General features: G+C 46.0%; 1 protein-coding gene and 2 non-coding genes across 9 annotated transcripts; 2 read left to right on the forward strand and 1 right to left on the reverse strand.

The window, feature by feature from the left end:
* Positions 1-1,102: 1,102 nt before the first annotated feature.
* PARP16 (poly(ADP-ribose) polymerase family member 16) lies at positions 1,103-28,702 on the reverse strand. Of its 7 annotated transcripts, none has more exons than XM_081513767.1 (8): positions 28,453-28,494; positions 27,656-27,887; positions 13,460-13,597; positions 10,691-10,897; positions 7,433-7,604; positions 5,898-6,039; positions 4,441-4,519; positions 3,107-4,112 (listed from the first exon to the last, which is right to left on the reverse strand). In XM_081513767.1, exons 2-8 carry the CDS (start codon positions 27,827-27,829, stop codon positions 4,083-4,085), a joined length of 942 nt encoding a protein of 313 aa, XP_081369893.1. In that variant the 5' UTR covers positions 27,830-27,887; positions 28,453-28,494; the 3' UTR covers positions 3,107-4,082. The 7 variants fall into 7 exon arrangements, with proteins under 7 accessions (XP_081369890.1, XP_081369889.1, XP_081369893.1 ...); XM_081513765.1 differs by having other exon boundaries at positions 27,656-27,942; positions 28,156-28,494; XM_081513764.1 differs by lacking the exons at positions 3,107-4,112; positions 4,441-4,519 and adding an exon at positions 1,103-2,150.
* Positions 28,703-36,516: 7,814 nt separating this feature from the next.
* Positions 36,517-36,633, forward strand: LOC145516034 (U5 spliceosomal RNA). Its single transcript, XR_014061209.1, has one exon. It is a non-coding gene; the product is annotated as a U5 spliceosomal RNA (small nuclear RNA).
* Positions 36,634-42,218: 5,585 nt separating this feature from the next.
* LOC145516033 (U5 spliceosomal RNA) lies at positions 42,219-42,334 on the forward strand. Its single transcript, XR_014061208.1, has one exon. It is a non-coding gene; the product is annotated as a U5 spliceosomal RNA (small nuclear RNA).
* The last annotated feature ends 23,241 nt before the right edge of the window (positions 42,335-65,575 follow it).

Here is a 65,575-nt window from a genome sequence, read left to right on the forward strand (position 1 = left end):
TTGGTCCTGGTTTTTTCTAGGGAGCTGAATCTAGCCCCACCCCACCCCCTACCAAGAATCACCATGGCAATGAGGAGGGTGAGTCTGGCTGATTCCAAGTCAGGACAAACTTCCCTGGCTTAGCAGCAGAAATGGGCTCAGATGGATAAGTTGTAAAGAAAAAGATTTGAATTGGGCTTTTAAAATCACAACCTCCCACCCACTACTGGTTTTGCAGGCAATCAGTGTTTGACAAAATATAAACAAGAATGGGCCACATCCCTCCTCCACATCTCTCTCACATACACATGTACACTTATCCAAAAGCCCAGAGTAAAATCCTTCCTTTTGTGGTGGAAAGTGACAGCTCAAGGGATCCTTGGCACTTCTCAGAAGCAGGGACCTGGCCTGTGAAAAGTCCACTTGCCACCTCCCATAACTGTCCCCTTACCCAGCCCTGGGCAGTGGCATTAGTGACAGAAGGCTGATGAGGTTGCTTTGACAAGACCAAGGCAGCTGGGCCTGTGATAAGAGGCAGCTCCAAATGAACCACCATCTGGTCTCGTCTGCCATCAGCTGCCCAGTGGAGCTCTTGGCCCTTAAGGGGCTTTGTTGGCAAGGAGACTGGTGCTTCCTCCTCTATGAAAGTGTCTGCAGCATGAGCCGTCTGAACTCTCAACTCCCAGAAGCCAATTTTGCCCTTTCCTGAGCTTGTTGGCCTACAGGGTCTGCCTTAGATGTGGAGTTGGTGCTAAACAGAATTGAGACCAGGGTTTGTTTCCTTCCTGCCTGTCTATCCCCAGGTACCCAGGGATCTCATATTATCCCCCAGGACCCCACACTATCCCGTGACCCTCGTTCCGGAGTTGGCTCATCCACTAGGCATAGTAGGCACAAGGCCTAGAGTCCACATCACAAAAAGGATTTAATTCCCTTTAAAAGTAGAAGAGGGACTTCCTTGATAGTCCAGTGGCTAAGACTCTACATTCCCAATGCAGGGGTCCTGGGTTCAATCCCTGGTCAGGAAACTAGATCCCACATGCAGCAACTAAGATCCCAGGTGCCACAACTAAGACCCAGCACAGCCAAATTAAAGTAGTAGTAGAAAGGGAAAGAAACGAGCTTTTAAATGGAAGAAAACATTTTAGTACATAATAGTAATACATTCATCTTTATACCAACACAGTCCTAAAGTATAATTTTAGATTGTTTTTTAGATAAAGGGGCCCATGAAGGCAAAAGTGCCCAGGGCTCATGAAAGTCATAAAGTGGCCCTGTCCTGTCCTAGTCTTCCCTCATGTCCATTCCAACCCTCCAGGCTCCAGCGATTTCCTTCCCTCATATAGAAATGTATCTGTCCATGGAGCCCATTGGCTTGGAAGCTCCTGGAGGTCAGGACCATTCTTCAACCATCCTCATGTCCCCATCATAAGCCCAGTGCCTGTCCCACAGTCACATCAGGTATTGTACAACCCCTTTTTTTTTGGAAGGTGGGAAAGAACAGAAACCTCAGAAAAATGGGGGTTAGTTTTTAAATAAATATTGTGGTGTTGGAGAAGACTCTTGAGAGTCCCTTGGCCTGCAAGGAGATCCAACCAGTCCATCCTAAAGATCAGTCCTGGGTGTTCATTGGAAGGACTGATGTTGAAGCTGAAACTCCAATACTTTGGTCACCTGATGCGAAGAGCTGACTCATTGGAAAAGACCCTGATGCTGGGAAGGATTGAGGGCAGGAGGAGAAGGGGACGACAGAGGATGAGATGGCTGGATGGCATCACCGACTCAACGGACATGGGTTTGGGTAAACTCCAGGAGTTGGTGATGGACAGGGAGGCCTGGCGTGCTGCAGTTCATGGGGTCGCAAAGAGTCGGACACGACTGAGCGACTGAACTGTCTGACAACCCCTGGAAACTGTGCTCATGTCAGGTCTGTATAGTTGGACTTTGTTCACATCCCCTGTGCTGCACTCTACTGAAATTGCGGCCAAGTTCACCAATGATGTCCAACTCAGTAAATCCAATCAATACTTCTCAGGTATAATCTCGTTTGGCAGCATTTGACACTGCTCACCAAGACTTCCTTTTCACTTCTGTGACACTTCACTGTTCCAGTGTCCCTGGACATTAGTGCTTTACTTTGCATGCTCCTCATAATCTCCTCTGCTGGGCCACTGAAAACAAAACAATAATAACAGCAGCTGAAACATATCAGCTACTTACTCTACTGTAACTGTTAAGTTCTTTTAATCCTCCAAATAATCCTAAATCCACTTTCCAACTACCAGCTAAAGTAATTTTTCTGCAAACCAAATCTGATCACATCATTTCCTTGCTTAAAATCTAATGGCTTTCCCCCACCCACAGCTTTTAAGGTCTTTCATGATCTGGCCCCTGCCTCCCTCCAGCCCCACTTCTCACCATAGCCTCTTCCTTTATGACCCTCTCCTGCTTTTAGCTTCTCCAGCAAAAACTCCCATGTCTCTGCATGTGCTATTCACACTGCCTGAAACACTTCTCCTCCACCTCTTAGCCTAACACTGATGGCTGTTTCAGGATCCAGTGAACATCCCCCTCTCCTGGGAGCCTGGGGAGGGCTGTATAGCATGGTGCTTATGAGACTGACACTGAAGCCAGGTTCAGCCCTCAGCTCTGCCACTTCCTAGCCATGTAACTTTGGGCAAGCTATTCAACATTCTGGGACTTCATTTTCTCATCTGTTGTGAGGATTAAAGAAGTAAGTACATGAAAGGTGACAAGGCTCAGGGTGACCCACACCATGTTAAGATACCTTGCCAACTGTTTTCCAAAACTCCTTTATAATATCCTATAATGCCAACTTCACTCCTGAGAATGTCTGTTGGTCTGCCTACCTTGCTAGATTGTCAGTTCCATGAGGGCAGGGGCAGTTGGACCTGATGATGCTCCTATTTCTAGTGCCTGGTACATAGTAGGCGCTCACATTTGCTAAATCAATGACTATAAATGTAATGCCTACAGATATCCTAGAGAGATATACTCTCCAGAAGACGGCCACCTTGAACATGGAAGGAAAAAGAGGATGAAATTTTTCACAACGATGAATACACAGCAGCCTCGCATTGAGGCCAAAAGCAGTCACAAAGGCAACTTGAAAATTAGGAAAATATCTTTATTATTTCTGAAATGTTCCAATATTCAATGTAGAAACCATGACAGTGGGCTTTTTCACAACTTCACAAATTATAGAAAAACAGCTTTCCATCTTCTTTACAGAAATCTCCCCTCAAAATCAGGGCTCTGTGATGGCTGACACTGGGCAGGAAGGAGGGGCAGAGAATACAGCAGGTAGAACCAGTGCTCTCAGAGCAGCCTGAGGCTTTTCCTGCACATTTAAAGCTCAGGCTGAGTCCCAGAGACCTGCAGGCCCTGGGAGGGAGGCGTGGCCCATGCACGCCTGTGGCCCACTGAGGCCGGCCTCTGCTTCAAAGGACGGCCACCTCCAGAAGGCCTGCAGTGTGGCACTTGCGGCTGACCGGCCATGATCAAGGCAGCTTTGTGAGAACGAGAGCAGGAGGCAAGCCTGCAGCTCAAGTGCTTTTTCTCTAAAGCACGGCCAGGAAAGAGGCTGTGGTCACCGGCCAAATGGTGCTCTAGGTTTAGAAATTTCCCCTTTTAGCTCACAAAAACAAATTGTCAAATAATTATTAAAAAAAAAAATCAGAAAACATTTGGTTCCATTTAGGCTGAAATCAGCAATTAGTAATTTTTAGAAAAAGACGACTTGAGTTGCTCATCGTTTTTATCAGGTCTCAGACTCCTTCCTTTCTCATCCGCGGTTGGGTGGAGGGGTTACAGTTGTAGCAGAGGACTGTTTGTTGATGTGAGAAAACTGTGAAAAGTGTTTTGCACTCGCATACAAAGGCTGATGGAATTCAAAATGATCCCACCGAGTTTTATGAGAAACAGGACTGTTCCTCTTGGGTGTCTCAAGTCAAAACAAGGCAACTGCCTAGTGATTTATAGTCCCCACTACACATATTCTGCCTTCCAGAGGCATTAGAGAAGGGCCGATGTCCACCAGAAGCAATTGTAAACACCCCACAGACAGCCTGGACACTTTGTTTTCAAATGCAGCAGGACTTTCTCCTTTGGCCCTGGGAAAAAAGCCAACTCCCTAAGACTGTTTAGGAAGGAACAGACAGAAAATCTCCCCCAAAAGCTAAGAGGGGCCAATGCCCTTCCGTTGACGAGAGGGGCGGAGAGCATCGTCAAAGGCAACTGATACATTTATGGCATATGAAAATTGTCCTGTGGTCCCCAAGTGGCCCCCAGGCTTGACCTGACTGGATGGCGGGCACAGGAGGTACAGAACGAGTCATCATAAGGCACGTGATTGAGGTGGCCCCCACACCAGGCCCAGAAAGATTATCTCTTCGCACGATTCCAAAAGTGTTGGAAAGCTGAGGAGTTGATGACACTCACTGTGAGCAGCAGCAGCAGATACAGGGTGATCATGACCGTAAACCAATGGCTGGAGACCCAGGAGAGCTGGCTGGAAGCCCTGCTTCAGCGGGGGTGCGGGGGGAGTGATGTTGGAACAAAGAGAAAAATATTTTTTTAAAGGGTATGCAACAACTTCTGGCTCAGAGAAGATGAAATGATGAATTTCGTCCTCTGAGTGAGCCATGAAATGAAGCTTCATGCGTGCTCCTTTGCTCAAAAAATCTGGAGCTGTTTGCCCTGGCGCAGACATGCCTTTCACCAGAACATTTTCTAAATGTACAAAGACAGCTATGCAATGAGCTCATCCTGATCTTTTATAGCTCCTCTTGTACCTTTTATAACCAGTCTTTTTTTAAGCAAGACTATGGTATCTAGACAGATGACCTCGCTAAGGCAGATGACCAGATGGCGGCAGGTGGCAGGGTATTTAGCACAAGGCTTTTCACTTTCAGACATGCAAAGATCTCACTCTGAGCAGGGGAAATCCTCTCTGACCCACTGGGAGATGATCTAAGCCATCCAAATGTGCACTACAGAGACACTGCAGGAAGGAGTGGGAAAGGAATGGAATTTTCAAGTAGAAAAAGCCAGATGATTTTAAACCACAGGATACTGTCCCCCAAACTTAGGAACCCTGTACATAGTTCCCAGATTTAAGGGGAGACAATTTTACTAGTTTATTGAATCCTGAAGCATAGAAGCCACTGATATAGACAAGCAGGAGTTGGGAGTATTAACAATAACCCTTTCCTGTCTCTAACCTGCTCACCTGTTGCTCATCCCCATGAGAAACTCTACCATGGTAGAGTCTAAACCCCCAACAATGCAACAAAATCTCAAAGTGACCCCCAACCCCAGAGAGCCCTGCCAAACCCCCAAATACACACTGCTGGAACAGCATGAGGAATCCACCACTCCCAGATTCTTACAGGCTAGAATGGCCTCATCTGCTATTGGATTCAACACTATAATTTTAGAGATAAAGATGAAGCATCTCAGGTCCAGCAAGGAGCAGGTGGTGGTTTGAGAGTCACTGTGAAAAGTGACTGAGCCAGACGGCACAGAATCAGAATCCCAGCCCAACCGTGGCCCCACCCTCTCACTCAGCTCAGCCCAATCAGTGGATTTCAGCCTGTGATCAGGAGCCTAGGTGGCTAAGGGGCTTCACGGTTTGGCTTCATTCAGTCCCTCAAGTTATTTGTGTTCACAAAGCTATTCCTCACTAGAAAATACAGTCCCCTAGGGCCAGGACCACATTTTATTCAACCTGTATTCCTCACTCCTTACCCCTTACATGAAGCAGAGTGCTTTATATATTTTAAACATAGCTGCGGTTTAGGCTGAGGGAGAGGGGCCGCTGACAACCAGGAACCCACTACTGTGAACACAGCCCTTGGTTGTCCTCCTGGACTTCGTGCAGCAACCGTCCTTCTCACCTGTTGGGCTGCTTCTGCGAGTACACCAACAGGTACTTCACTCGCAAGAGCTGGTTATTGGTGACCACAAAGTACTTTGGAGGGACATCGCCCCCTTCACTGTGCTTGATTCTTGCTCTCCTGCGATCTATCTCCTTGGAATCTGAATAAGGAGAAAAAGCACAACTTTACAGGGGGAAATACAATAACAAAAGCAAACAATGAATAGAAACGAGGCAAGCCTCCTGGTCCTGAGGGTGGAGAGGCCCCCGGCAAGCAGAGGAATGGCCTGTGTATGTACAGGAAGCAGGACTAAAAACAGGCGAGTCCAACAGGCAGACCACCAGGAAGAGGGAAAAGGAAACAGGAAAGTGAAAAAAGATACAAGAGGATAAAAAAGAAAAAGACTGAGTGGGGAAAGCAGAGGGAAGCAGCGGATTGTTGGCCACAACAAAACAATCATCTGGGACAACAGGACTTGATCTGAAACCAGTCTTTTAACAGGCACTTTAAATTAACCATTCTGGATTCCAGCTTCCTAGAACACTCACCTTCCACCCTTCGTAACATGACTTGTTTAAAAAAAAACAAAAAACCTTTCCTTATAGTAACATGAAAAAGAACCAAAAAAACAACAACCAAAAAAACCCACAACAGGCCGCAGCTTCGTGACAGCAGACATTACAAGGTCTTGTCCTGATGTTTAATGTCACAGTGTGCAGACTTCCTAAGAATTATACAAGCGAATATTCATGCTGTCTGGTGTGGGAGAGTGGCGTCAGACCTGGGCCCGTTCCTCAGGATTCCAGTTGTTTTACATTAGGGGCCAGGAACAGACAGTGTTCTCAATTCTCTCGGTGGAACCAACAGGCCAGCTCTGGAGTCTAGAATGACAGTTCTGTGACTTCTCTGCCTTTCAGGACAAAACAGCAGGGGGCAGAGCTTTAAGGGACAGATCCAGAGAGCAGACTGGGGGCCCCACTGGTCATCTGCTCACTGGAGAGCCCAGGATTTACCCCCACAGCCTCAGCTGCCCCTCACATCCTCCTGGGGCCCCAGCACACACCAGAGCGGCCTGGAGGAACAGGGTGAGATGCATCGTTCGCTTCAGTTTAGCAAATGTTTATTGAATGTCAAGTACGTATCAGGCTCCCTGCTGACACTAGGTGCCGAAGAGTGAACGAGACCTGGTTTCTGCCTTCAAGGAGCCAGTGCTCTGGCCTCACGTGTTCATTTTCATCTTCTCTACCCCAAAGCTTTCCCTGAACACCAGGACCCACCGTGACCGCCCCCTCCTCTGAGCTATCCCATGGACCTTATCAGCACCTTTAGCTGGCACTCCTGACCTACTGCCTTGCAGTAGGTGATAGCCTTTCCACTTGTGTTCAGTCCCTAAGGAGACAGCTCACTCCCTGAAGGCAGGCTCTATCCTACACTGCTCTGCACCCAGCCCATCCCTTGCTGTGCAATGGGTATTCCACCCAACAGCTGGGCCAAAGGCAAGAGCCTGACACCCAGAGGCCTGCAGCCCAGGTCAGGGCCAAGTGCTTACTCACCCTTCTTCTTCGTTTGGCACTTGACGTCTGGATGGTCAATGACCTCGCACACGGCCACGCAGCTAAGGATGGGGCCGAGGAGACTGTGCTGCCACCCGTGGCCATGGGGGCTATAAATGAGGGCCAGGCTCAGGTCACTGGTGAGGTAGGTCCCTTCCCCAAACAAGGATGTCTAGAACGGCGGAGATCAACAGAAAACAAACAGGGCTGGGTGAGTGCCGAGTAGGTGCAGCAAAACAACACACGTCTTTCTACAGTAGAGTTGTTAACACAAAGTCTTCCAGCCTCTTCTTCCCCCAGCAAAAGACATAAGATCAAACAATCCCATGACATCGTCACAGGCTTATTACAAAACACATTCCTATCTGACCACCGTTTAACTGACTGTGCATGTGGCTGACTAACCTGGCAAACTAGTAGTTCTAGTGCTTAAGGTTGAGTAAGAAAAACACAGGTGTTAAGAGCCCAAACGGACCCACGTTTGAACCCTGCCTACTCCTCTAACAAGATAGCAAGTAATATAAATTCTCTGGGCCTCAGTTTCTACACCTACAAAGTGGTGATAATAATCTCTTCTTCACAAGGTCATAGGCAAGGATTCAATGAGACGATGCACATAAAGCACCACGCAGAACAGCTGGCACAAGAGAGGGGTGGGTATTCCATCACAGGCTCCTGTGTCTTAGGGTATCAGTAATTCCTGCTCCATGACTGGATTAAGCATGGTGATGCTGACAGGCTTGCAGAAGCAAAGTCATGCCCCTATGTGCAGGGAGAGGGGGGTCACACCTAAGTGACTAGGGGAAGTAATCTGAGTGATTACTTGGGAAAGAAATGAATCTCTCAGACCAGACACTGTAACCAAATAAGGCAGGACTGTATGAGAAGCAGGGTTAAGTTTTGTGTTGGTGCAGACCAAGAAAAGGTCCAAAATTCTAAGAGGCAGGTCCCTGGTGGCAGGTGCTAACTTGCTGTCCTCCACAAGGAAGCAGGCTACGTAAAAGAGAAGGATCTCAGGTGAAACACCTGCAAGCTGAACCTATAGCAGGCATAGCAAACACATCCTTTGCCCATGGTAGACATCAATAACCACTCGCGATGCCAACTTAAAAATATCAATCATGGCACTCATTCATACTGATTCAGACTCCTTCTCAACACAACAGTCCAAGTAACTGCTACCAGTGGATGGAATTTGACATAAGTTGTAATTCAAATTCTATCTCTGGGCCTCAGTGTCAGTATCTTAAGATGACTGAACGGCCTTACACAGCTCACTGAACATCCTCTACTTGAGAACCGAGAAACATCCTGGTTTCCACAATCCTCAACCAATTAAGTGAAACTGAGGGGAAGCAAAACAAGCCTCTGCTTGGCCATTTTACAACGTCCCCATTATCTCAAAAGCTAGAACAGACCCTCTCCAAGGAGGCAATGTCTCTGATCTGACCCCACACCCATTTCTGCTTATGCCTGCCATGTATACACAATTCCCTAGACTCAAGACCCATGCGCAGGAGAGCACAACAGCAGGCAACTTGGGAGTATCTCTACCAAGGAAACACTCTTAGAGCTTCAGCTGGCAGGCAGGCTCCCTCAAGCAAGCCCCTCACTGAAAACCCAGACAGAGGAGGCCAGAAGAACCTCCACTTCACCAAAGGGCTCTGATGAGATGCTTCTAAGCAGCAAACCCCTCAACCAAGCAAAGGCTTGGTTACAAGACTGGACTCGGCTGGCAACTTCTTCAGACGCGCTCTAGTGTGAAGTGTAGGGCCCCTGGATTCCAGTAGCCTGGCCATAAATAAGCTGAGAGCCAGAGTAAACACGCCCGTCCTCCTCAACAAAACCCAACTGCGATAATCAGCTGCAGCAGTGCTGGAAAAGTCTTTCTGAGTCAGCTACAAATGAGCCCACGGCTCACGGAGCCAGCCCCCAGACAAGGCCGATGCTGGCACAACTAACGGAGAAGCTGCACCCCTCCAACCACCTCCACTCCACAGTCCCTCTCCTTCAGCCTCTAAAAGAAGCCACTGCTTCCTTAGTGCTTCAGTACAGGAAGAGCCCTTTGCGTATGTGAAGCGTTTCAGTCCTGTCAGGACACCAGAAGGTGGGGAATGGCATCCTATTTTACAGATAAGGACCCCGAGGCTCTGAGAGGTTAAGTAAATTTGCCCATTTAAAAAGAGGGAGGAAAGGGACTTCCCTCATGGTACAGTGGTTAAGAGTCTGCCTGCCCATGAAGGGGACACGTTTGATCCCTGGGCTGGGAAGACTCCACATGGCGTGGGGCAATTAAGCCCGTGCGCCACAACTACTGAAGCCTGCACACCCCAATGAAGAGTGGCCCCGCCTGCCCCAGCTAGAGAAAGCCCATGTGCAGCAATGATGACCCAGCACAGCCCCCCCCCCAAAAAAAAGGTGCAGGGGAGCTCAAGGAGGGAGCTCCTCTTAATTTCCTCAATGACTAACTCTCTTGGAGGGTCCCCAAGGCAAGTACTTCTCAAACTTCAACATGCATATGAATCACTTGGGAGTCTACTAAATTGTGATTTCTCATATGATGGGGTCTGGGTGGGCCTGAGATTCCACGTGTTCAACAAGCTCTCAGTGATATGGTCCAGGGATCAGGGATCATGCTGGGAAGACCGGGCTGGCCACACAGTACCATCACCTGGGGAGCTCTGGAAGCATACTGGTGCCTGGGCCCTACTCCCAGAGTCTTTTTTTTTTAAATATAAATTTATTTATTTTAATTGGAGGCTAATTACTTTACAATATTGTATTGGTTTTGCCAATACAAAAATGAATCGTGGCATGAATCTGCCACGGGTATACATGTGTTCCCCATTCTGAACCCCCCTCCCACCTCCCTCCCCATCCCATCCCTCTGGGTCATCCCAGTGCACCAGCCCCGAGGACCCTGTCTCATGCATCCTGACTTAATTGGCTGGGTAGGTAGCCAGGCATCCGGACTCTTAATAGCTCCCCCAAGTGATTCTAAATGTGCAGCCAAGGCTGGGAACCATCTTTAAAGTGACGCTTCTCAAACTTTCATCAGTAGAGGAATCCCCTGGAGACCTGGTTAAAATCCAGGTTCTGACTCAGGTCGGGTGGGCCAAGGATTCTGCATTTCACAGGCTCCTAGGTGATGCTGATCACACTTTGAGCGGCAAGACCTCAGTGAACCCACCTACCCCCACCCTCACCGGCTCTGACCACCCCCCTCACTGCCCCCGATGTCAGCAGACTGGGGCCCACCTTGTTCAGGTGGCAGTGCAGGCCATTGTGGATGATGGAATGGAAGTTTTCTAGGCGGCTCCCGTGGAAGGCGTAGATGAGGTCCCGTTCTCCTTTGGTCTCATAAAATTTGGTGTTGGCTGGGTCGGAGTACTCAATTTCAAACAGGAAGTCCGGCACGGGGACAGGCGTGTGAGGGGTACCAGTCAGCTTTTGGATCTTTTCAAACTTGAAAACATGCAGGAAGTCGCAGTTTTATTTGGGAAGCTGATAAAGAGTGCTGCCAAAATGGCCTCCTAAAGCCTTGGGCTTAGCTCCTATGGGCTCTGCTCATGAGAACAACTGGTTTCACAGGAATAAAAACATCAGTTTATAAACAAGTTCAGAGCCTACAGCTCGAGACTGCTTTCCTCTAATGGTGTTTTCCCCTACAGTCGGTTAACTAAGAAGCATGAGTTGTACCTTCTAACTAAAGATCACATCTAATTTTCATTACACTTTCACATTTATTTCCTGCATTCCATCTTTACAATACTAACAGGAGCTAGAAAGGTGTGATAAATCACAAAGCTGGCCACAAATTTTTCCTCCCATCCCTGTCCACTCACCTTTCTGTAATGTGACTTTGCAGGTGGAATTCCACCAAGATTTCATTGGAAGATGGGATCAATTTCTCCACCCCTTAAATCGTCACTTCTCTTGGCTAATGGGACCTTGGTAAGCATATGGCAAACAGAGACTTGAAAAGAGCTTCCCTCTCCCTTGTCTGTTGCTGGGAACCCTTCACAAGCCCTGCAAACCTTCTACAGGATGACAGCCTTGCAGAAGCAGGCACCAGCCACAGCAGCCTTCAGCTGGGATAGCTGAAGCCCCATATGCTTAAGTGAGGTTACCCTAGAACAGCCCCACGTGAGCCAGCCCTGCTCAGGAGAACCACCCGACCAACCCAGAGAATCATGAGAAGCAGTCCGTGTTGTTTCAAGCCAGTAGATTTTGGGGATGGTTTGTGATGCAGCAGAAGTCAACTGATATGCAAGGATGAACTCCTTTCTGCTGCTACTGCTGCTGCTGCTGCTAAGTCACTTCAGTCGTGTCCGACTCTGTGCGACCCCACAGATGGAAGCCCATCAGGCTCCCTCGTCCCTGGGATTCTCCAGGCCAGAATACTGGAGTGGGTTGCCATTTCCTTCTCCAATGTATGAAAGTGAAAAGTGAAAGTGAAGTCACTCAGTCGTGTCCGACTCTTAGCGACCCCATGGACTGCAGCCTACCAGGCTCCTCTGTCCATGGGATTTTCCAGGCAAGAGTACTGGAGTGGGGTGCCATTGCCTTCTCCGGAACTCCTTCCTAAGGGGTAATAATGCTCTTCAGGGCAGAGACCGCATCATTTCTGTAATTTTCAAACAGTATATCCCAGACCAAAGTCAGTCTGTGGTAAAGTTTTCCCTGGGTTATGATTAAAGGACAAAAATAAGGGCAATTTCACAGATATATTTACACTGATATAAGGCTGTCATGAGCCCTTCTTTAAAAGAACTATCCTTTAGCCGGAGGTCAGGGCCATCCTCCCTTTTTCATATTAAAATATCCTTTTGTAAAATGATATGCTATAGACTAATGTCCTTACTTGGGCACAATAAATAAAAAGTTGATAATCCTGGATCCCAACACTTCATATTTTAATGGAATTTAACTGCTCTATAATCAAACATCAAGAAGCAATTGCTGTATCTACTTGGCCTATAACACCCAACAGCCAGTAAACGCCTGATGAGGAAGGAGTAAATCTAAATTTAACAGATGACAAAAGTGAAACCCAAAGATCATCTAGGAGTTAGCAGCCCAGCCTGGACCTGAATACAGATATCCTGACTCCTACTCCAGGGATGCTGATGTTTTCTTATCACCCAACATGGATGCAGGATTTCCCTAGACACCAAAAACTGAGATACAAAATTCTATGCCATGTAAGGAGGATTTTTGTCTTTAGCAGGAACTTGTAAAATCAAATGCTCTTAAATTAAAAATGATTAAGTGAAGAATGGTACAGACAAACCCCTGTTACCACTTAGAGGTAAGACACCAGATCAGTGATCTGTCAGTCTACACTTTGACCCTTGTCATCCCAGCCTGTCCCTGCAAGATCCCAGCCAGGCAAGGGAAGCCAAATTACGGAGTGTCTGCCCTGTGCCAGAAACTATACTGGGGGTGACACACGTTCTGTCATAGCTCCCTTCTGAGCTGTTAATATTCTCAATTTACAAACAGGGCGAAGAAGACTAATAGACGGGATTTGAACCCAGAGCCTGAGAATATCCACCACTTTGGTCTGCCTCGTTGCTTCCTGAGAGCTGGAATGTTTTAAGCTGTGGTCAAGGATCCCCGCCTTGTTAGAAATATCTGGGGTGCTTGTGATAGCCAACATTTTCTGAGCCCTTAGCATGTGTCCTTAGGCATTATTCTAAGTGATAATATTAATTTAATTCTCAGAGCCAGTTCACTGATGGAAGTATACTATTATTATTCCCATTTTACAGAGTGAAAACTCAGGTACTGAAATGTGCCCAGTAACCTGCTCAGTGTCACACAGCTAGTAAGGAGGGAGAACACAGCTTTGCCCCGCCAATATGCAAACTCCTGGGCCCCACTCTAGACATAGAATCAGAATCTCTGGGGACAGGGTCCAGGAATCTACATTTCCAACAAGCTGCCCAGGTCATGCTGGTGCACAAAGAGGTCCCACAGCTCTCCAGGCCCAGAAATCTGTGATCCTATACACCAAAGTCTCACCTCTGACTTCCCTGCACTGTGGATTGTCAGGACCTTTGAGGATAAAATCCAGCTCATCAGGTCCCAGGCCCATGGGTCTTTTTCTCCTGAAGACTGGAGAAGTTCTTTCAGGTTAGGTAACTTGCTGGCATCTGCAAGCTGAAGTGAGGAAAACTGTTAGCAAGGATCCTGGGGGAAAATGATAGTAACCAGGTGCCCTCTAGTGGTAAGGCAGGCAACTTGCACTTCCTTCATGTTCCAAGGAATTTCTTGCTGCTGCTGCTGCTAAGTCGCTTCAGTCGTGTCCGACTCTGTGCGATCCCATGGACGGCAGCCCACCAGGCTCCCCTGTCCCTGGGATTCTCCAGGCAAGAATACTGGAGTGGGTTGCCATTTCCTTCTCCAGTGCATGAAAGGGAAAAGTGAAAGGGGAGGGCAAAATGCCTAAGTCTGTGATCCCTTTCCAAATACTGCCCAACTCCTAACGCTCTGAACACTGGAAGGTTATATGTAACTCAACAGGTACAAAATCTAACCTGAAGTGCTTCCCTAGTGGCTCAGTGGTAAAGAATTCACCTGCCAATGCAGGAGATATGGGTTCGATCCTTGGTCTGGGAAGATACCACAATGCCACTGAGCAACTAAGCCACAACCACCAAGCCTGTGCTCTAGAGCTGGGGAACTGCAACTACTGACTCACACATCCTAGGACCCGTGCTCCACAACAAGAAAGTCACAGCAACAAGAAGCTCGAGCACTGCAACTAGAGAAAAGCCCATGCAGCACAGCCAAGAATAAATAAATAATTTTTTAAAAACTTAACCTGAGCGATGTGAAGTTCATTTCATCAAATTATCTCACTTTGTGTTACTATTAATGCAATGTCTTTTTCTGCAGGACTTTTAATACCTGATTATGCGATGCACCCTGCTGGAGATATTACCAAATACACAGTATATACTGTGGGTACAGGGTTAACAAAGCCTATTCCCTTCAGCATGAATTAATTTCCTATCCACTGTTCTCCTGGAGACCAGATAAAAGAAATATAGCAATGACATACATAACCAAGCAACACTGCTTATGGTAACTACAACCCAAAATGGTAACTGCAGCTGGATTGGAAGAAACTGTGAGTGAGGAATCCATGGTTTGGGGTTTCCCTGAGTGTGGTGACTTTTTGTGAGGACTCTGGTAGCTATGTTTATGATATTGTTACTAGAGGGACCAGCCTCCATGGAGCACGGGGCTTCATTAGACCAGAGCAGTTCCTGTAGCCGCTCAACGTGAATCTCATCTCCTTAACACCTGAGCTGTCACACTTGAGGGCAAAGACTAGCTCCTGGACCTCTTTGTGGACTACAACAAGGACTTCTGCAGAAATGGAATGCCTGTTGTGAGTTGTAATCCATCCCAGAGCCTTCTGATTTAGGCTAGTACCTGGTATGTGAGGTGGACAATATTGCCTCTGTAATATCAGGCAGAATCTGAATTCCACAACAGATATGGTGCCAGGATTTCTGATTAGCGATTGGGGACCTGGACTAGCAGAGAGCTACAAGGTATCTGTAGCTTTTGCTCAGAAATTAGACTGACTAGAAGCCAAATCTCTCCAGAATGGGATTTAAAACACCACTGCAGACTGGTGCCACCTGTGAACATACTTCCTCCAAGCTTTGCTCATACAGTCCCCTGGAATGCCCCTTCCCCCAACTCTACCAACCCAGGCAACCCCTCTCCTCCAAACCCTTAAACCACTCAGCCCCAATGCTGTCTCTCCAAATTGGCCAGGATTCCCCAAGACCAAGGACTGTCTTGTGTTTTCCAAGTTCTGTTTCCCTGAACATAGAGGAAAGAGCAGATGGATCTCAGGTTGAATCCCCACTCCTTAGGCAAAACACTAGACTTGGCTGAGCCTTGATCTCCTCTCTAACTCGAGAACCCCACTATCTCCATGTGGGTTGTCAGGAAGATCAAAGAAGGTAACAGAATCTCAGGGCCTGGTTTATACAATGTATGTCCATTTCTTTTCTTCTAATTTGTATTTCTCCCTGGACAACACATACCTTTCCCAGGGATGTAGCTGGTACTTCATGAATACCAGCATTTCTTTCCTGTCTCTAGCTAGTTCACAGTTGCAAACCTTGGGGGGTTTAATCCCTAACCCTGTAACATTTCAGAGTTGTTTTATTCCTGTCTCTGTTTCTAAAGATGCAATCAATAGACTCAGGTTTCTGATAAAACTAAATCTGCATGCTTTGTGGGCCATCAGTGGGGATCCAATTTAAAAACAGGGATGTGTAGATGCTCCCCAAGAATTGATGCTACACAGTAGGGAAGCAGAAAGATAAATAATCATGACTTAAAACTATTCAGTGTCATAACAAAGATGGGTACAAACTACAAAGGGGACCAGAAGAAACTCCTGTTGGGTAGGTGCTGGGAGAAAAGGGAGTGGTCAGGAAAGGCTTTGAAGGGGAGGTGCTGTGTGATAGAGTTGGACAGGCAAAGGCACAAGAAGCATGGAAGTGCAGCCTGTAGTCGGGGGCGTGGATGGCAACGAGGGAAGTTAACTGCAAGCTCTTTTCCTGGGTGGCTCAGGCTCTAATCTGGGCTCACCCCTTACTAGTTGTATGACCTGGGTGAGCTAACTTTCTGTGTTTCAGTTTCCTCAAACACATAATTGGAATGAAATTAGCCACTTCTCAGGATCCTGCTGAAGGTTAACCAAGTTAAACTAGTACTGTGCTTAGAGCAATAAGAAGGCATTAAGTTAGTGGGGCTGCCAAGGCTGTTGTCATCATTAACTGCAACTGGTTCAGTGTGGCTACAACTTAAGAGTGGGGGGGAGGCGTCACCAGGAGGAACAGGAGTGAGAAGATGGCTTGAGATGAGCCTGTGAAGGACCCTGTACCCTCCTTTTGGACTCTGACTTTTTTGCTCTGTAGGCAACATGGAGCCACTGAGAGTACCTGAAGATGCATTCCAAATGATATACCCTCAGGTACACCGTGGTCTCCACCGGCACTCTCTCCTACTCCTGGTCCACACCTGTTATGCCAGAGTCTTATCTCCCATTGGAATGACCATACCCATCGCTGCTCTCAGATCCCACCTGTGAGCCACAGCCTTCGCCAACAGTCCAGATGGAGTCATGGAGGCCTCACAAGAGACTGTCAGTTAAGCAAGGCCCCTTTCAGGGTTCAGTCTATGGAAGGGGGAGAGACCCCTCTCAACTCTGAGCTAGGCCCAGGCCTCTTCCCACAGCTCCCTGCCCACACAGGGAGGCACTGCTGTTGCATTATTCCCATTTGCAACAACACAGATGGACTTGGAGGGCATTGTGCTAAGTGAAATAAGTCTGACAGAGAAAAACAAATGCTGTATGATATCACCTATACGTGGAATCAAAAAATAAAACTAGTGAATATAACAAAACAAACACAGATATAGAGAACTAGTGGTTATCAGTGGGAGGAGGAAAGGGAGGAGGGGGAAGAAAGGGACAAGGGGTTTACGAAGCACAAACTACTATGTACAAAATAGACAAGCTACAAGGACATACTGTGCAGTGAAGGGAATGTAGTTAATATTTTATATTAACTATAAAGGGAGTATAACCTTTAAAAATTGTGAATCACCGTGTTATATACCTGAAACTTAATACTGTAAATCAAGAATACTTCAATAAAAGAAATTTTTTAATTTTAAAAGATATATATGTACATGTATACAGACATACATAAAAGTGAGGAAACTGAGGCTTGGACAGTTCAAATACCTTGCCTAGGGTCACAGAGCTATTCAGTGGCAAGGCAGCGACATGAAGCCAGGTGGCCTGATGCAAGTCCATTCTTCATGATGCTTTCCTACCAAATCAGTGGAGAAATTTAGCAGTGGACTATTTTAGCCCAAAAGAGCAATTCCAGGAGAACTTTAAGAGGCTGCTTGGGAAGCTCTAGGTATGTTTCCTGAATAACACAGCCAAAACAGCTAGCTACTGTCTATGCCTAAGCCCTGTCAAAGGGCTTAAGAAGAAAGATGTATGTCATGTGTGGTATAGGGGGTGGTGAGGGGGTGAAGAAGACAAACTCTCCATCTAGACAAGAGTAAGGAACCACAGTTGGTGACAGGAAAAGGCATTTATCAACAACTGGATTGAGGGGAAAGTGTTCAGGAGGAGGGCAGGCATTTATAGGGGCTGAGGAGAAGGCAGACGGAAGGATTTTCAAAGCAAGTAGGATGGGAGTGGAACCTTGAAGGAGGGGGTAGAATTTTGAGAGGAAGAGAATTCCCAGGGAAAGAGCATGGCGAAGAGGCAGAGAAGGGAACAGTGCCCCTCCCAAAAGATGGCCCAGGGCTCAAATGCCCCAAGGCCAGGGAAGTGATGAAAAAGAGTAAGAGGTTGTCTAGGAAAGAGTAGTGAGGACTGTGTTGCACTGGAGGCCTGTCAAAGGGCCCAGCCACCAACCTCCAGGTGCTTTCTGCCTAAGGGCCACCTCTACTCAGGTTGTGGAGCCTCAGACTTTTTTCTTCCTTATAAAAGACCAGATGAAAAACAAAACCTGTCATGCCGCAGGCCACATTTTTGCAGCCTCTGCTCTAAGGAATAAGGAAGGATTCAGTTGGAGAAGTGGCTGAAGGAGCCTGGGCAAGTCCTGAACGCTGGACACTGCTAAGTGGTCAAAGGGGTTTGAGAAAGCAAGAGGTGGTCTGGGTGACTGAGAAACCAAGAGCAAGGAGCCAGCAGGGGACAAGCAGAAAAGAGAGGGGACCAATGACCTTAGAAGGAGACAATTCAATCTCCTTGCTTAGGGTCGGGGTTGGGCGAGGGAGGGAGGGAGGGAGCTGGGAGGGGAACAGGACAGCTCAGTGGACACTGGGCAACACTCCAGATCAAACTCTCCTGGGGACATGGCCCAAGACACTGTGTTTACAGAAGTTGCCACAGGTGATTCTTATCACCAGGAAAAGTGGGGATACTCAAGCTTCGATGTTAAGCACTATTGTCCTAGAAGGGCTGGCAGCAGGAAAGAACATCTGAAAAAAGAAAACCAAAAAACCTTGTCTAGGAAGATGCCTGAGGCCATGATTACTAGCTGTGGGTGGAGGTGCTGGAAGGAAATGAATCAAAGGTACAGCCAAGGTCACCAGCCTCAGGGACCTGACAACAGAGTGACACCTGGAAAAATGGGGTGGCCCACTGAGATGAAGGCAGCAAAGATAAGACAGCAGAGTTACATACAGGTTGACCTGGCTATGCACAAACCTAACGTATGAAACTCCAATACTTTGGCCACTTCATGCGAAGAGTTGACTCATTGGAAAAGACCCTGATGCTGGGAAGGATTGGGGGCAGGAGGAGAAGGGGACGACAGAGGATGAGATGGTTGGATGGCATCACTGACTCGATGGACATGAGTTTGGGTGAACTCCGGGAGTTGGTGATGGACAGGGAGGCCTGGTGTGCTGCAGTTCATGGGGTCGCAAAGAGTTAGACACAACTGAGCGACTGAACTGAACTGAAGGTATGAAAACCTCCAGATGTTCAAGCTGGATTTAGAAAAGGAAGAGGAACCAGAGATCAAATCGCCAACATCCGCTGGATCACAGAAAAAGAAAGACAGTTCCAGAAAAACATCTACTTATGCTTTATTGACTACGCCAAAGCCTTTGACTGTGTGGATCACAACAAACTATGGAAAATTTTTAAAGACATGGGAATAACAGACCACTTTACCTGCCTCATGAGAACTCTGTATGCAGGTCAAGAAGCAACAGTTAGAACTGGACATGGAACAACAGACTGGTTCCAAATCAGGAAAGTTCGGTTCAGTTCAGTCACTCAGTCATCTCCGACTCTTTGTGACCCCATGGACTGCCACATGCCAGGCTTCCTTGTCCATCACCAACTCCCGGAGCTTGCTCAAACTCATGTCCATTGAGTCAGTGATGCCATCCAATCATCTCATCCTCTGTTTTCCCCTTCTCCTCCTGCCTTCAATCTTTCCCAGCATCAGGGTCTTTTCTAATGAGTCAGTTCTTCACATCAGGTGGCCAAAGTATTGGAGTTTCAGCTTCAGCATCAGTCATTCCAATGAATATTCAGGACTGATTTCCTTTAGGATAGACTGGTTGGATCTCCTTGCAGTCCAAGGGACTCTCAAGAGTCTTCTCCAACACCACAGTTCAAAAGCATCAATTCTTCGGCACTCAGCTTTCTTTATAGTCTAACTCTCACATCCATACATGACTACTGGAAAAACCATGGCTTTGACTAGATGGACCTTTGTTGGCAAAGTAATGTCTCTGCGTTTTAATATGCTGTCTAGGCTGGTCATAGCTTTTCTTCCAAGGAGTAAGTGTCTTTTAATTTCATGGCTGTAGTCACCATCTGCAGTGATTTTGGAGCCCCCCAAAATAAAGTCTGTCACGGTTTCCATTGTTTCACCATCTATTTGCCACAAAGTGATGGGACTGAATGCCATGATATTAGTTTTCTGAAAGCTAAGTTTCAAGCCAATTTTTTCACTCTCCTCTTTAACTTTCATCAAGAGGCTCTATAGTTCTTCTTCGCTTTCTGCCACAAGGGTGGCGTCATCTGCGTATCTGAGGTTATTGATATTTCTTCTGACAATCTTGATTCCAGCTTGTGCTTCATCCAGCCTGGCATTTCACATGATGTACTCTGCATGTAAGTTAAATAAGCAGGGTGACAACATACAGCCTTGATGTACTTCTTTTCCTATTTGGAATCAGTCTGTTGTTCCAAGTCCAGTTCTAACTGTTGATTCTTGACCTACATACAGATTTCTCAGGAGGCAAGTAAGGTGGTCTGGTATTCCCATCTCTTGAAGAAATTTCCACAGTTTGTTGTGATCCACACAGTGAAAGGCTTTGGCACAGTCAATAAAGCAGAAGTTTTTCTGGAACTCTCTTGCTTTTTCGATGATCCAACAGATGTTGGCAATTTGATCTCTGGTTTCTCTGCTTTTTCTAAATCCAGCTTGAACATCCGGAATTTCGCGGTTCACATATTGTTGAAGCCAGGCTTGAGAATTTTGAGCATTACTTTGCTAGTGTGTGAGATGAGTGCAATTGTGCAGTAGTTTGAACATTCTTTGGCATTGCCTTTCTTTGGGATTGGAATGAAAACTGACCTTTTCCAGTCCTGTGGCCACTGCTGAGTTTTCCAAATTTACTGGCATACTGAGTGCAGCACTTTCACAGCATCATCTTTTAGGATTTGAAATAGCTCAACCAGAATTACATCACCTCAACTAGCTTTGTTTGTAGTGATGCTTCCTAAGGCCCACTTGAATTCACATTCCAGGATGACTGGCTCTAGGTGAGTGATCACACCATCATGGTTATCTGGGTCATGAAGGTCTTTTTTGTACAGTTCTTTTGCATATTCTTGCTACCTCTTCTTAATATCTTCTGCTTCTGTTAGGTCCATACCATTTCTGTCCTTTATTGTGTCCATCTTTGCATGAAATGTTCCTTGGTATCTCTTAATTTTCTTAAAGACATCTCTAGTCTTTCCCATCCTATTGTTTTCCTCTATTTCTTTGCACTGATCATTGAGGATGGCTTTCTTATCTCTCCTTGCTATTCTTTGGGACTCTGCATTCAAATGGGTATATCTTTCCTTTTCTCCTTTGCCTTTACCTTCTCTTCTTTTCTCAGCTATTTGTAAAGCTTCCTCAGACAATCATTTTGTCTTTTTGCATTTCTTCTTCTTGGGGATGGTCTTAATCACTGCCTCCTGTACAATGTCACGAACCTCCATCCATAGTTCTCCAGGCAGAGACTCTTATCAGATCTAATCTCTGGAATCTATGTGTCACATCCACTGTATAATCATAAGGGATTTGATTCAGGCCATACCTAAATGGTCTAGTGGTTTTCCCTACTTTCTTCAATTTAAGTCTGAATTTTACAATAAACAATTCACGATCTGAGCCAAAGTCAGCTCCCGGTCTTGTTTTTGCTGACTGTATAGAGCTTCTCCACCTTTGACTGCAAAGAATATAATCAAATTGATTTCGGCATTGACCATCTGGTGACGTCCATGTGTAGAGTCTTCTCTTGTGTTGTTGGAAGAGGATGTTTGTTTTCTTGGCAAAACTGTTAGCCTCTGCCCTGCTTCATTCTGTATTCCAAGGTCAAATTTGCCTGTTCCTCCAGGTATCTCTTGACCTCCTACTTTTGCATTCCAGTCCCCTATAATGAAAAGGACATCTTTTTGGGGGGTGAGTTCTAGGTCTTGTCAGTCTTCATCGAAACGTTCAACTTCACCTTCTTCAGCATTACTGGTTTGGGCATAGACTTGGATTACTGTGATACTGAATGGTTTGCCTTGGAAACGAATAGAGATCATTTTGTCATTTTTGAGACTGTACCCAAGTACTGCATTTCAGACTCTCTAGTTGACTATGAGGGCTACTCCATTTCTTCTAAGGGATTCTTGCCCACAGTAGTAGATATAATAGTCATCTGAGTTAAATTCACCCATTCCAGTCCATTTTAGTTCACTGATTCCTAAAATGTCGATGTTCACTCTTGCCATCTCCATTTTGACAACTTCCAATTTACCTTGATTCATGGACCTAACATTCCAGGTTCCTATACAGTATTGCTCTTTACAGCATCGGACTTTACTTCCATTACCAGTCACATCCACAACTGGGTGGTGTTTTTGCTTTGGCTACGTCTCTTCATTCTTTCTGGAGTTATTTCTCCACTCTTCTCCAGTAGCATATTGGGCACCTACTGACCTGGGGAGTTCATCTTTCAGTGTCCTATCTTTTTGCCTTTTCATACCATTCATGGGGTTCTCAAGGCAAGAATACTGAAGTGGTTTGCCATTCCCTTCTCCAGTTAGGAAAGGAGTACATCAAGGCTATACATTGTCACCCTGCTTATTTAACTTATATGTAGAGTACATCATGCGAAACACCGGGCTGGATAAAGCACAAGGTGGAATCAAAATTGTCAGGAGAAATGTCAATAACCTCAGATACACAGATGACACCACCCTTATGGCAGAAAGTGAAGAAGAACTAAAGAATCTCGTGATGAAAGTAAGAGGAGAGTGAAAAAGTTGGCTTAAAATTCAACATTCAAAAAACAAAGATCATGGCATCTGGTCCCATCACTTCATGGCAAATAGTTGGGGAAACAATGGAAACTGTGACAGACTTTATTTTGGGGGGCTCCAAAATCACTGCAGATGGTGACTGCAGCCATGAAATTAAAAGACGCTTGCTCCTTGGAAGAAAAGCTATGACCAACATAGCATATTAAAATGCAGAGACATTACTTTGCCAACAAAGGTCCATCTAGTCAAAGCTATGTTTTTTCCAGTAGTCATGTATGGATGTGAGAGTTAGACTATAAAGAAAGCTGAGCACTGAAGAATTGATGTTTTTGAACTGTGGTGTTGGAGAAGACTCTTGAGAGTCTTTTGGACTGCAAGGAGATCCAACCAGTCTATCCTAAAGGAAATCAGTCCAGAATATTCATTGGAAGGACTGATGCTGAAGGTGAAACTCCAATATTTTGGCCACCTGACGTGAAGAACTGACTCATTAGAAAAGACTCTGATCCTGGGAAAGATTGAAAGCAAGAGGAGAAGGGGATGACAGAGCATGAGATGGTTGGATGGCATCACTGACTCAATGGACATGAGTTTGAGCAAGCTCCGGGAGTTGATGTTGGACAGGGAAGCCTGGCGTGCTGCAGTCCATGGGGTCACAAAGAGTCGGAGATGACTGAGTGACTGAACTGAACTGAACTGAAGGCATGAAAATCCAGATTGACTAAAACAGATTAGGGGTGAGAGTCTACAAGAGTCCTCTTCATAAAAAGAGTCATCACGGGGACCCTTTAAAAGGATGGTTCTCTACCCTGACCACACACCAGCATCACCTGGAAGCTGGAGAGTTGTCTACCACCATCTCATATACTGATTGGCTGATGGTGACAGAGATGATAAGAGAATCTACATCACTGAAGCATTAGGAAGATTAAATGAGTTACACGTAGTCCTCCTGAAAACAGAATTAAAAAAATAATCTGAGAGACTGAGAAGTTTACACTGAGATACCAAGCATGTACCTAAAGGACACTTATTGACCACACTGAATCTGTTTCCTACCATTTCTTCCACTACTCAGCACATGAGTGCCCATGAAATGATCAAATCAATTAATAGAAAAACTACATGTTCTCTGCAAATATGTCGAGGTTCCACCTCAAACCAATTAAATCAGAATATCTTTGCGGTGAGACTCAGATGTCAGTAGTTTCTGAAGCTTCCCAGGTAATTCCAATTCAAGCCAAGGTTGAGGCCCTTATAAAGAATGATCTTCCCAGTAAATGTTAATATTCAATTTCCAATCTGGAAATAAAGCAACAAAAACCTTCCTTAGAAAGGTCTGTTAGCTGATGAACCAGCAATTTCACCTTTTGGAATTTATTTCAAGAAAATAACTAGAGATATAAGCAATGATTAATGTAATAGAAAGACCTTAATTTGCTGACCAGGGATCAAACCCGTGCCTTTGGCAACAAAAGCGTGGAGTCCTAACCACTGGACCCCCAGGGAATTCCCACCATAGCATTATTTATAAGAGCAAATTTGTTAAAATTGTGTAGGAACCCAGACGAAGGACTCCTAACTGCTAGGAAGTGGAGGCACAGAATAAGAGGAGGTTCCAGCTGTAATCTTAAAGGATGAAGGAGAGTTTGCAGGGACAGAGAGGGGGTGGCCTGGAGAGGACAGGGAAGAAGCTTATTCACATTTTAATCCAGACACTGAGGAGTCAGTTTGTCTAGACATTATAAGCCAGACCTGAACCAACAGTCATTGGAGAAGTTTGGGCCCCCAAGTAGGAGACAGGAATAGTGTAGACTAGCTGCAGTGCTTCTCAGGCTTTACTAGGCACACAAACACCCACTGAAAGTCGTCAGTCGTGTCTGACTCTTTGTGACCCCATGGAGTATACAGTCCACGGAATTCTCCAGGCCAGAATACTGGAATGGGTAGCCTTTCCCTTCTTCAGGGGATCTTCCCAACCCAGGTCTCCCACATTGCAGGTGGATTCTTTACCAGCTGAGCCACAAAGAAGCCTACAAACAGAAACACCCATGGATCTCCTTAAAATGCAGATTTTGATTGGGTAGGTCTGGGGTGGGGCCCAACAAGCTTCATTTCTAACAAGCTCCCAGGTGATGCTGATTCTGCAGGCCCTCAACCACACTTTGGGTGGTAAGGGGCTGAAATTAATACAAAAGAGCCATCCCCGCCCACCTTCCACCCCCAGCAAGGGTCTGCAGAGACCCTTGGAGAACCAGGGCACGGTTTTCTAGGGGGAAAAACAAAACAAAAAACCTTATGGCTGTGACATCAGTGACAAGATTCTGCGTCAGTGATTCAGGAATGTGAACTGTACAACCTGAACTTTGAGGGGGCTGATGGTCAAGGCTATTGGACATTCCAAGAATGCTATAGATTCTCTGACCTGAAAAGAACTTAGTCAACTCTTCCCAAGAAACAGAATCAAAAACCCTCAACCTGGGCAATGAGCACATACCCAGTGTGATTCCTCAAACATCCGATAAGCACCTCCCAGGCCAGGCACTGGGAATATGAAGAACTAGTACAAAATTGAAAAGCTGAACACTGATAGAAATGTTCTCAAAACAAGGCACTTGAGAGATGATTTGGAATTTGGGGGGCTATGAAATAATCAAACCTGGGTCTCCTATACTGAAGGCAGATTCTTCACCATCTGAGCCATCAGGGAAGAACAGGCCAGAGCCATGCTAAGCCTCAGAGTGTGGTTCAGCAGGGGGCAGTCTCAGGAAAACAACTGTCAATGAAGTAATTTAAGCCAGAGCTCTAATTTTTGGAAACTGCAACATGTGTGTTACAGGTGTTAGGACACCTCATAGTGTAGAGAAAATTAATTTTAAATTGTTGAAAATGATACACTATTTCACATTACTTCCAAGTGCTTTTAGCCAAACAAATTAAAATGGGAGATGTTTTTCTAGTAGTTGTGACACAGGAGCTCAGTTGCTCTGAAGCACGTAGGATCTTCCCTGATCAGGGATGGAAAATGGGAGACTTTTAAAAGCTACAAACCTTCCTTCTCCAAGTAACCACAAAATGATCCAGAAGGCCGAGTCCAGATCTGACTCCCTTTTAAAGGTTAACCTATGAGTCAGAGAGACACAGGTCCAGATAACAAGTTCTCTGCACCTTTTCTTTAACTCAGGTAACATGTGGCAAAACGAAACCTAAAGTGTGTTTATCTAAGAACATGCCCATGCCCCAAGAGGTCGTGCCAGGCCCTGCCTGGTGAGAGGTTTCTCCTCAGAAAGAGCTTCTGAAAGCCATGCCTAAAAGAAAACCAAGAATCTGCACGGCCTGGGCTAATTTCCCTAACTCTGGGGCCCAATAAGGAACGGTAACAGGTTGGGATGGTAAGAATCTGTGTTTTTTCAGTGGCCCCTGAGAGAAAGCGTGCACTGTCTAAAAATGGCCCCAAAATGAGCCCCATGCTCAGGACAGTCTATTCCTACTCAGGAGGCGGCTATTTGCAGCTACCCAAATTGTCAATGCTTGCCTAAGGGATTACGGGTATGGGAGGAAGTGTATGCCTCAAACTGAGGGCACTAATAGCTATGGAGAGGGATGTGGGACAGGGTGAGCTCCATCAGGGGCGCTTATACTTTATCACTTGGATTTTTTATAACAAGAATATAATCAAACATTACTTGTACAATTAACATGAATTTTTTAAAAAGCATGAACAAATCAATGCATGAACAACTCCAAAGATCCCTTTGCATTTATCCCATATCCATCAGAGTAACCTGATTCTATTCTAGCAGAAAGAGAACATGCTGAGCATTCTAGTCCATTTGGATGTTTCTTGGAAAAAATTAATAAAGCGTATTGTGGGGCATCACCTCTGGTGAGTTTGGTCCCTCTGACCCCCAGTTTTTTCTCTCCCGAACAGATCCCTCTGTCACCCTGCCACCACAAGGGTCTTATACATCCTGGATGTCACTACTGCCCTCCCAGACCAGGATAAAATCTACACATCTGGGCAGATCATGCCCAGCCTTGCTTGCTCTGGATGGCCTCATCTTTTCCTGTTCCCCACAAAAGTCACACGGAAGCACAGACTTGCCCTTCTTGGTGAGATCCTGGTATTCTGCCCATCCTGCTACTCCTCCTGGAATACCCTTCCCTCCTCTCAGCAACTCCAAATCCTCCATGTCCCTGGGGACTCAGCATGGTGTTGTAACTGCCCCTGGTTAGTGCTCTCTGATTCCAGCCCACTGCCAAGGCGTAGAGTCCTGCTCTGGGCTTCCATGTTGTATACAGGGCTTACCCCATAGGAGAGGTGATCAGACTGTTAACCTCTCCTTGAGTCTTTTAATTTTGTATCCTTAGCACCTGGCCCACAGCAGGACCTCAGTATATATCCACTGACAAAACTGAAGAAAGGTTCATTCCCCAACACTCTGATAGCACAAATGTACAGAATTAAATATTTGAATTTGCAGAACAAACCGTGGGGGAAGTCAGTCTGCTTGCCTCTTTTTCCAACCTCCCATTCCCTGTACCCTGAAACCACTATGCACTGTGGCCAAGACCTGAAGCCCCCTCAAAACATCCCTAGCCTAAGCTGCAATGGACCAGGTAGGGGCCAGGAAGCTGGGCTGTTGTCCCTTGACCATCTGGGAGTGAAAGCAAAAAGGGTCACCCAATACTGACTACCTCATCAGAGAAATAACAGCTCACATGTGTACTGGACATATGTTACAATTTATAAAAGTACTGGCCACATATTATGTCATCTGAAGATGAGGTCCGGGTGGCTTTGATGACTTACAATGTCTCATTATTTGCAAAGGGATAGATAACTTCCTATTTAGCAGAATCAGCTGATTTACTAGGAAATGCTGTTGGAGGCCTATGCAACTGTTGAATTCCCCACTTCATCTCGGGGAGCCACTTGGGAGTGTCAATATCTAGGGTGTCGGGAGTGTTCTGAGCTCCTGGAAACAAACCTTCCCCAAGACTAGGCTGAGGGTGTTAAATGCGGGGCTGGCACCTTCACGAACACGGGTTCCACACACAACGTGGCCCGGACGCAGTGCCGTGGCGGCAGGGGGTTAGGGGAGCACACTCACCAGGGCCTCGAAGTCCTTGCAGTCGTGGCGGGCATAGGATGCGGGGAAGGGCCGCAGCACCGAGTCACGCTTGTAGCTCCTTAAGGCCGAGGCGAAGAAGCTGCAGCGCAGGTCGGCGGCCAGCACGTCACGGCCTGCCGCCTCCCTGACGGCCGCCCAGCCTGCGGGCTGCATCCCGGGGCGCCGCGCGTTGCCGGGGGAGACGCGCCGAGGTGCGGGGTCTGAGGGGGCGCTGTAGGTAGGGCCAAGTCTGCGGTCAGTGCGGGGCTGGGCCCGCGGACAATGGGCTAGAGGGGCCCGGGGTCCCTCGGCCGGGGGTGAGCTAGGCGGAGAGAGGAGATGACAGGGTGAGAGCGTGCTGACGAGTGTCTTCTGCGGGGGGCCGAGCCACTCGCCGCCCAGGGAGACTGGCGGGTGAGGAGAGGGACTGGCCGGGACCGCGGGCCAGCGCGAGGGGTGGGCCGGAGGATAATGGGGCCGGCCGGCCGGGGATCCCGGGCCGGGGGGAGGGGCTATGACATGGGTGAGACGACAGCGTCCTGACACGTGTCCTCTGAAGCGGCCTGGGGTGGGGGGCACCCCCAGCGGGGACCGCGGCCCGAGCCCTCTCCCTACGCCGGGAGAAACTGCGGCGCGGCCCGGGCCTTCCTGTCCCGCCTTCGACCGGCGCCGCCGCAAGCCCCGGCGCTCGCCCGGCTGCCCTCGGCGTTGCCTGCGTTCCGCCAGCTGTAGGCGTCCGCTTGCCGCTCGGCGCCCGCCGGATGGACTCCGGCACCCCGCCGAACGCAGGGCCCTACCTGCCCTCCCCGCCGCAGCCGCCGGCGTCCCCGCCGAGCCCCGGGCGCGGCCTGGCGCTCCGCCCGGCCCACGCCCCTTCCCGCGTCCGCCTCCGCCCACTCCCAGGTGCTGGGAGCGTCCGCGCGCCCCGACCCGCGTGGTCTCCGGCTAACTTGTGTGCGGCCCCGGTGGGGTCGCCCACGCTGCTACGGGCCATCCTCGCTGAAGCCCCGAGTAGAAACTGAGCCAGGCGCACTTTTGACCCACCGCGGGCTCAGCCTGCTGGTCGGGCCTGGAGAATAGCTACTACCTACTGCCTCCCTCTGGATTCATATCCCTCCAAAATGGGCTGTGCAGAAAGAGTCATTTAACACCCAGGGCAACTGGGTCTCAGAGGGCTGTCGTGATTGCCCAAGGTTCCACAGCCAGATGCGTGAATCCGAGATTCTAAAAACCAAAAGACATTTCCTCTGCCTTTCAGAATTCACTGCACTGCAAAAGTCTCGGGCTTCTCAGACAAGACCTTTGAGACCCTTCAGGAAAGGGAGCCCCTGGAGACAAGTAATAGGGGAGGACAGAGAGCAGATTGACCTAGTTCTGCAGGAGGGAAGGGACAGACCCGCATCCCCTCCGCCAACTCACAACCGCATTAAGATAACCCCCACATTTTGGCCTCATGGTCACATGGAAATCTAAGCACAGGTGATGGCTAATTCCTACACCAAGAAGACCCTCAACACTCTGCCCACACCTACGCACTCAAGCATCCTCCAAGGGAGGAACTTCCGAACCTTCTCCATCCAAGCTGAGTAGTACCCTGAGCTCAGAGGAGAGGTCCTTGCTCTCATTTATGTATGACTTTGGGAGAAGGAGCAAGACTATACCACCAGCCATCACATGGCTTCCCAGGCTCACATTCACTTCCAATCAGTGCTGTCTGCTCCTGGAAGTCCGCATCAAACCACATCAAACCTCTGGTTGCTGTAAGACCTCTACTGCTCCAGAAGCATAAAAAAGTGTCTGAGAGCCTTATGGTCTCAGAAAAAACCCTTCAGTCATTCAGTTCAGTCGCTCAGTTGTGTCCTACTCTTTGCGACCCCATGGACTGCAGCACACCAGGCTTCCCTGTCCATCACCAACTTCCGGAGCTTGCTCAAACTCATGCCCATCCAGTTGGTGATGCCATCCAACCATCTCATCCTCTGTTTTCCCCTTCTCCTCTCGCCTTCAATCTTTCCCAGCATCAGGGTCTTTTCAAATGAGTCAGTTCTTCGCATCAGGTGGCCAAAGTATTGGAGTTTCAGCTTCAGCATCAGTCATTCCAATGAATATTCAGGACTGATTTCCTTTAGGATGGACTGGTTGGATCTCCTTGCAGTCCAAGGGTCTCTCAAGAGTCTTCTCCAACACCACAGTTCAAAAGTATCAATTCTTTGATGCTTGCTTTCTTTATGGTCCAACTCTCACATCCATACATAACTACTGGAAAAAACATAGCTTTGACTAGATGGACCTCTGTTGGCAAAGTAATGTCTCTGTTTTTCAATATGCTGTCTAGGTTGGTCATAGCTTTTCTTCCAAGGAGTAAGTGTCTTTTAATTTCATGACTGCAGTCACCATCTGCAGTGATTTTGGAGCCCCAAAAAATAAAGTCTGTCACGGTTTCCATTGTTTCCCCATCTATTTGCCATGAAGTGATGGGACTGGATGCCATGATCTTAGTTTTCTGAATGTTGAGCTTTAAGCCAACTTTTTCACTCTCCTCTTTAACTTTCATCAAGAGGCTCTTTAGTTCTTCTTCCCTTTCTGCCATTAAGATGGAGTCATCTGCTTATCTGAGGTTATTGATATTTCTCCTGACAAACTTGATTCCAGCTTGTGCTTCATCCAGCCTGGCATTTCTCATGATGTACTCTGCATGTAAGTTAAATAAGCAGGGTGACAATGTACAGCCTTGACCTACTCCTTTCCCAATTTGGAACCAGTCTGTTGTTCCATGTCCAGTTCTAACTGTTGCTTCTTGACCTGCATACAGATTTCTTAGAAAGCAAGTAAGGTGGTCTGATATTCCCATCTCTTGAAGGATTTTCCACAGTTTGTTGTGATCCACACAGTCAAAGTAGATGTTTTTCTGGAACTCTCTTGCTTTTTCAATGATCTAATGGATGTTGTCAATTTGATCTCTGGTTCCTCTGCCTTTTCTAAATCCAGTTTGAGCATCTGGAAGTTCATGCTTCATGTGCTGTTGAAGCCTGACTTGGAGAATTTTGAGCATTACTTTGCTAGTGTGGGAGATGAGTGCAATTGTGCGGTAGTTTGAGCATTCTTTGGCATTACTTTTCTTTGGGATTGGAATGAAAACTGATCTTTTCCAGTCCTGTGGCCACTGCTGAGTTTTCCAAATTTGCTGGCATATTGAGTGCAGCACTTTCACAGCATCATCTTTTAGGATTTGAAATAGCTCAACTGGAATTCCATCACCTCCACTAGCTTTGTTCATAGTGATGCTTCCTAAGGCCCACTTGACTTCACATTCTAGGATATCTGGCTCTAGGTGAGTGATCATACCATCATGATTATCTGGGTCATTAAGATCTTTTTTATATAGTTCTTGTGTATATTCTTGCCACTTCTTCTTAATATCTTCTGCTTCTGTTAGGTCTATACCATTTCTGTCCTTTATTGTGTCCATCTTTGCATGAAATGGTCCCTTGGTATCTCTTAATTTTCTTGAAGACATCTCTAGTCTTTCCCATCCTATTGTTTTCCTCTATTTCTTTGCATTGATCACTGAGGAAGGCTTTCTTATCTCTCCTTGCTATTCTTTGGGACTCTGCGTTCAAATGGGTATATCTTTCCTTTTGTCCTTTGCCTTTACCTTCTCTTCTTTTCTCAGCTATTTGTAAGGCCTCCTCAGATAACCATTTTGCCTTTTTGCATTTCTTTTTCTTGGGGATGGTCTTGATCACTGCCTCCTGTACAATGTCTCAAACCTCTGTCCATAGTTCTCCAGGCAGAGACTCTGTCTATCAGATCTAATCCCCGAATCTATTTGTCACTTCCACTGTGTAATTGTAAGGGATTTGATTTAGGTCATACCTGAATCGGTCTAGTGGTTTTCCCTACTTTCTTCAATTTAAGTCTGAATTTTACAATAAGGAGTTTATGATCTGAGCCACAGTCAGCTCCCAGTCTTGTTTTTGCTGACTGTATAGAGCTTCTCCACCTTTGACTGCAAAGAATATAATCCAACTGATTTCAGTATTGACCATATGGTGATGTCCATGTGTAGAGTCTTCTCTTGTGTTGTTGGAAAAGGATGTTTGCTAGGACCAATTCATTCTCTTTGCAAAACTCTGTTAGCCTCTGCCCTGGTTCATTGTGTACTCCAAGATCAAATTTGCCTGTTCCTCCAGGTATCTCTTGACCTCCTACTTTTGCACTCCAGTCCCCTATAATGAAAAGGACATCTTTTTGGGGGGTGAGTTCTGGGTCTTGTCAGTCTTCATCGAAACATTCAACTTCACCTTCTTCAGTGTTACTAGTCGGGGCATAGACTTGAATTACTGTGATATTGAATAGTTTGCCTTGGAAACGAACAGAGATCATTCTGTCATTTTTGAGATTGCACCCAAGTACTGCATTTCAAATTCTTTAGTTGACTATGAGGGCTACTCCACTTTTTCTAAGGGATTCTTGCCCACAGTAGTAGATATAATAGTCATCTGAGTTAAATTCACCCATTCCAGTCCATTTTAGTTCACTGATTCCTAAAATGTCAATGTTTACTCTTGCCATCTCCTGTTTGACCACTTCCAATTTGCCTTGATTCATGGACCTAACATTCCAGGTTCCTGTTCAATACTATTCTTTACAGCATCGGACTTTACTTCCATCACCAGTCACATCCACAACTGGGTGGTGTTTTTGCTTTGGCTTCATCTCTTCATTCTTTCTGGAGTTATTTCTCCACTCGTCTCTAGTAGCACATTGGGCACCTACTGACCTGAGGAGTTCATCTTTCAGTGTCCTATTTTTTTGCCTTTTCATACTGTTCATGGGGTTCCCTTCTCCAGTGCACCACGTTTTGTCAGAACTCTCCACCATGACCTGTCTAACTTGGGTGGCCCTACACTACATGGCTCATAGTTTCATTGAGTTAGAGAAGGCTGTGGTCCATGTGATCAGTTTGATTAGTTTTCTGTGATTGTGGTTTTCATTCCAAAAAGACCCTTAGTGCCCTGAAAATCCTAGGAGCCTCACAGTACTCAGGAACTCTAACATGGCTGCCAAAGGTCAGACCCAGAAAGGCCGAGCCTATGGCAGGAGGCAGGGGATCTGGGAACTATTGCTCTTCTTCACCGTGGACCCTTAGACAAGGCCACCTTACTGGCCTCAAGGATTATTTGTTGGATGAATACCTCAAATTTGCTTTTTGCTGAGTATGTTATCTCACACATGAAATGAGAGTCGTACTGTTAATACTCATGTTCCAGGGGGTGTGGAAAGGTCTCTGAGGATGCCACTCTAGAGTGTGGGAGCTCTTAAGAGCAAGCTGGGTTATCTAGTTCCATATCACGGTGGTTCTTTTTATTTTTTTTTAAGCAGCTTTATTGAAATATAATCCACAGCCCATGAAATTCACATTTAAAGTATAAAACAAGAGTTTTTAGTACATTTGCAGATATGTGCAACCATCACTGTCATGAATTGAAAAACATTATCACCACATCAGAAAGAAATCCTATATACTTAGGCTATCACCACTCTATGCTCTCAAGTACGCCAGCCCTAAGCAACCATTAATCTGCTTTCTATCTCTTTAGGTTTGCCCATTCTGGACATTTCACATAATGGAGTCATATACTATGTGGTGTTTTGTGACTTGTTCTTTCACTTAGAGTATGATGTTTTCAAAGTCCATCCATGTTGTAGCATGCATCAATACTTCATTCCTTTTTAGGGCTGAATATTATTCCATTATCTGCATATACCACCTTATTGTTCATCCATTCATTAGCGAATGGTCATTTGGATTGCCTCTACCTTTTGGCTATTATGAGTAAGTGATGAGGCATTATTCTCTTGCTGCTTTCAAGATTCCCTACTTGTCTTTGGGCATTTTTATTCAATACTGTGCTGTGTCTGTGGAACTCACTGAATGTATTTTATTTGGAATCCATTAGATTCCTGGATGTGTGAATGGTTATTTTTATAATCTGTGATGTTTTTAGCTGTTATTTCTTCAAATATTTTTCCTCTTTCTTTCTCTTATCTCTTCTTCTGGTACTACCATTACACATACGTTGATGTGTTTAATGGTGTCCCACATTTCTCTGAGGCTCTGGTAATTTTTCTTCAGTGTTTTCCTCTCCGTTCTTGGATTATGTAATCTCTCTCAGTCTATCTTCAAATTTGCTGGTTCTTTCTTCTGTCAATTTACATCTACCACTGAGCCTTCTAGTGAAATTTTCATTTCAATTATCATACTTTTCAAGTCCAGCATTTCCATTTGTTTCTTTTCGAATAATTTCTCTTTCACTTCTAACAATAAAGTAGTCTCATTTGATGTAACATCCTTATTCCTTCCTTTATTTCTTCAATCACTTCCTTTAGCTCCTTGAACATATTTATAAGGGTTACTTTGAAGGCTTTGCCTGTTAAACCCAACATCTGGTTGCTTTTACAGGCAGTTTTTGTTGACTGTTTTTTCCCCAGTATATGAGTCATACTTTCCTATTTCTTTGCATGTCTCATAATTTTCTGTTGCAATCTCAAGGCCAGGTTATCACCTGTGCTTCTGACCAACTAGCTGTAAATCGGAGGCTTCCATGTCCCCCTCCTTGGATTTGATTAATTTGCTGCAGTGGTTCACAGAATTCAGAAAAAGTTAACTTCCTAGAGAATCGCAGGAGGAGCCAAATGAAAGCGATGACAGGGCAAATATGTGAGAAGTGGCTTTCTCCATGCTCTTTCGGGGGGGTTTACCATTCCGCCAGCATCACTACATATTCAGCAACGCCAGAGCTCTCTGAACCCCATCCTTTTTGGACTTTTATGGAGGCCTCATTACTTAGGCATGGTTGATCCAATCATTGACCACTGGTGATTGATTCAACCCCTATCCCCATCCCCTCCCTAGAGCTGATTAATGTCATCATATTAACAGTGATAAATTATGTTGATGTATGTACCTTTGAAATGAAATGATGAAAATGGTAATATACCTATGTAGACTTCCTCTCAAAAACACATTACCCTACTCTGATCATGAGAAAGTGTTTCCCTGGTACCTCAGTCAGTAAAGAATCTGCCTGCAATGCAGGAGTCTCAAGTTCAGTCCCTGAGTCAGGAAGATCCCCTGGAGAAGGAAATGGCAACCCATTCCGGTATCCTTGCCTGGGAAATCCCATGGACAGAGGAGCCTGGTGGCCAATGGTCCATGAAGTTGCAAGAGTCAAACATGACTTAGCAACTAAGCCACCACCACCACCAATCATGAGAAAACATCAGACAAATCCCATTGGGGGAGGGGGCCTTCGTTTGGTGGTCCGGTAGTTAAAGGTCCACACTCCGATGCAGAGGACATCAGTTTGATCCCTGGTCAGGAAACTAAAACTGCCGAGGGGCAGCTAAGACCATGCGCTTCAACTAGAGAAGCCCCAGAAACTGCAAGGAACAGCGTGCAGAACCACAACAAAGACCCAGTACAGCCACACACAAAACACCAATAGAAGGGGAGTCTATGAAATATCAGTATACCTCAAAACTCAAAGGCATCGAAACAAGGAAAGTCTAAGAAACTCAGAGGCCAGAGGAACCTAAGGAGACATAACTACTAAATAAAATGTAGTATCCTGGGTAGGATCCTTGAACACAAAAAGAACATTAGATAAAACCCAAGGAAATCTGAATAAACTATGGACTATTGATTCATTAATTATAATAAATGTACCATATTGATAACGTTAGTGATTGGGATGACTGGGTGTGGGGTATACAGATACTCTGCATTATCGTCACAATTTTTCTTTAAAATTTTAAAATGTTTGAAACTTTTCTTACAAAATTAAGTCTACTTAAAAATCCGTTGTTGCTAAATTGAATTTAGGTTATACATGCAGAATTAATTTATGAAACAAAATCTATGAGTATAATTTTCCATATTTATATATTAAAAGGGAAAACATGATTAACTCAATATCCACCTACACTGCAAGAAGAAAAAAATGCAATATACTAGGAGTCGAATGCTATTAGCTTAATCAAGACAATTCCACCAAATAACTTTTGAGGTCCAGTACAAAATGAAGATGCAGGATCATTTTTCTCTTTATATATGTGCATGCTAAGTCACGTCAGATGTCTCCAACTCTTTGCAACCCCATGGACTGTAGCCCACCAGGCTCCTCTGTCCATTGGATTCTCCAGGCAAGAATACTGGAGTGTTTTTTCCCCAGTATATGAGTCATACTTTCCTATTTCTTTGCATGTCTCATAATTTTCTGTTGCAATCTCAAGGCCAGGTTATCACCTGTGCTTCTGACCAACTCTCTGGTCCTTTCCCCAGTCACACTTCTCACTCCCTACTGTAAGTAACCATTATTCTGGACTTCATATTAACAATTACTTCGCTATCTATCTTCAAGGCCCGCCTCCACCTCAACTATGAGAAAATTATTTTAAAGATACCAAAAAAAAAAGATATCAAAGTCCCAGTGTGCGAATAAACTCAGAATGTCTCTAGTAGACCAAGCCGAAGTTTAGATCATAGGCAGCCAAGCCATGGCTTGGGCCCTTAAAGTTGGCCCCAGAGCCGGGTTTGAATATGGTACTACGATACTCTCCCGAGGTGAAGGGCGATCATTCAGGTTCATTTGCATACCCACAATGCACTGCAAATAGTTTAATAGTTTTCGAGTTTAATAAAAAATTTTACTTAGTTGAATCTTGTAAGTGTGAAAATATTATTTTCAGGATTCTTTGAGTTAATTTCCTCAGGTAGTAACTTTGCGGATAAATAGTCACCATCAGTGTAGTAGGAGATGCAGTTACTGGAAAAGGAATAATGGGGAACAGCAGGCATACTCTGGTTTCTCTTCAAAGCGTATAAATCTTTCGCCTTTTACTAAAGATTTCCGTGCAGAGAAACAAGTTTGAGTCTCAAACCAATTTTTGGAAGCCTTGCTTACTGCAAGGCTGTTTGTGGCTGTCTAAATGAAAGAATTAGTGTTTTTTAGGAGTGTTTCAGGTTTCTTTGGCAGTTTAGGCAATAAAGCGTGTGCTCATAAAGCGGAAGATCCGGATTCGATTTCTGTATCGGAGAAAAGATTCTCCTGTAGAAAGAAATAGCAATCTGCTCCAGTAGTCTCGTCTAAAAACATCTTGGACGGAGGGTTTTGGTAGGTTACAATTCATCGGGTTGCGAAAAATCCGGACACGACTGAGCAATTTCACAATTTCACGTGGGTGTTTTACGGAAGTTTGTGTTTTCACTAGCAGTAAATTGGATCTCTTTGCAGTACAAGGGACTCTCAAGAGTTTTCCTCAACATCACAGTTCCAAAGCATCAATTTTTCAGCCCTCAGCTTTTTTTCACCATCCAACTCTCACATTCATACATCCTATGGAGAAGAAAGGAACAACGTGGTTGGATGGAATCACCAACTCAATGAACATGTGTTCGAGCAAGCTCCTGGAGATGGTGAAAGACAGGGAAGCCTGGCGTCTACGGGGTCGCAGAGTCAGACGCGGCGGAACGAGTGAGCCGCCAGGAATTGAACCTGTGACCTCAGCAGTAAAATCACAGCGTCCTAACCTTTCGACAAGGAGATCCAATCAATCCATCCTAAAGGCCACCAATCCAGGGTGTTCATTGGAAGGACTGATGTTGAAACTGAAACTCCAATACTTTGGCCACCTCATGCGAAGAGTTGACTCATTGGAAAAGACCCTGATGCTGGGAAAGATTGAAGGCAGGAGGAGAAGAGGACGACAGAGGAAATGAAATGGCTGGATATAGCATCACCGACTCGATGGACATGGGTTTGGGTAGACTCCGGGTGTTCGTGACGGACAGAGAGGCCTGGCGTGCTGCGATTCATGGGGTCGCAAAGAGTCAGACAGGAGCGAGCAACTGAACTGAACTGAACCGAACTTTTTAATTGCCAGGTAGTTTCCAAAGCTACTGTTATTTAAAAGTTAAGAGTACTTGCGCAAAACTAATTCTTTTCTTTGAACCACTATTTTGGAGTTACAGCCCTGTTCTCGTTTATTTTCTTTGCTTAGTGAGATTCTTTAACATTTAATGTTATTTATTTTGGGAAAAGTTTGTAATTTTTCAGCATCCAAAGTATCTTCTCTAGTGGCGCAGAGGATAAAGAGTTTGCCTGCACATGCGGGAGACCCAAGTTCGATCCCTGGGCCCGGAAGGTCCCCTGGAGAAGGAAATGGCAAGAGAAGCCTGGCGGGCTGCAGACCACGGGGTCGCGAAGAGGCGGACACGACTGAGCGATTTCACGTTTACGTTTTCAGTTTCTTCCCAGGTGACGCTAGTGGTAAAGAACCCGCCTAACAACGCGGGAGACAAGAGAGGCGGGTTGCCTCCCTAGGTCGGGAAGATCCCTTGGAGGAGGAAATGGCAACCCACTCCAGTATTGTTGCCTGGAGAATCCCATGAACAGAAAAGACTGGCGGGCTACAGTCCATGCGGTCGCCGGACAGCAGGTAGGTACTTGTGGCAGAATTGAGCACTAATAGGGAAGCAAGCGCCCCCTTGTGGCCAACAGAGGCTGCAGCAGAAAGGAGAAAGGGACAACAGCTGAGACCTAGAGGCCCAGTTTACCTTGCACAGGAGCGTGCTTCTCCACTGCAGAATCTGAAAGGATTAGGTGTTGCTCTAAGTCTCAGACCTGCCACTTGTAGCTGTGGCCTCTGGGATCCTGCCACAGCAAAAAGGAACTAAGGAACAATCCACAAGAACAGGCTCGGCTGATTTAACACTGATCTCTTAATGTAGATCCTCACTGGAAGAGATTAGAGCAAAAGCATTCTATAATAATTCCACAAATGCAGAAAAAGTATTGAATAAATTCAAATACTCATTCATTATCCATTTAGATGTGATGTTGCGGAGAAGACGCTTGAGAGTTCCTTGGACTGCAAGAAGATCCAACCAGTCCATCCTAAAGGAAATCAATCCTGAATATTCACTGGAAAGACTGATGCTGGAAACTGAAGCTCCAATACTTTGGCCACCTGATATGAAGAGCTGACTCATTAGAAAAGCCCCTGATGCTGGGAAAAAATTGAAGGAGGGAGTAGAAGGGGCCAACAGAGGATGAAATGGTTGGATGGTATCACCAACTTGATGGGCATGAGTTTGCACAAGCTCCAGGAGATGCTGAAGGACAGGGAAACCTGGCGTACTGCCGTCCATGGGGTCGTAAAGAGTCGAACATGACTAAGCAACTGAACAACAATATAGATAAAATTTAACATCTGCCTAACCTAAGGAAGAATTTTAGCAAGCAAAAACCTGGAGCAAACACCACATGTAACAGAAAGTGTTATAAATGTTCCCTTTAGAGTCAGGAAGAAGACAAGAACAAATCACAATTTCAATCAAAAAATTCCAATAAAGGTTTTTATGTTTTATATTTTTTAGAATGCCTTATATCAATGCCGGATGATCTGATGTGGAGCTGATATAATAACAATAGAAATAAAGTGCACAATGAGTGTAATGCACTTGAATCATCAAGAAACTGTTGCAGGAAGGGGGACCCCTTCCAGGGGCCAAAACTGGGCTCTTGTCTAACACTGGGAAATGAATTGTCCAAGGAGACACATGTGCTGACAAAGCAAGAGATTTTATTGGGAAAGGGTACGGGGGTGGAGGGCAGTAGGGTAAGGGAACCCAGGAGAACAGTTCTGCCGCGTGGCTCACAATCTCGGGTTTTATGGTGATGGGATTAATTTCTGGGTGGTCTTTGGCCAATCATTCTAATTCAGAGTCTTTCCTGGTGGCGCACGCATCGCTCAGCCAAGATGGATGCTAGCGAGAGGGATTCTGGGAAGTGGACAGACACGCGGTGTCTCCTTTTAACCTTTCCCGAACTCTTCCCGTTGGTGGTGGCTTATTAGTTCTGTATTCTTTAACAGGATCTCCTGTCATAAAACAACTCATGTGAATGGTTACTATGGTGCCTGGCCAGGGTGGGCGGTTTCAATCAGTGTGCTTCCCCTAACAAAACCATCCCCACACTCCCAACCATGGAAAAAGTGTCTTCTGTGAAACTGGTCCCCAGTGCCAAACAGGTTGGGGACTGCCAGCCACCTTATATTACATATTAGTATGAATTGTTGCCAGAAATGGAAATTCCAGGTACACTATAAACAAATTGTTCCAGCCCCTGAAATCCCATATTTACAATCAGAAGTGTGTCCATGCTCTGGAGTCAGAAGGCCTGGGAACATCCATGACTCTCTATGGAGCTTCGAATGGCTAAAAAACAAAAGTTAACCCTCCTTGTAGTTCTCTAGCCAGTGAAAGCTGCCCAGGACCCTTTCAGAATGAAGGAGACCAAAGGTCCCCTCCAATCTAGGAGCAGAGAAACACTCCTTTCCTGTCCCCTCAGCGACTGAGCCCCTGGCCAAGCCCTGTGAGGTGTAACTATCCTCATAGGATGAGAACACTGCACCTCCATGGGTCTTTAACTCCCCATCACACTGTGAAATATAGAAGAACACAAAGGAATATCAAAACGAATGAATGGTGTGAATTAATCTCAGAAACAAGCTAAGTGAAGGAAGCCAGTCACAAAAAGCCACAGGTTGTATGCTTTCACTGGTATGAAATGTCTAGAATAGGCACTTCAGAGACAGAAAGTAGTTAGTATTTGGCAGAGGCTGGGGGATGGGAGAGCTGGGGAATGACTGCTAACGGGGACTGTTCCTTTCTGGGGTTGATGAAAATGTTCTAAAACTAGACTGTGGGGACTTTGCTAGCAGTTCAGTGGTTAGGACTCCCTGCCTCCACTACAGGAGGCGCAGGTTTCACCCCTGGTTAGGGAACCAAGATCCCATATGGTTCACAAGCTTGCCAAAACAAAACAAAAACATTATTGTTGTGTGCGTGTCAAGTCACTTCAGTCGTATCCGACTCTTCCCGACCCCATGGACCATACCCCACCAGGCTCCTCAGTCCATGGGATTCCCCTGGCAAGAATACTGGAGTGGGTTGCCATTTGCTTCTCCAGGGGATCTTCCGACCCAGGGATTGAACCTGAGTCTCTCAAGTCTCCGGCATTGGCAGGCAGGTTCTTTACCACTAGCGCCACCACATTGTAGAGATAATCGCACGATTCTGAATATGCTAAAAAGCCACTTAATTGTACACTTTAAATGGGTGAACTGTGTGGTAAGTGGATTATATCCCCCCAAAGCTGTTTTTCACCAATTTAAATCAAATATATGTCAAATATATTGTTAGCAGAAGAACCAGCAAACCAAACATGACAACTCAGAGAAGGTGTCAAAGTTGGGAAGTGAAATATTGACACAGCCTCCAGAAAGGAACCAAAAAAGAACTGCAATTTCCTTTCCCAAGACTTTAAGTTACCACAATCGTTAAGGAGTCTCCGTAGGCTGTCGGAGCCCATACCTGAGCACTGCAGAGGAGAGTACAGTTCATGGGGTTTTTTGGTTTGTTTTCTAAATAAGATGAGACTCGAGGTCTGAGGTTAAAGCGTCTGCCTGCAATGTAGGAGACCTGGGTTCAATCCCTGGGTCGGGAAGATCCCCTGGAGAAGGAAATGGCAACCCACTCCAGTATTCTTGCCTGGAGAATCCCATGAACGGAGGAGCCTGGTAGGCTACAGTCCACGGGGTCGCAAAGAGTCGGACACGACTAAGCGACTTCACTTCACTTCGAGGTCTGAAAGTGAAATAACAAGATTTCATCACCACAAGTAGCATCAGGTGAGGAGGCAGGAGGCAGGAAATCTGAAACCCAGCGCGGCGAGCGCCATTTTCTTTTCTTTTTTTTTTTGGCCTGCGCAGTTTGAGGGATCTTAGTTCCCCTACCAGGAAAGGAACCAGCGGGGAGTGAAAGCTAGAGCCCTAACCACTGGACCCCCTGGGAATATCCAAAGCTCCAATTTTAAACAGGACACGGCTATGAATTTTTCTCAAACGGCAGAATTATTCCAGAGTGTACATCTTGGACGTGCACGGGACAAACCAACAAAACACCTGTGCACCCACCACGCAGTTCAAGAAAAAGGAAATGGTCAAACTTTGAAAACCCTCAATCCACCGAAGGGAGGAACCATGGTCATAAATTTTGTGCCAATCACTTGCTATTTTTTTTTTCTTTTTCAATTGAACAGCAAAGTCTTTAACAGAAATCAAACTCTGACACACACATACACAAAACATCCAAAACCTGGGTCTCCGCTCAGGGCGGCGTGCCGCCGCCAGCCGGCCCGTCCGCCGCTTCGCCCCCTAGCGGTGAGAGAGGAGCGCTGCGGGAAGACGCCGCTTTCCGGAGCGGGGAGGACGCCGACCTACCTTATTTGCATACCCACAGTGCACTGCACACAGTACAAGTTTAAAATTCGAAAACGTCAAAGTTTCTTTTACCTGTGTGTTCTGAAATTAGACCTTTGTTTACAGAGTAATCTAGAAATTTTTGTTCAAGCACTGGCTCTGGGTGTTAGCTAGTCACTATCACCCGTATAGGAGTTTCTGTTACCCGAGGTGTGAATTCTCAAGGATGTAGGTTATGCTCTGGTTTCTCTTCAAATCGAATAAATCTTTCGCCTTTTACTAAAGATTTCCGTGGAGGGAAACAACTTCGAGTCTTAAGTTAATTTTTTGAGGCCTTGTTTTGACAAGGCTACTTGTATTGGTTAATGAAAGACTTATGATTCTATATTGTTGTTATTGTTAAGTTGTCTCAGCCATGTCTGACTCTGTAGATAGTGAACTATCACGTTTAATCACAAGTGATTAATGTGAAAGTGTATGTTTGTTATCCTTATTTACATGGCTTAATCTTTTTTGGTGAGCAGTTTTGTGTCAAGTTAATGGGGGTTTTAATTATTTTAGAGGCTGGTTAGTTAAATAATTTCAGAAAAAAGATGGTGATTGTTTTTTCTTTTGTGTTTAAGTTTGAAGTCCTGGGTGTATTTTATGATTGAAATCTTTTAATTGGAACTGTTGTTTTTACAACGCTCAACCAAATTGCAACTAAAAAGAAGCCAGCTCAAAGTATAAAAGACTATAGGTCTTGTTCTCCCTTCATGGCTTTAGGGCTGGATTGTCTGTTTTAATTATTAGAGGTTTGGTTATTAGAATAATTTTTTTTTTTTCTGTTTCACATGTGATAATATACATGTTTCAATGCTATTCTCCCAGAACGTCCCACCCTCACCTTCTCCCTCAGAGTCCATAAAATTGTTCTATGCATCTGCGTCTCTTATTCTGTCTCGCATATAGGGTTATCGTTACCATCTTTCAAATTCCATATATATGCATTAGTATACTGTATTGTTGTTTTTCTTTCTGGCTTACTTCACTCTGTATAATGGGCTCCAGTTTCATCTTTGTTGAGGCTGTGTAAGCCTTTCTTTCCCTAAGAATGAAATGGAATCACAGATTTCTTAGGGCAGGCAGGTATAATAATTTGTCCCCAAAGCGAGTGTACCCATTTACACTTCCACCAATGGCCTATGCACTGTACAAAAAAGAACTGTACAAAAAAGATCTTCATGACCCAGACAATCACGAAGGTTCGATCACTAACCTAGAGCCAGACTTCCTGGAATGTGAAGTCAAATGGGCCTTAGGAAGCATCACTACAAACAAAGCTAGTGGAGGTGATGGAATTCCAGTTGAGCTGTTTCAAATCCTGAAAGATGATGCTGTGAAAGTGCTGCACTCAATATGCCAGCAAATTTGGAAAACTCAGCAGTGGCCTCGGGACTGGAAAAGGTCAGTTTTCATTCCAATCCCAAAGAAAGGAAATGCCAAAGAATGCTCAAACTACCACATAATTGCACTCATCTCACACGCCAGTAAAGTAATGCTCAAAATTTTCCAAGCCAGGCTTCAGCAATACGTGAACCGTGAACTTCCAGGTGTTCAAGCTAGTTTTAGAAAAGGCAGAGGAACGAGAGATCAAATTGCCAACATCCAATGGATCATCAAAAAAGCAAGAGAGTTCCAGAAAAACATCTATTTCTGCTTTATTGATTATGCCAAAGCCTTTGTGTGGGTCACAATAAACTGTGGAAAATTCTTAAAGAGATGGGAATACCAGACCACCTGACCTGCCTCTTGAGAAACTTGTATGCAGCTCAGGAAGCAACAGTTAGAACTGAACATGGAACAGGCTGGTTCCAAATAGGAAAAGGAGTACGTCAAGGCTGTATATTGTCACCCTGATTATTTAACTTATATGCAGAGTACATCATGAGAAACGCTGGGCTGGAGGAAGCACAAGCTGGAATCAAGATTGCTGGGAGAAATATCAATAACCTCAAATATGCAGGGAGAAAGCAATGGCAACCCACTCCAGTGTTCTTGCCTGGAGAATCCCAGGGACGGGGGAGCCTGGCGGGCTGCTGTCTGTGGGGTCACGCAGAGTCGGAGACAACTGAAGCCACTTAGCAGCAGCAGCAGCAGATATGCAGATAACACCACCCTCATGGCAGAAAGTGAAGAAGAACTAAAGAACTTCTTGATGAAAGTGAAAGAGGAGAGTGAAAAAGTTGGCTTAAAGCTCAACATTCAGAAAACTAAGATCATGGCATCGGGTCCCATCACTTCATGGCTAATAGATGGAGAAACAGTGGAAACAGTGGCTGACTTTATTTTTCTGGGCTCCAAAATCACTGTAGATGGTGATTGCAGCCATGAAATTAAAAGATGCTTACTCCTTGGAAGGAAAGTTATGATCAACCTAGACAGCATATTGAAAAGTGGAGACATTACTTTGCCAACAAAGGTCCATCTAGTCAAGGCTATATGGTTTTTCCAGCAGTCATGTGTGGATGTGAGAGTTGGACCATAAAGAAAGCTGAGCGCCAAAGAATTGATGCTTTTGAACTGTGTTGTTGGAGAAGACTCTTGAGAGTCCCTTGGACTGCAGGAGATCCAACCAGTCCATCCCAAAGGAAATCAATCCTGGGTGTTCACTGGAAGGACTGATGTTGAAGCTGAAACTCCGATACTTTGGCCACTTGATGCGAAGAGCTGACTCATTTGAAAAGACCCTGATGCTGGGAAAGATTGAGGGCAGGAGGAGGAGGGGACGACAGAGGATGAGATGGTTGGATGGCATCACTGACTCAGTGGACATGGGTTTGAGTAAACTCCAGGAGTTGGTGATGGACAGGGAGGCCTGGCGTGCTGCGGTTTATGGGGTCGCAAAGAGTCGGACACGACTGAGCGACTGGACTGAACTGAATGGCCTATGCATATTCCCATTGTTTCTGAGCCTTACTGGCCCTTGGTATATTCAGGTTTTAAATTTCGTCCATCTGGTAGTCATAAAGTTATTATATCTTAGTTTAATGGACATTTCTTTAATTACTGATGAGGCTGAACATCTTTTCAAAGATTTTTTGGCCATTCGTGGTATCTCTTCTATGAAATGCACGTACTTGTCATTTGCTGCAATGTCATTTTCTAAGTGGTTGTAGTTTTTGATAGAGACTCCAGACTCTAGAGACTTTATTCTTTAAGTAAGACTTTTGTTTTTATTTATTTATGGCTTCACTGGGTCTTCATTGCCACTCAGGCTTTCCCTGGTTGCTGCGAGCAGGGGCTACTCTCTAGTTGCAGCTTCTCACTGCAGTGGCTTCTCTCGTTGCAGAGCACTGACTTCAGGCATGCTGGCTTCAGGTGTTGTGAATTGCAGGCTCTAGAGCACAGGCTCAGTAGTTGTGGCACACAAGCTTAGTTGCCCCGTGGCATGTGGAATCTTCCCAGACCGGGGATGGAACCTGAGTCCCCTGCATTGGCAGGCAGATTCTTAACCACTGGGTCACCAGGGAAGTCCTCCAGAGTCCAAATACATACTCTTTGCTGGTTATGTGGTGCAATTTCCTTCTCCCAGTTTAAGGCTTCCCTGTCCAATTTTTTTAGTCTCTTCTGGTGAACTGGTCTAAATTTTAATATTGTCAGATTGATCTTATTTTAAAAATTGTATTCTGATTTTGTGCTTTTGTGCGTGTGTTTAATAATTAATTGCCTCAAGTTATTAAGTTCTATATCTTTATATTTTTATTATACATATATAATTTTTTTCTCTTTTTGGCCATACTGCATAGTATGCAGAACTTCCTCTGTGTGCTGTGCTTAGTTGCTCAATCACGTCTAGCACCTTGTGACCCCATGGACTATAGCCCACCAGACTCTGTCCATAGAGGTTCTCCAGGCAGGAATACGGGAGAGGTTTGCCATGCCCTCCTCCAGGGGATCTTACCAACCCAGGGATTGAACCCAGGCCTCCCGCAGTGCAGGCAGATTCTTTACCATCTGAGCCACCAGGGCAGTACAGAACTTCCTCTACCAGGAATTAAACCTGTGCCCCCTGCAGTGGAGGTGGGGAGTCAACCGCTGGACCACCAAGGAAGTCCTGTATCTTTTAAAGTTATGTCTTTCATATTTAAGTTCTTGATTCATCTGGAACTGAATTTTTGTGCAGTAAGTCCTCTACATATGAACCTTCAGGTTGTGAACTTTCAAAGATGCAAATGTGTGTTCACATGTCCAGTCACATAAGTTAGCTCACGGGTCTGGCGTACATTGTCATGTGTGTGCACCCTCTACAAATGCTTGTGCTTTTGTGTACTTTACTGTATAGTGTTATATAGAGTACAGTAGTACAGGAGCTTTATTTCAAGCCCAGGATGTCCGGAAGCAAATGTAAAAGCAGTGGTGAGTAGCTGGTACTAGGGTACTTTTAATGGTACTATTCTGAGGTTAAAAATGTTTTCTTTCTTGTTTTTTTATGTATTATTCATGTGAAAAATGTTATAAACCTATATAGTACAGTACTATATAGCCAGCTGTGTTAATTGGGTACCTAGGCTAACTTTGTTGGACTTATGAACAAACTGGACTTATGAATGTGCTCTCAGAATGGAACTCGTTTGTATGTAAGGGACTTATATGGTGTGAGTGTGGGTCATTTTTATTTCCTCCCCAAATGATTGACAATCATCTAGCACTGTTTATTTATTGCTGTCTCTTTTCCCCACTGATCTGCAGTGACAGCTCTGACATACATCAGCTTTCCCTACAAGAGTGGGAATGTTTCTGTGCTATTTTTTTCTTCAAACCATTCTATTGAGGTATGATTGACCTACAAAAAGCTACACGTATTTAATGTGTACAACCTGATGAGTTTGGATTTAAGTACAGACCCATGAAATCGTTACCACAATCAATGTCATAAACACTCTGGGCTCTCCATTCTGTTCCGTGGGTCTAACTTATCTATCCCTGAGCTAATATCACACATCTTAATTCCTGTGGATTTATAATAAGACTTGAAAGTGGTAGGCTTAATCCCTCTCTTTGGTTTTCTTTTCAGGAGTAACTTGGCTATCCTTTGTCCTTCCAAAAATGTTTATAATAGCCTTCTGATTTCCATGAAAATTCCTATTGGAGATTTCCCTGGTGATTCTGAGGTTAAGACTTCTGCCGATGCAAGGAAGGGATGCCGGTTTCTATCCTTGGTGGGGGAGCTAAGATCCCACATACCTCGTGGCAAAAAAAAAAAAAAGGTAAAACAGATCCATATTATAACAAATTCAATAAAGACAAAAAATGGTCCACATTAAAAAAAATCTTAAAAAAAAAGACAATCCCTATTGGATCTGAGTTTATTAATTTATTTAATTAAAGAAGTTATTTATTTTTGGCCATACTGCCTGGCATATGAGATCTTAGTTCCCCAACCAAGGATCAAGCCCCAGCCCTTGGCAGTGAAAGCATGGAGCCCTACCCACTGGACCACCAAGGCGTTTTCATAGTTTGGATTTACTATCTAACTACACAATTTTTTAAAACTTCTTTTCTGATATTTTTTCTCTTTTATTATTGAACAGTTAGCATATACAACGTTGATCTTATATAATATGAAGTGGAAATGATAGTGGACCTCTTTTTCTTATGCCTGATCTTAAAAGAAATGCTTTTAAATATTCCTCCATTGAATATGAGGTTTCTTTTAAGTATTAGATAACTTTTATCGAGTATTTGCTTATGCTCTCTGTTTACTTAAAGTTTTGCTGCATCTATTAGGATGATCATGTGCTTTTTTCTTATAAATTGTTAATGTGGTGAGTGACATTGATTGATTTCCAAATGTTGAGCCAATTTTGCATTTCTAAGATAAATTTGTCTTAGGCTGCTATGACAAAATACTATAAACCGGGTGACAACTGAGACTTCTTTCTCACAGTCTGGAGGCTGTAAGTCTGGAGTCAGGATGCCAGCATGGGTTCTGATTCTGGAAAGGGCCCTCTTCCAGGTTTCAGACTGCTGACTTCTTGTATCCTCACAGGGCCGAAAAGAGAGCCAGCTAGCACTCTGGCCTCCTCTTATTTATAAGGGCACAAATCCCATTTGTGAGGGCTCTACCCTCATGGCCTAATTACTCTCAAAGTCCCCATCTCCTAATTCATCACACTGGGTTTAGGGTTTCAAAGTATGAATTTGGTGGGAGGGGACACAGACTTGCAGCCCATTGGAAAACCCAACTTGCTTATATTGTTACTTTATTTTAATTTTTATTGCTTTTTAAATTTTTATTTAAGTTTTATTGCTTTACAATGTTGTATTAGTTTCTACCCTACAGTAAAGGGAATCACTATACATATCTGTATATATATATATATTTGTTGTTCAGTTGCTCAGTCATGTCTGACTCTTTGTGACTCCGTGGACTGCAGCATGCCAGGATTCCCTGTCCTTCACCAATTCCTGGACCTTGCTCAAATTCATGACCATTGAATCAGTGATGCCATACAACCATCTCATCCTCTGTCATCCCCTTCTCCTTCCACCTTCAATTTTTCACAGCAATAGGGCCTTTTCTAAAGGGTCAGCTCTTTGCATGGGGTGGCCAAAGTATTGGAGCTTCAGCTCCAGCATCAGTCCTTCCAATGAATATTCAGGATTGGTTTCCTTTAGGATTGACTGGTTTGATCTCCTTGCAGTCCAAGGGACTCTTAAGAGACTTCTCCAACTCCACAGTTCAAAAGCTGTGATGTGTATATATATACATATACATACATATATATAACACCACTCTTTTTTTGTATTTCCTTCCCATTTAGGACACCATTTAGCATCAAGACTGGAGTTCCCTGTGCTATACAGTCAGGTTCTCATTAGTTATCTATTATTTATTTTTTAAAATTAAGATATAGTTGATTTATAATATTATATTAGTTTCAGGTGTATAAGATAGTGATTCACATTTTATAGATTATACTGTATTTAAAGTTACAATAAAATATTGGCTACATTCCCTGTTCTTTACAATATATCCTTGGTACTTATTTATTCATTTTATACACAGTAGTTTGTACCTCTTAATCCTCTACCCCTGCCTTGCCCACCTCCTTTCCCTGTCCCCATTGGTTACCATTAATCTATTCTCTATGCCTGTGGTTCTGTTTCTGTTTTGTTATATTCATTTGTTTATTTTTTAGATTCCACATATAAGTGATAACATACGTTATTTGTCTCTCTCTGCCTGACTCATTGCACTTAGCATAATACCCTCCAGGCCCACCCATGTTGTTGCAAATGGAAAATTTTCATTTGAGGCCTAAAACTTTGCTACAGATTCCTTTCTTTATTAGTTATAGACAATTAACTTTTGTGTCTTCTTGAGTCAGTTTTTCTAAGAGAGATACATAGATAATACATTTTCTGCAGTTGTAAGATTTATTGGCACACAGTTGTTTATAATCTCTATTATTTAGGTCTCTGCTGTCCCTTCAGTTATGTCCTATTTTTATATTCCCAATATTATTTACTTATTATGCCTTCTCTCTTTTTTGATCTGATAAATCTTGTCAGAAGTTGTCAATTTTATTAGTTTTCTTTCTCAAAGCACTAAATTTGGACTTTGACATTTCTCTCCAAAGTATCTTTTTCTTTCTCATTAATTTCTGTTTACGTTTTCAATATATTTTTGTGTTTACTTTCTCTGAAATGTTTCTATTGCTTCAAGAGCCATTTTCATGGCACTCAACAAGCTGATTTTAATCCTCTTTTGGAAAAGGAAAAGACCTAGACTCTCCCTTTCTGAACCCTTATTGCAGTGATCTTTTAAGACAACACACCCGGTTTCATGTTCTGCTGGATGTCACCGCGGGCTGGACTTTCCTCTTAGACTAGAAAGAGGCTCCCCTCGACAGATTCAGTCTCCCTCTTAGACTAGAAAGAGGCTCCCCTCGACAGATTCAGTCTCGTCCTTCCTGTCGTCCCTGGCCAGGACCATGGAAACGTGAAAGGAGCCTCAGGAGAAAGGCAGTCTCCTGCTAAGTGATCTCCACAGGAGGCAATCCTCTCTGTGAGAAAACAGAGGTGTCTCCCTGCCTGCCTCACAGGGTGTGGTGAGCAGATGAGAGGATGGATACAAAAGGGAGATGTTTAAAAGCGATATGCCATAAGACTGTTCTATGCATCTGTGTCTCTCATTCTGTCTCGCATATAGGGTTATCGTTACCATCTTTCAAATTCCATATATATGCATTAGTATACTGTATTGGTGTTTTTCTTTCTGGCTTACTTCACTCTGTATAATGGGCTCCAGTTTCATCCATCTCAATAGAACTGATTCAAATGTATTCTTTTTAATGGCTGAGTAATATTCCATTGTGTATATGTACCACAGCTTCCTTATCCATTCGTCTGATGATGGACATCTAGGTTGCTTCCATGTCCTGCCTATTATAAACAGTGCTGAGATGAACATTGGGGTACACGTGTCTCTTTCAATTATGGACTCTGAGGGAGAAGGTGAGGGTAGGACCTTCTGAGAGAATAGCATTGAAACATGTATATTATCATATGTGAAACAGAACACCATTCCAGGTTCGATGCATGAGACAAATGCTCAGGGCTGGGGCAATGGGATGACCCAGAGGGATGGGATGGGGAGGGAGGTGGGAGGGGGGTTCAAGATGGGGAACGCATGTAAACCCATGGCTGATTCATGTCAATGTATGGCAAAAACCACTACAATATTGTAAGGTAATTAGCCCCCAACTAAAATAAATAAATTTTTAAAAATTAAATAAAAGTGATATGCCAAATAAAACATTGTTCTCATCTTTCAAAACTAGACAGTAACTCAGAGGCTTCCTGCGGAGACCCTCCCTGTGTCTTCAGGAATAGGCATATCCTGCTCCAGACACACAGAGGCAAATAAAACCAGAAACCAGGTCACACAGACAGACACGCACACACACACACACACACACACACACACTATTTGCCCCAAACTCTCAAGGTGCCATCCACACAAAAGCCCCACTGTCCAGCCAGTCCTGCAGCCAGCACTGCTCTGGCCACACCACATCACCAGGCAAACAGCACCTCAAGGATGCAAAGGACAGCTTGGGTTGCACCCCTCAGGCCTGCAAGCGCTGGATTTGCCCAGCCTCAAGTCAGAAGAAAGAGCCTGGAGTCAGCAACAGAGGCCTCCATGGTTTAACGGATGAGAGGGGGGTCTTACTGAAGCAAGGCCCTGGAGAGACACCGCACCAGCAGCCTTTAACTTCTGGGAAAGGGGGGAGATTACCAGTTGCAGAGGGCATTGATGTCAGATTGGTTTGTCGGTTGCCAGGGAAACCTGCAGAGGCCCACGCCTTGCACTGCCCCTTTAATAAATCACCTTGGTGGAGCAGTTCTGATGGAAAGATTACAACAAGCGCCAGCTGGGGCTAGGAGCCAGTATGTAGGCTTACCCCTGTGATTAGGCTCCATGATTAAGAGGGAAGGTCAGTCGGGTGAGTAGGGTGTAGGTGAGGCAGGGGCGGAGCGGGGAGGTAGAGAGCAAGAGAACAGCCATGTTGGGCAGTCTGATCATACAGACGGGTTGTTGTCTAAGGGAACCCTTTTCTCACCACAGAGAAGCCTCTTTATTTCCTCAAAGGTAACTTACCTCCCAAGGTGACACAAGGGACTTTCTGACCCTTCCTTTTGATGAAGAGACCAACAACCTCTCCTGTTCAATCTCTCCCAGGACTCCTGTTACCCCATCATGCTCCGTTCATTCATTCCACAAACATTCCCAGGACCTTTCTCAAAGACACAATTTCCTGTTTCTTCTCTTAAAACCCCACATAGTGAAAGAATTTGCCTGCTGCACTTATCAAGTAAGAATTTCTTCATTTTCCATTTGTAATGAGAGCATCTTTGCCCACCAACTAGAGTTCTGATCAGCACGAGGAGACCAGAATGCTCTTCCGGAGAGGGTGGGTGGCCCTGGGAGCAGAGGGTGGCGGAGAAGGCACAGCCATGGACACACCAAAGCAGCTCCCTACTCCCGACCACCTTCCCCAGCCCAGCCTGAGAACTTTTGGTCTATCGTTTGCAGACTCTGCATAAGTGCTCATCCGACTGTGCTCAGTCCACATCCGACTCTTTGGCCTGTCACTCACCAGGCTCCTCTCTGTTCATGAGATTCTCCAGGTGAGAATATTGGAGTGGGTTGCCACCTCCGTCTCCAGGGGACCTTCCTGACTCAGGGGTGGATCCCAGGCCTCCTGCATCTCCTGCATTGCAAGTGCATTTTTACCCGCTGAGCCATCCGGGAAGCTTTGCAGACTATTGTTGTTCAGTTGCTAAGTTGTGTCTGACTCTTTGCGACCCCATGAACTGCAGCACGCCAGAATCCCCTGACTTCACTATCTTGCTGAGGTAGTCCAAACTCATGTTGAGTCGGTGATGCTATCCAACCGTCTCATCCTCTGTTGCCCCCTTCTCCTCTTGCCCTCAGTCTTTTCCAGCATCAGGGTCTTTTCCAAGAGTCAGATCTTCAAATTAGGTGGCCAAAATTTTGGAGCTTCAGCATCAGTCCAGTGAATAATCAGGGTTAATTTCCTTTAGGATTGACTGATTTGATCTCCTTGCTGTCCAACGGACTCTCAAGAGTCTTCTCCAGCCCCACAGTTGAGCGCTCAGCCTTCTTAATGGTCCAACTTTCACATCCTTATATGACTACTGTAGGTCAGACAAAAGTCTGGGCAGTGGGCTTGTGGCAAGAGCATGGCAAGGGCATGAAGCTGGATGGGGAGATGTAGGTTCTCATCCCAGCTCTGCCCCTAAGAAGCTGAGTACTTTCAAAAATCCAGAACTAGCTGAACTAAAACCACCAAATCAATAAACAGCATTTCAGTTCAATTCAGTTCAGTCACTCAGTCATGTTTGACCTCTTGCAACCCCATGGACTGCAGCACGCCAGGCTTCTCTGTCCTTTACCATCTCCCAGAGCTTGCTCAAACGTCCATCGAGTTGGTGATACCACCCAACCATCTCATCCTCTGTGGTCCCCTTCTCCTCCTGCCTCCAATCTTTCCCAGCATCAGGGTCTTTTCCAATGAGTCAGTTCTTCGAATCAGGTGGCCAAAGTATTGGAGTTTCAGCTTAAATACTGTTACTAAACAGTAGTTAGTAAGAGTTTATTATGCCTATAAAAGCAGTTCATGAACCAGAATGTTCAAAATTCAAAGACTGATGTGAAATGCAAGAGGCATGAAGTTACAAGATGGCTTATAAAGTGAAAACGAGGAAGCTAATAATGTTTACAATGACTGGTGATTACAGTGGGTTTTCAGATGGCAGGGGACTGGTTTAAAGCGATCATCTCATACCATTTTTAGGAAAATGACTGAAGTTTTCTTTTATGATTGTCAGAGGCATTAACAAGAAATAAACTAAAATTGCATTTTACTTACCTTCATGAAATAAACTGGATTTTTGTTTTGCTTTCAGAACCTATATGGTTTTATCTGCTCAGGGAATTCTCAAGTCCAGTCTCCATTTTATATTTAACTTTAATAGTATCCTCTCTGGGGCTTGGTGTCTCCATTTCTCAAGGGAGGGACTGAGTTAGATAATCTCCACATTTTCATCCTGGCCCTAGCATTTTATGATGCTAAGGACTGGGTTCAGGGAAGTGGAGATAAGAGTGTGACAGAAACAAACACCACTGCCCTTGATCTGAGCAGCCTCTGCCTGCAATGACACAGGTGATATGCCCATGCCTGCTCCCTGCAGGGATGAAAGACGCCTGTCAGCCAGTGCAGGGCTGCATGGTCATGCCAAGGTGGCCATGCCCACACACGCACACACAACATGCACACACATACACACACACACACGCACCACGCATGTGCCCACGCTCGCATCCATGCACACACACACTGCCCAGTGCTGCATGCTACATAGCACATCCAAGTCGGGGAACGTACCTCCTCCAGGCTGGGTACTGGGCATCATGCTGCTCCATAAGCTGGGTTCCCTTCCATCCTAGTGTCATTGAGAGATTCAAGTGAAATATCAGAATAAGTTTTCCAAATATTGTTTTCCAATAGAGCTTTGGAAAACAAACATGTGCCTAATTGCAGGCTAAGGGTTGCCCATATTAAGGTTGAGAGGCAGTGTGGTACAGTGGTTACCACCCAAGCACTGGAGCCAGCCTGCCTAGATTGTGATCCCAGCTTTTCTAACTTCCTAGCTGTGTGACCTCAAGCAAGTCATTTAACTTCTCTGTGCCTGAGATACTTCATCCATAAGCAGGCATGATAATGGTAGTATCTACCTCATAAGTTTAAAGTGTGTCAACATGGGTGCATGACCTCCAGTCTGTGCTCTATAAGGGAGTCCATCATCCATTACTAAAATTAAGCACTGACCCCCTCTGTTGATCTGAATCAAAACAAAATGAAAAGGGACTTTCTTGGTGGTCCAGTGGCTAAGACTCCGAGCTCTCAATGCAGGGGGTGCAGGTTTGATCCCTGGTCAGGAAACTAGATCCCACATGCTGAAACTAAGAGTTTGCACACCACAACTAAAGATGCTGCAAGTCACAACAAAGATCAAAGATTCCTCATGCCACAACTAAATCTGCATGCGGCCAAATAAATGTTATTTTTTTTAAATACAGATGATAGCCTTTTTTAATAAATAATTTTTTTTTATTTTAAAAAGGAAAAAGAGAGGATCTCAGTTAAGAGAACAGTAAGAATGTAAAATAAGACACGTTTTATTTTTAATTAAAATTTTACCACGCTAAGTATTTTTACGCATATGGATTTTGTTTTGGGAGTGTTGTTTTTTGGCTGTACCACACAGCATGTGGGATCTCAGTCCCCTGATGAGGGGTTGAACCTGGCCTCCCTGCAATGGAAGCTCGGAGTCTTAACCACTCACTGGACTGCCAGGGAAGTCCCTATGCATGTTTTATTTGCATTACATGACCACTTGATTATGGTGCCATTACTTGTTGCTTTGTGATTTAGAGTTTTAAAACATTTAAAAATGTTGAAAAAATTGAAAAAATGCTCAGTCCACAACATTTGCAGGGTTGCTGTGACACATGATGGCTGAAGCATGCAGGAGTCCTGGGAGGGCTGGCATCCTGCACCCACTTTGGGCAGGAGCCAAAGTGGGCAGGGGATTCAAGTGGGGACTTGGCCCAGGGGCTGCAGGTTCATTCCTAGCACTGGCTCCAGGAGGATTGGAGGGTCAGAGAGGCAAGTGGGTGGGTGGGGGGTCAAGGAGATGGAGAGGGACCAGGGAACAGAGATAAGACTGGACACCAAGAAACGGGAGAAGGAGGTCAGGAAAGAAAAAAGATCATTCCAACCTGAAAACAACCACAGTATTTAGAGAGTTAATCCCTTCTAAATCAGCTAAGGTGGATGGATGAGGCTTGTCGGGATTGAACTGGGCACTTATTGATGGGCAAAATTCCCAGGATGCTCTCTGATCCTCAGAGCAGCCTTGGGGAGGGGGGGGAAGGAAGTTGCCTGTGCAAGACAGCAGCAGGCTGGGTCCTCTGACAATCTGCTGGTGGCCAGTAAGGTAACACAATCACTTAAGATGATCACCCCACGGGCCTGTGGTCCAGGACCCAGCAAATCCTCTCATTCCTACTGTAGAGAAACACATACTGATGACTACAGGGAGATGGCCAAAGGTGTCAAATGCAGCACTGAAAACTAGAAACAGAAAATATAAATGTCATTATTGTGTATACCATATATTTGACTTGAGGCTTCCCTGGGGCTCAGCAATAAAAAATCCGCCTGCAATGCAGGAGACTCAGGTTCAATCCCCAGGTCGGGAAGATCCCCAGGAGGAAGGCATGGCAATAGACTGCGGTATTCTTGCCCGGAGAATCCCATGGGCAGAGGAGCCTGGCGGGCTAGTCCATAGGGTTGCAGAGAGTCAGACACAACTCTTTGAAGTGACTGAGCATGCACATACACACATATTTGACTTGGATGCTTATAGAAATCTATAATAACATGGAGAAAGGCCTGGAAGGATCTTATATCACACTGACAAGAATGATTATCCCTGGGAGGGGGACTGCGTTTGGGGTGATTGAAGTGGGATCTCTGTAATATTTTACTTTTTTTTTTGAGACTTGTGGGATCTCAGCTCCCCAACCAGGGATGGAATCAGGGCCCTCAGCCGTGAGAGTGCCATGTCCTAACCAGTGGACTGCCAGGGAATCGATCCAGAGGGAGGAGGGATTTGGGCAAGAATAAGAGAAAATAAGAGAAGGCAATGGCACCCCACTCCAGTACTCTTGCCTGGAAAATCCCATGGACAGAGAAGCCTGGTAGGCTACAGTCCATGGGGTCACTAAGAGTCGGATACGACTGAGCGACTTCACTTTAACTTTTCCCATTCATGCACTGGAGAAGGAAATGGCAACCCACTCCAGTATTCTTGCCTGGAGAATCCCAGGGATGGCAGAGCCTGGTGGACTGCCGTCTATGGGGTCGCACAGAGTCGGACACGACTGAGGCGACTTAGTAGCAGTAGCAGTAGCAAGAGAAAATCCAGTACAGATTGAAGCTGGAGAGAAAAGAAGAGAGGTTTGGAAGTGAAAGTGGAACCATGAGATGATAGGGAGAAAGGTGGGCAAAGAGAATACTCCGGACTCCTTAGTGTATGACGTAATATAATTGATCCTCTGACACATCTTCCACGCTGTTCAGCAAAGACTTATATAGTTTTTCAATTTGTTTTTGGATGTTGGGTCTGAGATTGACCACAAGACAGACTGATTTTATTTGGGTTACAATTTACTTGGCAAATATTCATAAGAACCTTCTCTGGTGGACAGTGGGCTGGTCCCTAGACAAAGGGGCGTTAGGAAGAGCTCCATGGTGACCTCTACTATGTTGAGACAAGTCATGCAATGAGGCAGAAATACAGGGCTGCGGAAGCAGAAAGTAGGGAACATGGGTTCTGCTCCAGAGTCATGACAGCCTCATGGAGGGATGAAGCCTCGACACAAATGTAGGAACATTCCAGAGAGAAGAATTAGAGAAGTGCATCTCAGGTTGTGATGGTTGTGATGGGTGGGCTTCTTCCCAAAGTTCAAGGTTGCCATCTGTGGGCTTGGAAGAGAGTCCTAGAGAGCGAGCTTCTCCAGTGCCCAGTGCCGACAGCGCCCCCTGGTGGAATCATTTACTTGGCATTCTCTCCACGCTGGGAATTCCCCAAGAGGCTGAGAACAAGCTTTGGCCTTGGAGCTGGAAATCCTGCATCCCTTGTCAAAAACAGCTGGCATCGTGAGCCTCCAGATGTGAGGCTCTACTTACTGCAACTCATCTGGACACTATGGGGCCACCCCGACCTCTGCCTGCCCCTTGTCTGTGGAAAGACTTTAGCCTCCAGGCCTTCCCCCAGTTTCAAAGAATATATTTAATCAAGAAGTGAGGGAAATGCAGAAGCAAAGAAAAACAGTCAAGACAAAACAGTAACAGTTTAGCCCTTGAACAAAGTCGAGGACCTTTTTAGTTCCTCTTCAAGGGCTAGAGATCATCCTCTGAGCCACGTCTTTTGCGCTGTTTTTGCACAGACTGAAACCCCCACCAGGTGGAAGAAGGTAACTATCTGCTGCCCACAAGCATGTAGACCCCAGACTGATTGAAACCTGAAGGCTGATGATGTTCATTCCGGGTTACCTCACCACCGAGCAATCAGAAGAATGTCCACAAGCTGACCATACACCTCACAACCCTCTCCTCAGCACGTAGCCCCTTCCTCTTCTCCCTGTGTAATTTCCGAGCAAAACCCTAGGAGCTGGTGCTCCGGGACAAGAGTCCACCTTCTCCCCAGGGTTGCCAGTTTATTCAATAAAGCCGTCTGTCCCTTTTGTCTGACATGTGTCTCTCAGTATTGGATTCTTGAGCAACAAGTGGCTGAACTTGAGTTCAAGAACAACAGAACACTCTAAATAGTCAGGAGGAAACATAAATCCATATGGGGGTTAATCGGCGAGACAACTGACCTTGCTCCTTCGGAAATGTCATTGTCAGGAGGGACTTCCCTGGTGGTCCAGTGGCTAAGACTCCACGCTCCAAATGCAGGGCGCCCAAGTTCAACCCCTGGTCAGGGAACTGGATCCTATATGCCGCAACTGAGAATTTGCATGCCATAGCTAAGACTTGACTCAACCAAATTAATACATAAATATTAAAAAAAGAAATGGCAGTGTCAGGAAAAACCAAAAGGCTGGTGCTGTTCTAGAAGAGGAGAGAGGAAAGAGACAGGATAACTAAGGGAATGGATGAATCTTGGCTGCATCCTGGATGGGGGAAACATGGGTGAGGGGAGGACAATGTTGGCACGACTGGGGACATTTCATAACGGACTATATATTAGATGGCTCAGATGGTAAAGAAGCTACCTGCAATGCAGGAGACCAGGGTTCGATCCCTGGGTCAGGACAACCCCCTGGAGAAGGAAATGGCAACCCACTCCAGTATTCTTGCCTGGAGATGTCCATGGACAGAGAAGCCTGACTGGCGACAGTCCATGGGGTCTCGAGGAGTCGGACATGACCGAGAGACCCACACTTTATGATTTTATATATTAGATAACAGTTCTGTATCTTTTTTCTTTAAATGATAGAAATGACAAGAACATTTACAACACTCCCCTGGGTTAGGAAAATAGGGGTAGGTGAGAAGAATCCATTTTACAAGGAGAACGGAAGCTTGGATTCCAGTATTGGCCTTGCCACTTCCTACCTGTGACAAGTGGAACCTGTTTTGCCACCACTCGGACCCTGTTCCATCATCTGGGAAAGCAGGGTTACCGGGGTTACCGCAGTGCTCACCACAGGTGGCTGGTGAGGGCTGACTGAGCACACACAGGAGAAGCTGGGCCGATGGGGAACTCACTTCAACCGGCAAAGAAAGCTTAATGGAAAGGAGGCTTCTGCTGAGCCAGGCTCTATGGGGCTCCCTTCCCTCTGTGTGGGAGAGGGCCTGCACCCCTTTACTTCCCCTCTCCCACCCCACCCCTTTTCCCAGCCGACCCCAGAAAATGTGCTCCCAACAAGATGTATCAACCGCAGGGTGCAGCCTGGAAATGTAGCTTAGATCCCCTTTGTTGGTTTCCAGCAAATTAAAATTTATCTCTCAGGGAGGAAATGAGGGGGTCGGATTTTTTTTTTCTTCCTCCTTAATGGGCCCTGATGAAGGAAATGAATGCGGGGGAAGGGATCAGAAATACGATCCACCTCTCGCTAGCTCAGAAAGGTCTGGGGGCTCCCTGCACCCTCAGAGGGGGCAGCTGGGCACAGTGTGTTTTATTATATAATTAACCTTGACCCTTCTGGGTTCAAAGAGAGAGGTTAGTTGGAAATAAATCAATAGTCTGGTCTGGTCACTTCAAAGGCTTCAGGACCCGCTGGAAAATTCCATGTTGGTTCAGTGTGTAAATTGGAGTAGGGTGTGCAATTCTTTTTGAAAGGTTGTGGGGTGGTTAGGTCTAAAATTGAAATGAATTGTGTATCCGCTTCCTTTAATCAAGCAATCAGCAGTCTTTATTGTGTTTCTTGGTGGGGGCGGGGGGTGGGTGGGAAGGCCTGGGAGAAAATATAGTGTGACCTCTATGTGACCACTGGGCCCAGCTCTAGGACAATAGGCAACTCTCCTAGCTTAGGAAGCCCATCTCCTCACCAGCAGGGCTCAGCCCTGGCTTCCAACAGGTCTGGGATTCTTGGAATCACTGAACCATCACCATCATAATATACAGCATATTTTGAGTGCTTACTATGGGCCAGGTGCCAGAGATTTTCCAGTTGTTTTCTCATTTGAGTCTCATAACAACCCAATTAGATAAGTACCATTATTATCTCTATTACAAATGAAGACATTGAGCTTCCTAGGGGCCAAAGAGCAGGTCCAGAGTCACTGTGAGGTTTTCAAAATCTGTTCCAATGTTATGGCTCAAGGGATGAAAAGAAAAGCCAACTAAGAGTTGCAAATGACCCCAAAGTCTCCAGTCCTGGCATTCTTTTCCCTGAAGTTGTTGGAAGGTGAATGGAGCTGGTTTCTCTTCTAGTCTCTCTTGGCTTCATCCCTAGTTTGGCTTTCATCTCCCTTTCCTTCTTTCTCTTTGTCTTTTCTCTCTTCCTCTGTCCCTCTTTGTTTCCCAGGCGGCACAGTGGTAAAGAATCTGCCTGCCCATGCAGGAGACACAGGAGATGCGGGTTTGATCCCTGGGTTGGTAAGATCCCCTGGAGAAGGAAATGGCAACCCACTCTAGTATTCTTGCCTGGGAAATCCCATGGACAGAGGAGGCTGGGGGCTACAGTCCACGGGTTCAGACTGAGCAACTGAACACACACCCCCTCCCTCTTTGCTTTCCTGCTTTCTCTACACAAGTGTTTATTAAGTATTTAGTGCTGCTCCATAGCAGCACCGGTGGGTCATAGAGAGATAAGAAACCATAGCTGTTCTTAGGAAGCTCATATTCTAAATTCTCCGAGCAAGCATGAGCAGCACAGGTCATGTGCATTTTATGCTACAGAAGGAAATAGTTTTGTGTGAGAGGATGCAGAGGAAGGGCAAAGGCAGGAAAGGAGAGGATCAGGGAGGATTGGGAGGAGATCATATCTTGCCTGGAAAATCCCGTGGACGGAGGAGCCTGGTGGGCTGCAGTCCATGGGGTCGCGAAGAGTTGGACACGACTGAGCGACTTCACTTTCACTTTTCACTTTCATGCATTGGAGAAGGAAATGGCAACCCACTCCAGTGTTCTTGCCTGGAGAATCCCAGGGACGGTGGAGCCTGGTGGGCTGCCGTCTATGGGGTTGCACGGAGTTGGACATAACTGAAGCGACTTAGCAGCAGCAGCAGCAGCATGTTTGGAAGGATCTGGAAAGAAGAGATGGTTGAACAGTCTCATTGCAGGCTGAAGGAACAGCGTGCAGAAAGGGCCTGGGGGCAGCATGGCACGGTGTGTTCCAGAGAAGCTGGGAGCCTAGCTTGGAGGACTGAAGTGGATGACAGGTAGAAAATTAGGCTCTGTTCTGAATTATAATAGTAATAGTAAGCACAGTACTGACTGCCTTACGTAACTGACTTCTTTACTGCTCACAACAACCTATGAAGTCTGTGCTGTGCTTCTCCATAGTTTATGGAAGAGGAACCGATGGCACCAGAGCTTAAGGGATGCCCACTGGGTCACAGCCAGGCAGTGGCTGAGTGGGGATTATACACTTGAGCCCATGCTCTTAACCCCTGGGTGACACTGCCTCTTGTGAGGGAGGCTTGAATGCCAGGCTAAAGGCCCTGGACTGCTCCGGGGTCAGCAGGGAGCTCTGGAGGTTCCTCACTCAACTTGCATTAGCCGACATGCCCACCTCAACCCTCCTCTTCAGGGCCTCACACCCCTGCACCTCTCCTCAACATTCAAAAAGAAAATCTTCATTTCAGTCAATTTAGACCATGTCTCCCTTCAAGCCTGCTCCCAGCAGTCTACAGATAACAATCAGCAACGGGCATGGGCTTAACACAAGGAGGCCCAGGTTCAGGCCCCAGTTCCACCACCTCACTTCTCTGGGCCTCGATTTCCCTATCTGGTAAATGGGAGGATGACAGTAAGTCCAGCTCTGCTTGCTGCAAGGATGTGAGAAGACTCCCAGGAGGTGTTCTAGAAATGCCACAAGAAGTAATAACAGAGAACTCGTCCTTATCAGCGGAGCACCAAGGACTCCATAGAGCCCCTTTCCATTCCCCGAGGAAGCTCCAGGCTATATGGCTTCCTCACTAGTTCCCTTCCCACCTGGAAAGCCACATAAAGTTTTCCTCAAACACATCAACCATGTAAAAACATATGCTCTGGAGATCTGGTAGTCATTCATTCGTACATTTATTGAGCATCTATTAAGTGCCAGGTCCCCTGAAGCAAATGACAGCCTCCTGGCTGCTCCATGATCTTACCGTGTTGGTTGCCTTCAGCCTGGGGTAGCCTTTCCCTCTTCTCCACTCATCTTTGAAGTCTTCCTTAATTCTGGCCTGCAATAAATCATGTTTTCTTCTGCTTTCCCAGCTTGCCAGTGCCCATCCAGGCCAGTACCTGGATAAGCTGAAGTTATTTTAATTCAAGCCCATACTGTCTGCTCACTGAGCGCTAGGTCTGTCTCTCCCGTGTGGCGCTGAGCTTAGCTGCTAGCTTCCATCGAGTGAAGGTTGACAGGCCTTCTTTCCTGTAGCTGTAATCCTCGCCATCTCCACCGGGGGGCAGCAAACCCCTCCAGTCACAGCCTTTCTCCCTGGAGCTGAGACACTGCAGGCCGGGATGCTTCGTCCAGAGGCTCCCTGGTTCCACTGAGGCAATGCCAGATGCAGAGGTCCTTTCTTCTTTATCTCACTCACCCTCACTCACTTTGTTCTGCCCACTTTCTCTGCCTGTAACAATGAGATCATCTGAACACTTAAACAGAACTCTTCGCTAATATGAATTCATCGGATGCAACCAGAATATACAAACCAACCCCCGTAATAGTTCTTTGTGGGAGGGCATGGGTCTAGATGGCCCACTCCCTGACTCTAGCCTGAACTCAATTCAGGACAGGTCCCTCATCGTTGGTTGCTCCCACTCCCCCATTCCTGCTGCCAGCCCAGCTTCTCCCGACCCCTGCTGCCCCACACCTGTGCTGAGCAGGAGGACTACTCTCCTCACTGCCTGCCCCCAGGTCCATGTTCACACATCCCCAACCCCCATTCTCTCCCAGGACCCAGGCTCCCCATCAACTGTAGCCTGGCTAGGTTTAGTGCAAAGGGCTCCAGGTGGGGTGTGACTCTGCTGGCCTCCAGCCCTGACCCTGCCTCTAACTCCTCTGTGAACTTGAGCGATTCCCGCTCCTCCTGGCTCTCCGTTGTCTGTCTCATGAAAGGGTCAGTGGTCCCTCCCTGCTCTGTCATTCTGGGGTCATTCTGGGGACCACCATCCCTGGGGGTTGGGGATCTCAGGCCGGCACCAGCTCTCCCTAGCCCCTCAGCCCTCGCTGCACTGAGGGAGCTGGCCGTGGAGAAGGCCCTTGCTAGGTGTTCATAGCGACCTGGGCCTCTCTTCCTGTGACCTCAGGACTGGCCCTTTAAGACCGATCTTCACTAATCATAGGGATGAGACCTACAAACATGGCTTGGCTGGGAGTCGGGAGCACTGTTTATCTTCCTCCAGCCCCTCCCATCATACCCCAGAGCCTCCGGGAGGAGCCTTCCTGCTGCCCAGCCTCCCAGCTCACACTTGTTCTCCACCCACCCCTCCAGTGTGGTCCTGTGGTCAAAGAGGCCCACGACATTTCTGACTCCAATCCCATCCAAAGGTGGAGTCTAACTCCCCTCCCTGGACTACAACGGCCTTAGTGACCTGCTTCTCAGGAATAGAACATGGCACTGATGCTGCGGGATGTCCAGGGCTAGGTTCTAAATTTCCTAGCAGTTTCCGCCTGGCTCTGGCTCTCAGGACGCTAATCCCTGGATCCCAGCCACCAGGCTGTGAGGCAGCCCAGGCACATGGAGAGGCCACATGTAGGCGCTGAGGCTGACAGCCAGCATCAGCCACCAGACGCGAGCAAGCCTTCAAATGATTCCAGCCCTGGGGCTTCAGGCTGCCACAGCTGATGCGGCGTGGAGCAGAGACAGCTCTCCGTTCTGGGGCCCGGCCCAAACTGCAGATGTGTGAGCAAAAGAAATATTAGGGTAAACCTCTAACATGTGGGGTGGTTTGTTACAGAGCATTAGGTAACTAGAGCAAACTTAAGCCCTGGCTACTGCTGATTTCTGCTCAAACACGTGTGTGTGTGTGTGTGTGTGTGTGGAGGTATTCAGCCAGAGGCCATTTGAGATCTCAGGACCTAGATTCCAGCTGGGCCACTCAGCTGAGAGCAATTTCTGCTAAACTTCCTAATTGGAACCCTGCTTCTCCCTTTACCTCAGCTCAAGGTCTTGTTAGAACAGACCCTTCCTTTATTTGCATGTGATTTGCATGCAATTTGCATACATCTACATGAGTCATATTAGGTGGTTTTTCAAGGTTTCTGGGCCCCTCCCTGGGGCAAGTACTAGCATCTTGGACCCTTGGAGGGACAGGAGCACTGGAGGCTACGTGGTCTGCTCCCCTCTCCCTTCACGTCTGCTCCTCCATATCACCACCCATCACCTGCCCAGGTGGTCCTTGAAAGGCTGAAGTTGATGAAGAATTTCTGTGTTTGTGGAGTTCTGTATAAAGAAAGGCAAGGTATTATTTCTACATTTTGGGCTTAGTTCTTTCCTCTGGGAAAATCAAGACAAGTCAACCACTTCTCCTCAAGACCCATGACGGTACCATGGTGGCCTCGGGCTTCTCTCCCTCAGCTCCGCATCCACGGCACCATCACTGTCTGTGGCCTGACCTTGGCCCCAAGCACCCCTGCAGCCCTCTTCCAGAAGTGCCAGGCCAAGGGCTTTCAGATGTTTCTTTTAGAAGAAGTACCCTGTTTTCTAATGAAATCTCATGCAGAGTTCAACTTAGAAAACAAACAAAAGTCAAGCTGCTCTAGGTGTGAGTGAGCAAGGAGGCTCCCCCAGACCCTCTAGCCACAGCTGGAGAACTCAGCTTGCCAATCACTGTCCTTGTTTGTTCCTCTCAAAAGATGCCTCTGGGTGTAGAACCCAGCCCTCCAGACTTGCAGAGTCTCCCAGGGGTGAGCCCTGGCTTTCCATTTCAGCAACAGAGGGAACATTGACAGTCTAAGCAGTTGCATTACACCATTGCCTCTTACTAAGCTTGAGGCCCACTGAGACATCCAGATCTTCTTTTTTAATTTTTTGGCCTTGCTGTGCGGCGCGTGGGATCCAGGGACCAGGGATCAAACCTGTACCCCCTGCATTGGAAGGGCAGCATCTTAACCACTGGACCTCCAAGGAAGTCCTGAGACCTCTAGATATTTGTCAGCACGACATTTTTAAGCCCAGTCTCTCTTGGCCTATTCTCAGACTCAGCAGCTTCAGGAGTCTGGACTGAAGAGAGCACAGGGAGGAACGGAGAGGCCTGGCCAAGGGTTTGGCTGTGCGTCCTGAGAAGACTCAACCAGTTAGAGCCCCAGTCTCCTCAACTTTAGGATGTGAAGGATGACAGTCCTTCCTCATAGACAAGGCAAAAAAAAGCACATAGCTGGGCCTTCTCTGGTGGTCCAGGGGCTAAGACTCATGAGCTCCCAGTGCAGGGGGCCTGGGTTCGATCCCTGGTCAGGGAACTAGATCCCACATGCCACAACTAAAGATGTCGCAGGCCACAACAAAGACTGAAGATTTCACATGCTGCAACCAAGACCTGGGGCAGCCAAATTAATTAACTAATTATTTTTAAAAGCACATAGCCCCGCCCAGCCGCTGGCTCCGTACTGGTGGTCTGTCACTATTTGGTGGAAGGACTGGTCTAGGATCCCTTCCTGCCAGCTAGGGAGGCACGAGCCGTGGTCAGAATGCAAACTCTGGGACCAGGCCACCTGGCCCGGAGGCAAACTGATCTCGGCCGACCCTGCCGAGATTGGCCGTGTGGGATATAAAAGGTTTCCTT

The sequence above is a fragment of the Giraffa tippelskirchi genome, chromosome 7 (genome assembly GCF_054371585.1).
Source record: "Giraffa tippelskirchi isolate mGirTip1 chromosome 7, T2T-mGirTip1v1.2.pri, whole genome shotgun sequence".
NCBI lineage: Eukaryota > Metazoa > Chordata > Mammalia > Artiodactyla > Giraffidae > Giraffa > Giraffa tippelskirchi.

Excerpts from the sequence above, each read along its gene's own strand:
- PARP16 (XM_081513762.1), bottom strand. The coding sequence starts at position 28,649 with ATGGCCCGTAGCAGCGTGGGCGACCCCACCGGGGCCGCACACAA. Across the intron at positions 27,978-28,605 it reads CCCACCGGGGCCGCACACAA|CTCACCCCCGGCCGAGGGAC; the intron begins GTTAGCCGGAGA and ends CTCTCCGCCTAG. Across the intron at positions 6,040-7,432 it reads GTGCCAAACGAAGAAGAAGG|ATTCCAAGGAGATAGATCGC; the intron begins GTGAGTAAGCAC and ends CTCCTTATTCAG.